Below are 72,089 nucleotides of genomic sequence, written 5' to 3' on the forward strand. Positions count from 1 at the left end.
CTTCGAGGTCCTGCAGTAACTGAGATGCGAGATAATCTGTGCGCGCCGCGCTGTACTTTGGGAATCGCTGTAGGTCCCCATATTTAATAATCTTATGATTGTGGGAAAGTTGCCCTCCGGAATTCTTACCGCAAGGTGCATCAAGAACAGACTCCTCATCGTCACTGAAAGACACTTGTCCCCTTCTTGACGTGCAAAAGCTGTTTCGTGTTTCCTCGCAGCGAACCCTTTGATTAGTTACCGCACGGGACTGAGGAACATCCCTGTTATTAATAGTCTCATATTTACTATCCATGTGACCCCTTCTGCATCCACATGCTGACTTATGAGCAGTGTTGTTATCGAATTGAGGGTTCATTAGCGCAGAATCTTCTGGCTCCTTTGGTTTTTCAATTTGATTTAGTAACTGAAAACATTCGCGGATTCCCCCATCTATTTGTTCAATTTCACTTGCATGTTCCAATAAATGTTTACTCTGACTACTATGGCTTTCTTCCAAGATGGTTACTTTTGTTTAAATTTCTTCATTGGTCTCCCCTTGCTTCGTTAATTCTAATTTTAGTTCCTTCACTGAATTATCAATAACATCAAGTTTCCCATTTACGCCTGGATTATCGTCCTTTCCCGCAATATTCTCATGTATGTCATTTATGTCACTTTCAATCCCTTTGATATTTTCGTTTTCATAGTCAATTTGCTTTTGTAGCCTATTTTCTAATTCCCCAATTTTTTCATTTTGTTGCTTAATTTCTTCACTTTGTTGCTGAATAATTTCCTTAAGTGGGGAGACGGCTGCTTCGATTTGTTCCCTAATAAAAGTAGCAAGTTCGGCGTCCATGGCGCGAGTTCTGGGCATAACTAATAAATCATTAAAAAAATGAGTTTTCCTTAAGAGCAACAGTCGAAAAAAATTCCCTTTTAGTTAAACTTAAAATGTCACCACATCTAGCGAATTATTAATATTTAGAAATTTAGAAATTCCAATTGGGGTTGGGTCACTCCCTATTCTCATTCCTTATTTATCGTCTGTTTTTTCTTCCACATGCTGCGAGGATGACGCGCATGCAACACTCCCGAACAGACGGCAAATTAAGACCTGATCATGGTAATTACAACGGTTCAATTAATTTAGGTCCCTGTTCAAGGGCATGGCCATATACAACAGATTTGGTGGTTTAGTAACGGTCCGTTCCAGGATTCGGCCAGGGAAGCTAGGGGAATTTATGAGCCAAGAGCTCGACCTAACATTACCTGGTCTTGTTTACCCGTTGCATTTACCAATGATCAGATATTAATTTCTACCTCTTGTACATGAGGGAAACAAATATAGATTTTTAACATATTTAATTAATAAAGACATAAACCTAACATACTTACACAAGCAAAAGGATACACTTGTTACACATGATTGGTGCTTATCGCCACACACGACTGTATACTCATAGCACAATACTGTTCCGGGTTCGAACTCTTATGCACACACTCTACCGTGTAAGTTACTGTATTCCAAGTCTCGTCACGCACTTTGGAGGATAATGTTCCTTTTCGAGCCTAGTCGCACACTGTCCTTTCTTCAAAACTATTTCACCGAAACTGTAGCTTTTTGTTGATCACGTGTCCCCCTGGCCCAATGAAATCGTTCGGCGTTGTTTTTACCAAACCGTGAGAACAGCATCTCCTGGTCATTCCCTGGATCCTACAGTTTCTGCCACATGTTACATAAATTAGTTCGACGACGATGGGCAGTGTCCAGTCGAAGGTATACAGGGCTCATTTGTCACTTCTCGCATTCCTTCGTCCTGGTCCCTCCCTGGCTGGGGAGGGAAGAAATGCAGCCCACACAGGAAGAAACATAGTTCCCAACTTTCCGAAGGAAAGTATTCTCAACTTGCAGCAACATAGAATTGCTATAACTGCAAAAGGAGAAGCAATCATGAATAAGCTAACAAGGCTGGCATCGCAGGATTACAACCTAAAACCCGTAATTATGGCAACATACGTCCGAGCTGTCTATGACTATAGTTACCTATGGAGCATCCGCATGGAGAACAGCCTTAGAAAACAAGAAAAATCTACGGACACTCCGATCATCCCAGCGCAGGGTGTTACTAAGAATTACGGGGGCTTTTGGAACCACATCCACCGAGGCTCTCCTAGCCCTGACTGGAACTATGCCCATTGACTGTGAGATTCGTTGGAGAGCGGCGAAATACCACTTTAAAAGAGAAAACGAAGCGGCACTGGTCGACTGCGTGGCGGAATTCTATCCCATACTCCAGGAGATCAAGAACAAAGTTTTGGCGGATTGGCAGAGGGAATGGAACAATTCAACAAATGGTAGGAGACTGTACGACTTCATCCCTAACGTCCTGAGCAACCCTCTTAGAGGAACCAGAATATCCAGAGGATTGGTCCACCTCTTAACAGGTCATGGCCCATACGGTACCTACCTCCACCGCATAGGCAGCAGGGGCACTGAACGATGTGCAGACTGTGGCTGTGACCGAGACTCGCCTGAACACAGAGTTTTTCACTGTCCAGTGGCTGACGAATCGATCAAAAGACTCAGATCTGAACTTCCAACTGCGGACATTAGAACCCTTCTGTGCAAACAACAACTAGAGAAGCTTAATGAGCTCGCTCAATCCATCTCTGATGTGGAGTTAATAAAATACAGAGCTCAACCCCGCAGGCGCCGGTTTCTTCCGGGGGCCCGAAATCCCCCTCCCTCCCTATCCGCGAAGACAAGAGTGCAACCAAAGAGAACCCTGTCTACTCCACGAACTCCGACGCCAGTGGCCCCCAGAGAGGAGCAGGAAGATGAAGAAGAGGAGGCCCCAGAGGGTGTATCTAGACGAAGGTTTTTCATCGTGTCGTCCGGGAGAAGAGAAGAAGCGGAGAGAAGGAGAATTCGACCAGTTCGAATGCAGGGTGAACGCCACAAAGACTACTTGGTCAGAGTGGCACTTGCTAGAAACAATTCCATGTAAGAGTATTGGTCTCAACCCCAAGATCTGATGTAACAACCAAGGCTAATCAACTATGCCAACGCTTCGGGAGTGCCGACAAGACCATAGTCTTCGCAGATCACCGGTACTCCTGTGATCCTCCTGAAGTGATATCGAACCCGTAGGCAGAAATTGCCTTGTTCCTTCCTTCACATGCCTGAAACAAACTTACTACTGTTCATATAATATTATCTCATTTTATTTCATATCCTTATTATATTCCATTGTTTAGTTTTTATTCGTTTTACTTATTTTTGGCTTATATAGATACTGATATTATTTTTTTCTTCCTTTTTTTATATATTTTATATTTCATTTAACTTCATTATATTTCAACATATTAAACAAAAACCAACCTTACACTTTGAACACCAACACACACCACACACTACACATCAATCAAAAGTACCAAACACAAGAACAATCAACATTTGTATATGCAACATAACTGGATAAACCACGCAACCCTAAACTCTAACTATATGATCAATACCTAACAAAAATTTAACAACACAGGCATTACACAATCCCAATCATCATAACAAACTATAAAGATCATCAATAAATAATGAACATGGTGAGGCTAGCCATTTGACGACAGAAACACCTTGCCTTTGGGGTGGAGTTACTACCAAATAGAATAGAGATAAATTAACCAAATGTGCAAACTAAACTCAGCTGCGCGTTGAAGGCTGACCTCATACCACCAGTCAAGTTAAAAATAGAACTGGACCCCAGGTAACTAGACTAATGTAATTCTGGCTGCCAGAATCATCAATACAGACTCTTCATCAACATTCAACACGGTATAACCTGGATGTCTGTGAATACTTGGGCAAATCAATCAAAAAATAATAATTGTAAATGCATCATGCATACCATATATTCCATTTATATTATTCTGTATTTTAAATTTACCAATAAAGATGTAGAACAACGATTAACGGGGGAGCCGTAATTCGAGAAATTGACGTCCCAGTTTATTTACAAAGGCACTGGGACACAGCGTATACCCTCGAATGTATACGGGTGGAGGTTTGGTTATATTCGGTGGTTCCCCCCTTAATGTCCCCCTGGCCCAATGAGATTGTCCGGCGTGGTTTTGAACAAACCGTGGGAACAGCATCTCCTGGCCATTCTCTGGATCCTACAGTTTCTGCCACATGTTACCTAAATTAGTTTGGTGGCGATGGACCGTGACCAGTCGAAGGGATACAGGGCTCATTTGTCACTTCTCGCATTCCTTCGTCCTGGTCCCTCCCTGGCTGGGGAGGGAAGCAACATAGCCCACACAGAAAGAAACCTAGTTCCCAACTTTCCGAAGGAAAGTATTCTCAACTTGGAGCAACATAGAATTGCTATATATTCCCGTTCCCTCGGGGAAAAATTTCTGAACTTGTGAAGAAATTTTTCATCATTTGTCCTTCACTAGTGGAACACCCTGTATATGATGAAATGAAACTGTCTTTCACTCGTGGAACACCCTGTATATAATCACATTAAACTTTGTTCATTCACTTGGTGGACACCCTGTATATATTCCAGCTGGACTTTTGTCCATTAAGTTCTGTAACACCATGACATCATCTTCTTTTTTCATAAGGTTGTGTAAATTTAACTTAATAAGGTTGAAGGGTATACTTGTCTTCTCGGTTAACAAGGATTAATAACTGCCGATGTCTTCGCAAGTCGTTGGGATGGGAAGGAAAGAAGGATGCGTTATTCTCTCTTCTTTCTGTCTGGAATCCCATACGTTCTCGGGTTTGGACCTCGTAAAATTTTGTGTTCTCAGGTGTCTACAGAGGAAACAACTCTTCTGTCACTTTGAGTCTATGGGGAACTTCTGGAAGCTTTTCACAAATCACACCACGGCATGTCGATTAACTGGATGTGTGGGTAAGGGACACGTGATTTCTTCCTCACCATTGATGAGAGTTCATCTCCTTGGCGAAATGTTCAGATTGTCTCCGACGAAATGTTCTATCACCATCACTTCACTTAATGTTTGTTTAGCGTTTAATCACATTGTTATTTAATGTCAATAATTGTCTATCCTAAATGCTCCATCACCATGCATTACGAATATACTCGTTTTCATTTACTTCATTTTTCCAAAAATTGCATTTTACTTCTACCGTTCACACATAGAGAGATAATGCTATTACACGTATCATGATTACACTTAGTAGAGAATTCTCAACTCGAATATATTTATTGAAAGTCAGAAAATGAATAATGTGACCATATCAGTTATATTAATAATATGATAATGGTGAACTCTAATAACACTATATTCAATTTCCTTACTTTATAAATGGGCATTTTGGAACCTGAAAAGTACATGAATAAATGCTGAATAAAAGAAGTTATTATCTGACCATCATGATGATAAATTAGACAGATTTTCATAACCCATTTTTATAATACTTCATAAATGATCAATAAAATATACTAATAAACAAATGAAATTTCAACGTTGACCTAACATCAGTAAATTCTAAGTATAACATATGGGACAATTGAATATTACTAAAATGAAATTAAAACATTCTGAACTCAATTACCTCATGAACATTAGAACACAGGGGTTGATTCTCATACACATACACAGCTTACCTTATTTACTCATCTCATACCCCTATAATTGAAAATAAACAAACTTCTACTTAGGTTTCATTCTTGAGACTACCAGATAACATATTTATTTTGAAAGTGATTGAACATAATAAACAGACAAGAGTTCAAGATGTCACCTACTCCATTTTTCATGAGTTAAAAGTTGACATAATATTCATATTTTCAAAATATAACATCAATAAAATACCCTTTTTTAAAAAAAATAGATTTTTATACGATTCTGCACGAAAACAGGATGAAATACCAAACCATGACAATAATAAATATTTCATGCCCTTCAAAAATATAAGTTTAAAATAGATTGACAGAAGAATAAATACGTCACAATTGCATGACCTCATATTGGCGTATCAACATGTTAATAGTGATTAGTTCATTTTTATTCAGAAAGTTTGAGATCGTCATCTTTATATGTATAGTTTTTCCTTTATAATAAGCAAACAAAATACGTAAAAAGACATGTTTGGTCTTTTCAAATTTACTGTGCCCATTATTAATAATTTTTCTTTCTAATTAAATTTATTTCAGCACATACTTAACCCTTTACCTTCACTGTCATTTCAAAGTTATTAAACTACTACTGAAAAACATAAAAGGTGCTAATTGTAGAATAAGTACATATTACCACATATATAAAATATCTCAGATATCATAATTGTTGCTTGTTATTCGTACTGAAACAATTGTAATCTTTCTCAGGCAATAACCCAAAATCACACCTTAATATAATGTTGTTCACAAGTTTATCAAGAGTACTGGAAAAAGGTATACATAACTTAGAACTAAAACCTCTTTCTACCATCTACTACTTCAAAGAAAATACCTATTTTATTTATAAATTGACACATAACTAAATTTTCATAAATACGAGTACAATAGTAGCATGTTAGAAATATATGTGTACACATCCTTAGAATCCGTACTTCACTAGTTTGCAAATAATAACGTATATGTGCATTTATTAATCAATTAAAGTTACGTAAATCATCTTACGGACTAAATTTCATAACATCCTCACACATATTAAGTGTTATAAATATCAAGTGTAAACATACATCAACTCATTTTCTTATATATAAGAAATGGTACTTTGGAATGAATATAGAAACTAATATGCTAACTTCATTGTCATAAAACTCTATAAAATTCTCTTGATCATTTGATCATTTTCGACCTAAGACTAAATTTATCTTTCTTACTTCACCCTCTCTCTCACCAATTAATAATTAATCACGTGCAGCTCATGCTTTGAGAAACGTGTCAGGAAATGCATGCTCATTTGGCATAATGCAGCATAGACAATGTTAGTTTCAATACAAATGTCTAGCATAATCTTATGATCAATTCCTATAACTACTTATACTTAATAACTTGTAGCAAATGCAATGAATACAATAGACATTTCTATAAAGATATGAACTAATACACAAGCAATAATAATACGCTAAGCAATCCCAATCGATACTTGTTTATAAAGTAATAACTATAGCACTACTGAAATATATTCGTCTAGCTACTACTAACTATTTTTTTTTAGAATAACCCTTGTTATTTATTTTGAAATCAAAATACTAAAATAATATGATTACCTACAAAATTAAATTACCTTCTATCCGACGTCTCCTCGCTCTTTTTTATTGACCGACTTACTAATTTACCTGTTTTCCTATTTTAAAAGTTTATAGAACAAAATAACCTGGTCGCCAGTGAAAAACCTGTTCCTTTAACAAATCCTAGAAAATCAATCTGAATTCCAAACAAAAACAAATGACACTTGTTGCAACACTAAGCATAGTCATCTAAATCAGAAGAAATGTTCTTTCAAAGTTTTAGTTGAAAGCAATTTACATAATTTCCTTAAAGTTAAAACGTCAAATATGAATATCCTTATATTGAAAATTTAAATAATATAATACTTATTATTATACTATGACACTTGGAACAAGAATGCTATCCTTCGAGCCAGATGTTCTTCAAAGAAACTGTGTCACTAGGGTAGACATCCCTTTTTTTCGTCGCTGTGACCTTCGCTCTGGCCACCCCAGCTGACAGACCATTCCTACCCTTCGGGGGGAGGGGTAGTTACGAAACGGGACACTTCTCCTCTTTTGCCTGAAAAGCCATAAACCTGGCCTCCCAGGACCGTCCTATTTCTTTACGCACACAATAATAATAAAAATCACAAAAATAAAAGAAAGTAACTAATTATATGATAACTTCAAACATTTACAAACATTTACTACCGATATAGTACGTACCAACTGCGTTATATATATTTTTAGCAACTAATAATCATTTCCTTTTCCTGTGCTGTGAGTACGAGTGCGTTGTGAGAGAAAGAAAAACATTGACCTGCGATGGATGGTTGCTAAAATACCCTTTCTTCTTCCTCTCCTTTTTCTTACCAATGTATTCAATACCTTTCTTCTTCCAAATCTTTAAATAAATAAACCCTTTGCAAGGCTGACAACTTTATTGGTGGACCCTAGACCTTCTTAATCTAATTTTTAATAGTAAATTTGCAGTCATTGACGCTGCATATAAGTAACTATAAAATACTTCCAACTTTTAATTTTCACTGCCGAGCATACCTCATGCAAAATAAAACAAATTACATTTATCTTATGACATTGTGCACTGTTCAAATTGACTAATAACATAATTTTCCATTTGTGACATTATAATTGAAGCACATTTCAGCATGTAACTTATTCATCCTGAAACAAAAATCGTCGTATATACCCCCTACTCTAGTAAAATATCCCTTCTACTTAGCATCGTTCCTACCAGCGGAACTCGCACACAAAATAAACCCATCGCCTTCCTGGCGGACACAATAATAATAATTCTTCGCTCTCAGGCGGTCACAATAATAATAATTACTCGCACTCTGGCGGTACTAATAAAACCAACTTCATCGCTCATTGGCGGACACCATAAAGTAAAACTCATCGCCTTCCTGGCGGAACCATTTAAAAAAATCATCGCTCTCTGGCGGACGCAAAAAGTAATCGCTCTCTTGGCGAAACTAATAAAATATAATCTCTACGCTCTCTGGCGGACTCAATAAAATAACTTCATCGCTCATTGGCGGACACAATAAAATAACTTCATCGCTCATTGGTGGACTCAATAAAATAACTTCATCGCTCATTGGCGGACACAATAAAATAACTTCATCGCTCATTGGCGTACTCAATAAAATAACTTCATCGCCCACTGGCGGGCACAATAAAATAAACATCTTGCTTCTTAACTATGTCACATCACGTCGTACACTTTAAACTTAAATTTTACTTGAATGTCACAGCATTAAATTTTTCACGTTACTTCAGCTTTCAAAAATGAAAATGTGCACACATTTCTTAACTTTTAACCAAAGTTCACTTATTCATGTACTGAATATTTCCTTTTCACAGCGTTTAATTATCAGGGGAGGGAAGCAACATAGCCCACACAGAAAGAAACCTAGTTCCCAACTTTCCGAAGGAAAGTATTCTCAACTTGGAGCAACATAGAATTGCTATACACTTTGGTCTCTTAATGCTAAGCCTTGTCTCCCAAGAAAAAGCAAACTGTCCTTGCCCCACCCCCTCGCCACTTTTCTCACTCAATCGCCGCTACTGACTTACAATGTATGAGCAATTTATTCTGCGAACACATAGATGTAACACAAATAACGAATAAAATATGATGGCGTTAATAACAAGAATTTGGATACTTGTGTTTCATAAGAAATAATGCACCTTTCTGCCCCCCTTTCCGTTGTTCCTCTGAACTTATGTCAGCTTGAAAATACTTATTTTTTTTATAAAAAGAGCAAAATATTGTTTCATAACGGTGATAAGATCCTCTACATTAAGATTCTAAGTGATAGTTGCCCCCTCGTGCGCAAGCTTGCTTATGATTTTGAAAATCGTGCGTCCATGAAATTGGCCGTCTTCCAAAATGTCCTATGCCGGCTGTCCAAATGTTGTTGACAAGAGCAATAGTGATTCCAGGAATGCCGTTACAGGAGCATATTGCTTCAAATGAGGCACGATCTTTATTTAGTCGGAGCTCGTACTAAGCTATCTTAGGTAAAAGAGGCATAACACCCACCAGTCCACCGGAGAACGTCACTGGTCAAGAAACCGGAAGCGATTGTGAACCCAAGTCTAACGACTTGGACAATAGTCCGCTTCAAAGGAAAGTTCTGCGACCTCCTAACATTTGTAGCCACTTGCGAATATGCAGTATAATACACGCAATGCAAGCCCTGGTTGCAGAATTAAAATATTATTTAATTTATTTAATTTTAATCCTCATTTCGTTTACATTGCAATCGATTTCGCGAAAATATACAACCGTAAACTTGTTCAGCAACCAATCGCTATGCTTTATAACCAACGCACATGAAGCATTAGACACAGCCTTCTATGAACTTCTCGAAAATAGCCGAGTCCAGCCGAAAGTAGACTAAGAGCACAAGACACTATCGTCTGTAAGTGTTAACACGAAAACAAAGATGAATATCTGCAACTGCTTTATTGTAAACATATTATTACAGTAAACCCTCGTTAACGCGAATCACAAGGGACCGAAAAATCGAGAGTTCGTGTTAAAAAAATTCGTGCTAACCGGGGACTCAAATTTTATTGTTGCAATACAGTTCTCTCTACACATTAACCATTTACAATACGTATTATGTATGTCATCATAGGAAACACTACTACATTACTACGGTAATTAACTTTTAAGAAAAGTACTCGCAGATAATTGTTTGGTGAAAAATTCCTGTATATTGCGCTGTTGCAAGCGGGAACACAAATGCCTGGTAACTTCACGGCCAACTGTAAGCATAGCTTAAACTAGCGGTCAATTTGTGACACACACAACTGAAATTGTTGGTTAAATGCATATAAGCTCATTGTTGACGCTATGATCGCGATTGTCGAGCAATTGCACCAAAATTTTAATCTTGATGTTACTCGTACTGGCTATGTTTTAAAGAATAGAAAAACACATTTGAACACATTGTTGATCTGAATCTGTTGGTTACAATACTGTATAAGTTGATTGTTGACAAGATGGTAGAGATTGTTGAGCGATTCCTTACATACCTAGCAGAGGAACGACAAAGGAAAAACTTTGAAATTCATGTTAAATGAGATATAAAGACGCAACGACTAAAAAAAACAGTTCGTAATTCGTTAACCGATAACACTTTCTATAAGATATAATACACTTCTGCCGGGACCAACACTTTGTTCATGTTAACCGAGTGTTCGTCTTAAGCGAGTTTGTGTTAACGAGGGTTTACTATATTGAAATAAATTATTATAACCGGTCTATATTCCACGTAGATAAACTTTAGAGCAATTATTTTAAGTTACACGATTTGTAAAACCTTTTAATAATATCAACGTTAGGGTTTAAAACAAAGATTACGACCACGGCACCGGGGAGCGTTGGAATTGGTAGAACAGCTGGTTGTTGTCATGTTCACCAATTTCAAATAACAACGTCAGTGTGGGCAACTACAAAATTATTAATGAAGGTATGGATGCTTCCTTGGTGCTCTCAATGTGCTTAATAAACATCAGAGATTCCTGTGCACGGAGATATTGAACTAAGGACCACTTACACCACAGTTAAGATCCCAGTTCCAATACTACTAAGTCGTACCGTACCATGTAAAAACACCGACCCTAGTCCGCAATAACCTTTCGTTTCATTCCAAAAGCAAAGGTCATGTCCATTCATTTGAAACGAATTGGATTTTTGCAAAAGAGCAAATGGGAGAGAAGGGGAGGATATTCTGAGCGAGGGATGCAGTGGCAGGGCAGGGGGTTAGGAATTGCCATTCCAGACATGAAAAAAAAAAGGGGGGAGTTTTGAAACAAGCCGTAACAATCTTATTACAGGAAGCTGTATGCGATCTGCGTATAATTCAATAAAGCTGGCAGACGCGTTTCCATAATTGACCGCGATTAGAACGACCTGACAAACTGAATCTCACCCCCCCTCCCCCAAAAAAGGGAAAAAATGATCGATTACGGCGCCACTTTTGCCGGAGTTTACCGCAATTCTAAATTCATGTTTTGTGCCAATTGCTTATTTCATTAAGCGTCCATGCGTGCAACGGATGGTTTCGAAAATAGCTTTCCGCTCTCCAGATTTCGTTTTAAAAAACAAAAACAAAAATATAAATCTGTCCACGTCACATTATCCTCCCACACCCCTTCCTCGTCACACACACGCAAACATCTAGGCACGAAGTCTATCACAAAAGCTATCCACGCCCATAACTATTCCTGTGTATCTAATTATCGTCACAAAGTCTGTGCAAACATACACTAAATTGCTTGATGGCGGTTGGAAATAATTTGAACATGGACAAAAGAAGATTGAAATATCGATCGCGTTATTATCATCATCATCATCTAGGATTTGTTTTCAGTCCACTTTTGTTCACAGATAGGCTAATCGGGACTGGACCCACTAAGTGCCTGTGCACCGGGTATGGAACCCAGGGCAGTTTGATTACAAGGCGTCGACGTTACCACTACGCTATCGGTGAGATCCTGTCATCATCATCTCCTCTAGTAATCCTTTTATGTAAGGATATATATAGATATAAGGAGGAGTATTAAAAAATGAAAACAATTATGCGTATTGGAAAAGGAACTGATTGTTGCCAGCCAAATCTCAATTTCTAATCAGGCTATAGTTTGTTCTTTCGGGGTAGGGGGTGGGGGTTGACTTTCTTGACCTGAAGAAGCTTTAAGGTACAATATGTGCAACAAGTAGTTATCTTTAATTTTGACATTTTCAGAAACTTCTCTTTTTTCCCAATTTACCTTCATTTCCCCGCATCGAGGGAAATTTTCCTTCGAGTGGCAACATTGTCGGAACGGAGAGAGTGAGCGAGGCAGCAGGCTTCGTCGGTCGCGTTCGTCCTGTGCAAAACCTCTCTACATTTGATTCCTGAACACCAGTGCGGTGTGTGGTATTGTAATCGTGGGAAAGAAACAGGATGGGGTTCCGTGAAAGGGACGCCTTCCCCCGCAGTATTTTTTACCTCTCAACGTAAGCGGCTCCACAACTATTCTGCTGCTTGCTGGCCTTGAGCTGCGGCGTTCAGGCGGGAAGTTCACACCGGATGGAGGGCTTGCGTCCGAAAGTACAGTCATGGACACTTCTGGGTTGTAACAAACCAAATATAAGTAAATGAGCTTTTTACAACTCAGAAGTGGCCGTGACTGTACAAGCAAGATACTGAAGCCTGCAATAGAGTAATGTTAGCGCACTGAATCAGTGGTTATTCGAAGATCAGTCGTAGATCAAAACCAACAAAAGACAATTCACTTGCAAACGATATAAGAGGTGTGATTTCAAAACAGATTATTTCTCTCTTCTTAATTCTTTGATGGAGTCGCGGTGGTCTAGTCGTCTGACTGCGAGGCGGGAGACCCGGGTTCGATTCCCAGAGTGTGTGATCTAAGGTCAGAATATTTCCGGCCTCGCCCCCGCATAAAGCGACTCTGGGACTCACTCAGCCTCAATGGATACCCGGGGTCAAACCCTAGGGAGTGAAGGCGGCCGGAGCGTGGAGCTGATCACATCACCTCCAAAATGGTCGAGATTGAAGAATATGTGGGGCCCTAAGCCCGCCTCCCCGTATATATGCCTCATGGCTTGTTGCAAAGTTCATGGGGAACTTCACCTTTACCATAATTCTAAAACATCTTTCAGGTGGGTTTCATGTGACGTCAGGATGCGCACAGCCGCCATGTTCGCGGCCAATTTTATTTGTCGCTTACAAGGAAATATCCACCACGTAGTGTTTGTAGCATCTGCACCAACTGCACGTTTGTGTTAAATTAGGAACGTGTGCGTTAGTATCTCCCGCTTAATTTAAATTAAAAAGAGAGGTACAATTTATTAAACAAGATGATATAACGGTCAAATATTGAGTGACAAGTAATTAATCTAATTGCCCGTTAGTAGGAATTAATTGCAATTGGTATTATTAATATCCGTCGCGAATACAGGTGTATAGCGAACTGTCTTAGCCAGCACTAGCTTGCTCAACCACCGTTTTTCGCCCGAATTCGGATTTACATGCATTCTTATGGGAATAACAAGAAAAATGCAACTTCTAAACCAATGGATCGAATTGGATGAGATTTCAACCAGCGGAAGAACACATCATCAAAGTACTGATTCCAAGATTTGAGCCTAATCAGAACAGAAATACGGGAGTTATGAATTATTAAAGATTCATCGTTGAATTGAAAGGGAGATGCTACCCTACTGAGTTGCCCTTGCTTTCCGTGACTGAATACAATAGAGGAAGATTTAACCTAATCTCTGCGCGAGGGGCTGATACCAGAGGTTAAGGACCGGAGTGAGCATTGACCAGGATAGGAGGACAACGGTCAAAGCACCAGAAACAATAAACAAGCACCTGATCATAGAGGGTACAGCGTCACTACGTTCAAATCTGGAATAAAAGGGATGATTTGGAATAGCGAGACACAGTTTTGCACAGTTTTGCCTACAATCGCCACCGGAGTGTGAGCTACGCGCGACCGAGCTGCAAGTTGCAAGCAGACTCGAGGTCTGGATTTGTTTTTCCTCGAGTGACTGTTTCAGAGCCATGGAGTAGAGCAGAATAGAACCAGGGGGTCCTCCTCCCCCTCGCCGTCAACGCATCCGTGCACATACGTGTGGTTATGTGAGAATAACGCCAGACACGTCCACCCGTGTCAATCGTCCGAAACAACGTCCTAAGTAGTAAAAGTTAATAACATTTGATATCCATGTGAAACCGCGAATGGCTCATCGCGTATGTTCGTCTCATCGCCCAAGTCGCGTATCTGTACTTACGAGTGACCGCGAAGAACTGACCTATTATTGCGCAAGTTGTCGTATGGAGTCGACAGTGTGCGTGTACCGTCCTGGACGTCCCTGCGAAGTGAACGAGTGAAGCCAGGATCCGATGAGACCAGATGGAGCTGCCGACTGATCCACTTTCGCCAACCAGGATAACCGCGAGGTGCAACAATGGAGCGTGGAGGCCTTCCAGAACTGTAGGACCACTTTCACCCAACCCAGGTCAGAGGGAATGCAGCGAAGGTAAGATCCAACCATGTGCGTGTGTGAGAAAGATGACGCCTATCTACCGCGAATCTGCGTGAATCAAATCATTGCATAACTTAAATCAGTGCTATGGCATCCCTAGACATCTGTTTTCCGGCGGAGTAATCAAATGTTAAAGATGAGAGTTTATGTTAACAGCAAACAATAGTTCATTGAATATATTTATACCTTCAGAAAAGATAGAAGGGGTTCGCACAAGGAACAATTATTCACTTTATACTTAAAATCCTAAACGATAAATTGTAATAGGCAATGTAGCCAAGACATAGCAAGAGTATGGTCAAAGTAGTAAATAATCTAACCTTTGTATTTGTCATATTGTCGCAATATGCCATAGAATGAGAGAATGAATGTGAGATCGAGTGAAAGAGGGCAAGATGTAATGTGTATTTATCTGTGCTTTAATATATGTGTATATTCAGAAACACCGTAGTATTATGTAACGTCATTTCAGGTATTTAAAATCAAATCCTCCTAGGTTTATTCTCGGTAACTCCGACTGTTAGGCACTTATCCTGACCGTATTATAATTCATGTGATGTTTAATTCGCCCAGCAGGTGAGGCGAAAGATTCTTCGTTGTTGCGTTGCTAAGCTCAGTTCAGTTGAGTTAATTGAGTTAATTAGTTATTTATTAAATTAGCAGCCCGTAACAATGAATCATATTAAATTACCAAACTTATAATTAGAAACAACCTCACGAAAATTCCCACCTATTTATGCTTACCAGAACGGGCCTCAATCATGGCTACTCGAAGCCACAATGCAACAGTAACGGTTTTGTAACGGCTGACTGTCAAAAGTAACGGTTTTGTAACGGCTGACTGCCAAAAGTAACGGTTTTGTAACGGCTGACTGTCAAAAGTAAGGGTTTTGTAACGGCTGACTGCCAAAAGTAAGGGTTTTGTAACGCTGACTGTCAAAAGTAACGGTTTTGTAACAGCTGACTGGCAAAAGTAACGGTTTTGTAACGGTTTCCTGCCAAAAGTAACGGTTTTGTAACGGCTGACTGTCAAAAGTAACGGTATTGTAACGGCTGACTGTCAAAAGTAACGGTTTTGTAACGGTTGACTGCAAAAAGTAACGGTTTTGTAACGGTGAAAAACGCCTTTATTTCAGCTACGTTCTGACAATTTTCCTTCAAACTTTGTCTCTCTATGTATTAAACGCAGTAAGTATTTATGTGTTGTAATTAAATTGTAAGTAAAAATCGAAATTTATTTTTAATATTTAAAGACCCCCAAGGTTATTTTTATAGGAGAACAGATGCTTTTGAGTTTGACGAAGTTAAATGCTGGAGGTGAGCACTGGCGTACGCAGAGGGGAGCTGATGGGGCTGCTTCAGCCCCATCCTGAAATTTTGAGAAAATCAAAAGTTTCAAATGAATGTAGTAAGGAACTCTGGGAGAAATACAAAGTAGCAAATGCAAACCCACTTTACAATCCATTTCTTTGCTTTGAATAACTTTTAAAACGAAGGTTTAAAATGCTAATTACAAACTATTTTACTGCTTCCGCTTCCACCCTAGTGGGTGACCCTAAAGGCATTTTGGGAGTGGATTTCACTACGCTATATTCGCAATTTAATGGCAAGTGGTACAGATTTGCATTGAAAATTTGTTAATATTTCGTGACTTGTCGAAGAGATTTCGCAGAACTTCAGCCCCAAAACCCTCCCTCCATACGCCCCTGATATTTATTACAGTGTTTTATAGTTAAAGTAGTCTACGACAGTATCAGAGCAATAAGGTATCTTTATTTAGTCCTTAAATCGTAGCAAAAACGAAGTCAAAAAGAAAAACAAAATCTTCCAGCATATTTTATTGAGCGGGCGAAGCGCTCAGCGCATCCGTACAATGACGTCAGCATGTAATAACGCTTTTGTTGGCGAGCTGGAACGGGAGTAGTGCCATCTGTTGCCTGTCGCGAGAAACACTTTAGCTGGAAAGCCATTTGCAATTCCCTTTTTACTGGCTATTTTCTTTAACGTTGCTGCCCTGCGCTTTTCATAATGCGAATCCTTTTGAGGCCCCGAATCGCATCTGGGGTTCCGAAGCTTTGCACCAGGAAGCATGGATGCTCTCAGCTTTCCCAGAAAAGGGGGAGGGGAAGAATTTGTAACAAACAGAATCGGGTATAATGCGGTAATTATCTTGATAGTACAATTGGGCAGGAATTTTGATTCATTCCCGCTACTGAAGTGACGTCACTGAGGTATGGGAGAATGGGGTGCATTAGATATCGCATATGCAAGCGGTGCATCACAAATGTGACTACCCCCGTTAAAATATATATTCGCATTGCCATAAAGACACTATATAGTAAGCAGGGGCGTATCCAGAAATAAAATTGGGGAGATCTAGCAGGTATATTTGATTTGTACTACCAATCATCCAAACATAAAAAAACTGAGCGTTTTTTTTTTTTTTTTTTTGAGCCGGATATTTTGGTGCCTTTCTCTCTATATCCTTTCACCTCTTACCTCTGTCATTCACTTTCACTTTTCAGTGACTATAAATACTGAATGTTACTTACTTCCTCATCACTTCAAAAATGTGTTCTGTAGTGAATAGTTCTCATGGTGCAAAGAAACTAATCCATGATGGATTTGCGTATTGAAAAGAAAAAGGCCAGAAATGATAAAGTGTGCTGGCTGTGCTCTCTGAAAAAGCATGGCAAGGCCCATGTCCACGCTGTGAACGGTGAAATTGTGAAATTTGTAAATGAACACATACACACACATGCACCAGATGTTTGTGGACCAAACGCCGGATTACTATACACTGAAATGAAGACCAGTGCCAGGGAAACTCAAGAAAGCAGTCAACAACTTTTGGGGAGATTTTTGGTGTCTGCTGAACCTGAAGTGGGATCTCATCTGCCGCTTGACACGATGAAAAGAACACTACGCAGGATGTAGCAGCAGTCTATTACGGCGCGTCCACTGCCTACCAGCCTTTCTGAATTGGAATTCTCCGTCGGACTTTGGAATCACTACGGAGCTGTCCTAAATGAAGATGGAAAAACAAACAATGCTGTGCAGGGCTGGCATCGAGGATTCCAGTCGCATGTTTCCGCCGAAAATCCCACGATTTGGCGCTTGCTGGAAGTCCTGCGTCGAGAAGTAGTTCTGAACGAAACTCGCTATGGAATCAGTGAAAACGCCGAGCATATGATAGGACAGACATCGTTCGCTACCTACGAGGTGTTGCTCGTAACGTTTCCATGTAAAATTGCTTGCATGAAGGGACACAATAAAGAGAGGTCAATTCAAAAGAACATAATTTTCTTTCTGTGCATAAAGTTATATTGTTGCACCAATATGTCCTAGACCCATTTCTTTTCTTTATTTAAAAAATACTACATGTAGAAAATTCCATTTTATTTGAGGATAACAACAGAGGGGCAAAAAGTAACAAATGATCCGTTCCATATACAACAATAACACCTCTAGATTGTGTTCTGAAATGTTTTACGTTTTCTTATCAAGTTTCACAGAAGGAGAACAATTTTGCTTGGTTTCTGAGCCACAATATCAGAACCTCGTCTGGAGAAATGCGTATCATTGGCCCCGTCTAGTTCGCTGCACTTTTTGGCACCAGGTGTAGTGCAGGTGTATCCCGGTGTTAGGCTGGTGCAAGGATATGACGTTCGACCAACTACACGAATAGCTGTGTTCAAGTTCAGAATACCTGTTTACTGCTTTGAACGTTCATTTGATTCGTTAGCATCCACCACCTGGTCATACACCACACCGCTCCAGAACGTAGCGCAAACGGTGCAGACACCAAATCAACCAAGTAGGCGAATCGGTGTTGCACCATGTAACCAACTAGACGCACGAGTGCAGAGAGAGTGAAAAAGTACAGCGAGCTAGACAGGGGCCATTGAAAACAGTCATACGGAAATATTAGTCTCTAGTGTATACTATCATGAGGATGGTTATCTCGAATTGTTTGTTGTTTTATTAATCGCAGTTTCAGAATCGAATGCCTGTTGACACTTGTTAGAAGTTGGCTGAACTTTTCTTCTGAATTCTAGAAGAAATATATATTTGTTTTCTCTTCGGAAGGTCCGGATCACCTGGACACTCTGATACACCCTTCATTTCAGACATCGCTTCCAGAACCATCCACCCAATAGCATTACAGTTAACTCTGTAATCAGCACAATACATTTATTTTCGACAAAAGTCTGTATTAATTCCCTTTAAAATACATGTAATTCATGGAGCACTTTATTTCTGGAAAAACCTGCTGTAAGTAAAACTTAATACGTCTTACCTGAAAAGAATAAATTGTTTGAAGTTGGATAAAGTTGTCGATAACCAAAAATGAGGACATGCTCCAAATGAAAAGGCAACAGACATCCCTTCTATCTTGTTTCATGCGTTCGGTGGCTGCGTTGTCCTGAACTGGGATCACAGGCTACAAAATAAGCAAAAACTTCCATCCGAGAAGAAAAAGAAGACGACGAGGAAACAAAAGACGGATCGAAAAGTTTTCTGGCTCTTCGTTTCTTGCGGGGAGAGATACTGTGTCGCCATTTTAACGTTAGCGTACTCTCCTGACATTCATTTTCGTCTCTTCTCCTCTTCTTTTTTGTCCTTTCTTTTCCTCCTGACGCGTAAGAAATGAAAAGCACAAGACGCTATCTAGATGGCGCGAGAGTCGTCGAGAGAATGGAATATAGGGAGGAAAGGGAGGGGGAAAGAAAAGGTTCTCCCGTTTGCAAATTAATTTATAGCGACTTCGTGAGAAAGATTGTGTCGTTGCAACCCAACGTAGGTCTTGCTTTATGACATAATAAAGTGATATGAATGTTGGCACTATGTTGGGCGCTGGAGAAATTAGGGACCGTGCTCCTTCATGCTACTAGGCGCGTGACAATCCGAAATCCAGAGGAATGAAGGGGAAATTCGGAGTTGGGAGGTGGTAAGAAGAAAAAAAAGGAGTTGAATTCTGACCTCTACAAAACGATTCATCAACTTGTCTTCTGCCACCTTTCTTCCTCCCTGTTATCTCACGTGAAAAGAAAGGTACTTCGCGGAGCTTGCATTGTTGCCAACCCCAATTATAACTTACTAGAGTTTCTCTACTGCACACTTTCGCGATTTCGGCTACCTGGGATGTCATCTGGTGAGAGTTTTTGGAAGTGAGGATACGTAAACATGTACTTACCTTACCAACTGGCTCAACAGCTCTGGGTAAGCTTTGGCCTCCTGTACTATCAGCCTCCAAGCATCTCGGTCGAATATCTACTCCCTCCATCCATGGACACCCATTCTTTGTAGCTTGTACGACACTATCCTGCCATCTTAGTTCAGGTCTACCTCTTCTTCTTGTGGAATACATTCTCTCATACATGATTCTTCGCGGCATTCTATTCTTATGCATACGTTCTATGTGACTCATCCAACTAATTTCCTGGCTTTAATAAATCTTACTATATCATTTTGGTTTAAGATGGAATTTATCTCTTCATTGTTTCGACTTCTCCAAAAATCTCCATCCTTGATTGGTCCATATATTTTTCTGATTCTTCTTCTTTCTGTTTTCCTTAATTGTTGTTCATCTTCTAAACTCATTGTCCATACCTCAGCACTGTAAGTTATTACCGGTCTTATAAGTGTTTTGTAAATCAATAGTTTGGTATATCTGCTAATTAACTTGCTTTTTAGTAATTGTATATTGGCATAATATGCTTTGTTCCCTGCGTTTATTCTTTCTCTAAATGTATCATGCATATTATTTTGGTCATTTATCCTCATTCCAAGATATTTGAAGTTTGTTACTGCTTCGAATTTCTTGTCATCTATTGTAAATTGGTGGTAACGTTTTTTACCTTGTTTTGGTGTCAGTAGTATGAATTTGGTTTTGTTCATGTTTGTCTGTAACCCAATTTTATTTGCTTCTTCTAATATTCTGTATGCTCGCTTTAATTCTTCTTCTGTTCTGGATATTATAACTACGCCGTCGGCATATGCGTTAATTTGGCTAAGTTTCGTAAATAGTGTTCCTTTTTTGTCTATTTTGCTTATTATTCCATGTAGTGCTATGTTAAATAAGCATGTAGATAGTCCATCTCCTTGTTTTACTCCTGTGTTATATTCTGTTAGTTCACCCATATCGCTCCATATTTTGGCCTTGAATTATGTGCGTTGCAGTGTAATGTTTCTTAATCTAATCAATTTCTTCGGTATTTGTAATTCTGTCAAAGTATGCATTAATTTATGCCTTTTAATATTATCAAAAGCACTACGAAAGTCTATGAATAACATGTAGAGATTTGTATTATGTTCATAATGTTTTCCCATTATTTGTCTTATTGTAATAATTGATCTATGGTGCTTCTTCCTTGTCTGAAGCCTATGTAAACATGTAACAAGGGCTTATTTCTAGATAAGCTTAAAACCTACTACAAGGCGTTCATGAAATATATTCTCACTCACATCTTGAGGGGTTGTTACGAGTATCGACACCCACACAAGGTTGCCAGATTTTCCATTTATTTAATATTACATTTTGATTTGTGTTATTTTAGGGTAGCTTTTCTGTCACTTTTGGCTTATCGCGACGAGGAGGATGAGTGATGAAATTGATGAAGAAATGCACACGAAGAACATCCATACTCAGGCTAGGATTCGAACACGGAAACCCTCTCGTCCTGGAGGTAGGCCAGAATTTCCAATTGTTACGGGCTGCTAATTTAATAACTAACTAATTAACTAAATTAACTCAACTGAGCTTAGCAACGCAACAACGAAGAATCGCTCGCCTCACCTGCTGGGCGAATTAAACATTACATGAATTATAATACGGTCAGGATAAGTGCCTAACAGTCGGAGTTACCGAGAATAAACCTAGGAGGATATGATTTTAAATACCTGAAATGACGTTACATAATACTACGGTGTTTCTGAATATACACATATATTAAAGCACAGATAAATAGACATTACATCTTGCCCTCTTTCACTCGATCTCACATTCATTCTCTCATTCTATGGCATATTGCGACAATATGACAAATACAAAGGTTAGATTATTTACTACTTTGACCATACTCTTGCTTCACGCCCCTGACCGCCTTTACCCCCCAGGGTTTCCCCCAGAAATTGTATCATCTGCAAATATGCTGTATAAAATACAAACTGTCGGAGTGAGGTGAGTGTACAGTCACGAACACTTCTGGGTTGTATTTATTCCATTAACGCTAAACGAAATCGTTACAAGCCAGAACTGTCCGTGACTGTACAAGTGCCTCAAAGAATACAAACAACTCAAGGAAAAACAAGGGTGTCCATTCGATAGTCATGTAAAAACGCACGAAATTTCATCTTTTCCAAATGATTGAATTAGGTTACTGTACGTCACATATCTCCCACATTTGGCAAATTGCGAAGGTGAGGATGAGTGACGACGTGGTGGAATTGGCGAAAGGACGCTCAAAGAATGCCCATGCCGGGATTCGAACTCTTGCGTCGCAACGGGCTGTGCTAACCACTCCGCTGCGGAGATCGGATCATCTTTTCTGGTTTCAAATGCAAACCAGTCAGGCGAGGGCTGTAAAATCATTACTTCCAAGTGCGAATCTGTGATGGCAGAGCTGTAAACCCAAACCAGGCAGTTCTTTCAAATCGAAGTCTATTATTAGAGAGGCGGCAGTGTTGACCTTAGGGGAAAAAATCAAGCTGCAGAGAGGTGTGGACATTTAGGGGGGGTGTTTACCCAGAGGGGTGGTGACAGGGCTGACTGCTGTATGGTTTTATACATCGTCAGTCCAGTATTCATCGCCACTTAACGGAGAAGGTCAAGTTGAAGTCCTGATTGGAACGCCACTTCAAAGGAAGTTCCGAAAGACTAGTTTCCCTCTGACAACAATGTGTCACGTCCACGTGCAGCCCAGTGTATCGTCTCCTGAAACCTTTCCCACCAATAGCGTCCGTTTATGGAACTGACAGTACTTATCAAGTCCACGTGGAGTAATGAGATGTTGCCAATTCTGTATCTTTAGAGATTTTGTAAGGTGAGGTTGAGGTTACATTTGCTAGTTGTGTTATTCTATTTTTTTATATTTGTACATATGTAAATGTACAAATACACACACACTCACACACACACAGATATATATATATTGTACATATATACAGGGTGTCTCATAAGTAATAGCGCAAACTGACACAAGTGAAAGTACACGATAATAGAAGCAAAAAAGTCTCAGTAAACATGGGTCTGCAAACGAGGCGTTTTCGAGATAATCGCGAAAATGTGTGATTACAAGTCGCCACTGACTTAATTGTTTGTAAACGTCGTCCTAGTTGGTAAAATGCTAATAATGTGTGCGAATGTTTTGCATCCAGATGCAAGGACGACACTTAGAACACCTCCTTTAACAGATACGAGTGTACAGTAATTGTAACGTAGAACATACGTACTAGTAAAGTAGTGCTGTATTCCTTGTTAAAGTAAGTAGAATGTTCAATAAAGGCAATGACATCTCCTTATTTTTCATACTGTATTATTGGTATTTTACCAACTAGAACGACGTTTACAAACACTGAAGTCAGTGACAGCTTGTACCAACACATTCGCACACATTATTAAAATTTTACCAACTAGGACGAGGTTTACAAACAATTAAGTCAGTGGCGGCTTGTAATCACACATTCGCGATTATCTCGAAAACGGCTCGTTTGCAGGCCCATGTTTACTGAGACTTTTTTGCTTCTATCATCGTGTACTTTCAACTGTGTCAGTTTGCGCTATTACTTATGAGACACCCTGTATATGTATATTTTATATTCGTGGAGACATTGGGAGTGTAACGTTGTCGCAGTTCACGTTGGATGTAAAGGTAAAGGTGACAACAACTCTTCTCAGATTGATTGATCTGGTGTTTCTAAGTCTACTTTATGAACAGAAAGACTAATCGAGACTGGACCTACAGTTTAAAGTACGAACCCGGGACCCCTTGATTACAAGGCGATGACGCAACCATTGCGCTATCGGGGATGCCATAGCGCTTCTGAGAAAAACAGCTGCTGGCTCGAAACCAGATACGCGTCCGTCGGCTTCCTCTCGAGATATGTCGAACTGGCATTCGAATCAGGACTTGAACTATAAGAAAATCGTTGCAAAAATAACCAAAACTAAAAGGAACAAGTTATTACGTCACTAGATAAGTCGATTCAACAAAACTTTGGACGGTTGATCGTGCTGCTAATGTCAAAAAATCTCGGAGTCTTTAACGTTTCAAAAGGGTTTCTTTCCCATTTCAGTGGTCAATTATCCTGCGCATAAAGGAACGTATCTACGTTATGACACCGAAAACCTTCCATTAGCACAAGAGCAGCTCAGACCGGCATTATCACCTCTGCAAACATGCTTTTTTCCTTCCTAACCTCGCGAGCATAAAAGTGTAATTTGCGTCGAGGTGTGATGCAACGGGAAATTGCGTTCTGTCAAGTTTTTGCCTCGTCTTCTTTCAATGTCGTAATCGCCAGCGTTTATTAGACGAAAAACGAGCGTCTTATTCGAAACCTGGCAACATTTCTATGTGGTTTATGGAAGCCAAATGCCCCAACGAATATTGTACAAACAGTCCAAGAGGGAAAAGACCCATTCAATAGTCAAGCAAAAACACGCGATATTTCGTCTTTTCTGTTGCGGACACTAATGGTGCGTCAGCTTCTGATAAGTCTTTCTAGCTGCGAATGGCAATACAATGTGCAAATAAGCAATATAACAAAATTAATTTGTATTTTAATCACTTTCAGCACTCTTTGTCTTGCTTGAGATTTCAGTGGCAAGGTAATGAATATGCAAATTTTGCGTAAATAACAAAAAAATTGCATTACTGTCCAACTTATTTGTCGGCATTGTATCTCATAATACGTATAGACCATGTAGAATATGCACACAACATGGCGGCAAACTTAACAACAAACGTTGTAGAAATGAAATAGAATTATGCTGGGTTTCAATTGTTGAAGAAGTGTAACAAGTTCCATTCACACGTCTTTATAATTACAAACAAGTATATACTAAGTGTCAAACAGAATGTATGAAACATTAATGATTCAAGATTAATTGAACAATGTACAGCTCACCGCTTACGAGAAGATCCCCAAACGAGGGGGACGGGGAGCGGGTGAGAAAGAAAGGGCCGGTCCATTTGCAGATTTTAGGGGTAGCAGAAAGCCTTCCGCTGCAGCTTTCCGAAGAGCGTGAGAGTTGATTTGCGTCAATCACGAAGACCACGTGTCCGCAGCAACAGTTTGCTGCTTTTCTTTCAGTGGCCAGAATACTTTTGTATTGCTTATCCTGTGCATTATTTAGACTGTATTTCAAAGAATTTTAAAAGAATATACGGCAACGATTTTAGGGTTACCAGATGACAAACTTTAAAAAAGAAGGCATTTTTAGATTGCAAAATGTTGTTAACTTTAGACGAAGACACACGTTTTGTGCTTACTGGTGTTTTGGTGGGCTAATAGATCATACACTCCTGTAAAATAACTTTACACCTTTTCCGTATAACTAATAATAGGCCTCATTGTAGGCAAACATTTGAATATTCTAATATTTATTCACTATGCTCCTAATATTATACGGTTGTGAAGCTTGGTCTCTTACTTTAAAAGAATAACATAAATTGACATTCTGCCTCGGAGTTTTTTCTTCCAGGCCTAAAGTCAGGAAACCGTTTTTGTAAGTCGTCACTAAAAAAAAAAAAAACATTTGCATTTTGGCATGGTTCAGATCGCTGATCGACAGAACTTCACTTCTCCACTACCATTTAACAACTAAGAGTACGGCAGTTAAAAAATACTGTTTATTTCTGAATTCTGTCATGAAACTCAAATCAAAGTAAGCCGCGGCGAATTGCATATTCTTACCTATTGTCAAAAACTTGATGCTCACCAAGAGCCGCGGTAAATGCACAAGTGCTTTCAAATCGAAACCTCACGCGGCGCGGCGGTGACAACAGAAGAAACGCAAAGGTCGAACAATTTTTCTTTGTTGCAAGAAAAGTTTATTTTCTTTGTTGCAAGAAAAGTTTATTTTCTTTGCGCTTGCAACTGAGAGTGTTGTATTTCTTTACTTTGAAATTGAAAACTGAAACAATATTAACAATTATTTACAAATAACATTTTGTTACTAATCTTGAAGTTAAGCAGTTCTCTACACCCCAAAAAACAGGATATTTCCAAATTTTCCCCAAAACCCGCCCGGAGCATTTTTAGTATCCGAAAAACAGGATTTGTCCGGGTAAAAGAGAACTTCTGGTAACCCTAAACGACTTGCGTCGGTGCACCGGTTACAGCGAGCCCACATGTTTTTTTCACTCAGGGTGCACACCCCTAACCCTAATAGTGGAGTCGCCTGCCGTTACGTCACTTCACTTCCCTCAGGGATCTTCTCCTGAGCGGTCAGCTTTACTACATTTTACTTTTTTTTTCAACAGCCGATTCTTCGAAGAAAATGATAGCATTTTTTGTTGTAAATAGGATTGTTTTCATAAAGATGTGAACCAGCAGGATTTTTATTATGTAAAGTGACAAATATTTAAAAAAAATACATTCCTATGAGATCTCCACCAATGTTATGTTTTGCAGGGCTCTCCAAGCTCGAGGCCACTGTTCTGTGATATTTTATGTGGTGATAACTTTATTGTTTTGTTGTATTTATTGTGTAACATGGCCTTGGGTCGTTGATAAGATTATTGGGGTGTTTGGGTGTAAGGCTTTCTAGCATTTAGCAGACTAGCGAGGCTCTGCCGTCTAGACTTACAGCCAGTATAATCCTCTGTGAGACCCGTGTTGTGTCGTCCATACATGTTACACCATTCGTCCGTAGCAAATGTGACAGAAAAGCCTATAAAACCTATTAAAATTGTAGAAATATGTACGTACCAATTTTCCTTTCACCAGTCTACTTTTCCATGCATTGTGAATCGACTTGATCCTTTTGAATTTTTCGGCTCTAATCTTTTCTTCTTCCCCTTTTAACGATAATGCTATCACACACAAGTCAGCATTGTTAAATTGAGAAACATTTTATCCCATTGGATGCACAAGCAGAAACAGCATTTGACTCAGCAAGACCTGCAAGCAGACTGCAGACTTAATTATAACACCATTAAGCCTTGTTTCCATGATATGAAAAACTAAATATGCAAACCAAGGCAGTAATTTATTTTATTGAAAACATAAATTAAACGTAACGTTTCAACCTTCTAGCAAGGTCTTCTTCAGACTCTGCACCAAGTACAAATGTAACAAGATACAAAAAAAGGGCATTATATATACACAAACATTGTATATAAATGTTTGTGTATATATAATGCCCTGTTTTTGCATCTTGTTACATTTGTATGAAGAAGACCTTGCTAGAAGGTTGAAACGTTACGTTTAGTTTATGTTTTTAATAAAATAAATTACTGCCTTGGTATGCATAATTAGTATTTTTGCAGACTTAAACCACTTCGTTGCAGTGTTGCCAGTCTTTCGACGAGAAAAGAATTTTAAATACTTTTAATAATTGATTGATTGATTTAGTTTATTTTACTTCGCGTTTTGTGCCTCTTGGCTAATTTTCGAAGATGGGGATGAATGATGAAATTGATGAATAGACATTCACAAACAACCAAGCCCAAGCGGGATTCGAACCAGGGACCCTTGGCGTTCGCAGCGCGATGTGCTAACCACTCGGGCACAAGGTCCGACAAATACCTCAACATTTCGCAAGTAGGCTGGATATAAAATATGCTATTAAGGAGCTCGTGAATGTTATTCAAATACTGGCATTAATAATATTAATAATAAAAAGACTAACAGATTATTACTAGATTATTAATGTTAGTGGAGTCATTTTCAGTTTGTACTCGCAGTACAATTTAGTAGCATTTAGAATAATTGTCGGTGTAAACCGTATCTTTCCTTTGAATATTCATCTCCATTAACAAGCCCAAATATTTTTTCCATAATTTTCCTCGGTTACTCAAGTACATTCCTGCGATGTTACCTTTACAAATGGCCACGGACTCATTCTTCCAGATCCTTGTCTTTTCCCTCACTCTTACGTCTGTCTCTACATTGTTAATCAGACAACATAAAATAGTGACGTTAATTAAAATAAACAGCCAACGAGGTAGAAGATAATGGTGAGTGGATGAGTCATGGGTCCAGTGTCCGTGTGTCCTTGTCAGTTCACACCTCTGTTCTGTGAAATACAAGAAACAGGGGAATTCTACACAGACTACATTCTCTTACAGTTTCTGTGCAATGAATTATGAAACTTAACACTGTTGCTTACACATAACTACCCTTAAAATACTTTCTCAAGATTTGTAGCTATAGGCTAAGTGAACAATTTTTTGTCACGGGTGGGACAGAAGAAACACTGCCTCTTCACAAAGAAATTTATTTCAGTTTCTGTAAGGAGGTAATTAACTTTTCAATATTCTAGTAGAGTTTCCTAGGAAATATAACACTTAAAGGAGAACTTAATTGCTTTCTGGTGTCATGGGTGGGGCACAATAGAAAACAAGAGTAAATCGAAAAGTTAAAATAAAAGAACAATATGTAAAATTCCTTCTACCTTAAGTATGTATAATACTTGGATTTTTATGCAAATGACAAGATTAGATTATTCACTCACAACTTAGGATGAAATTACAGCATTACATTTAATTTTGAAAACTGATATTCGGGAGCACTTCGACATGGAATGTCCCAAAAGGAATTGTTTAAACCGTAGTAACTGCAACTCAGTTCATTTTTGGAAACAAAATAACTGTAACTCACTTTTTAAAAGTAACATTGGAAACACTAACACTAATGTATGTATGTTATACATACCCTTTGATCGATTAAGTAATATCTAACAGATCAATATAAAGCCAAAAAATATAGTCCTGCAACACTTAGAGTAAAACGACATGTAAAAGAAAAGCAACTGCGGACTGTAACTGTCATTTGTCTCAGAGTTGAGGTTTTCCCATCAAATTAAGACGCAGTCGTTAAAAGGAACTCGCCATTGCAAATGCACGGCATGAAAACCCCACTCGCCTTATGGAACCTAATTAATTAACACGCTTAATTAAATCTTGCCTCGTCCCTTTGCCTCTTCCGCTGGTATTGACTCTAGGTGGCTAACTTCACGCGGCGCTTGTCAATACCAATCTGCAGGCTCCGTGGTTGGAGAGAAGAGCATACAGAAGGGAAATACACGACACGTGGAAAGTGCCCAAGACGTAGGAATGTGTGTACTTGACTGTGCTATATTTAGAACTAGTACATCCAGGGGACGATTTGTCACTAGGCTATCCTAGGGGCAGCACGTCCAGAGGGGTCGCACAAAAATGAGACGCTAAAGGGGCAGAAGTCACGAAGACAATCGGGCTCCAAGAAATGTTAAGGGATTTACACTTGATTGTTTTAAACTAGATTGTTTTTAAATATTTGTTTTAAGTCCACTTTATGAACAGAAAGGCTAATAGGTACTGGACCTACAGTTTAAAGGGGAATCCGAACCACTATCGATTCCGGGACCCTTCCTCCCTCCTTCCATGACGTCCCTCACTAATCGCAACAACTTCAAAGACAAACAAACTAAAAACTCTATTGCTAAATGAACAATATCTGTGTTCCAGCACTCACGAATAATAGCTATCATTTTGAACCAACTTCCCAAAAACAAGTATTTTCATTTTCATTTTGCTTCTTTACTTCCCCCCTTAAATGTTGCCAACGCTTGACGATATTTTGTCCTTTCTCATGTATTAAGAACATTTATATGTTTTTATATAATATTAATTTGTATTTAACTATATCACACCAAGCACAATTGTGTCAATTAATTTGTGTATCCTTTGTGTATTTGTTTCCAATCTTTTTCCTTTTTCTAATGTGTAGATGAATCTTTGTTCTCAATTTTGTATTTGTTCTTTTTGTGTTTTATGTTTCTTTCTTTTTTTGCTTGTTTGTTATTTGTACAAACATTTAGTATGTAGAATGTATTTAGTATGTATGTATATGTATTATATATCCATTGGGATTAGGTGGTAGAACAGCCGCAGGCTGAACCTCGCCCTTTAATATAGGAAAATTGAAATTACAAGGCAACGACGATACCACTGCGCCATCGGGGAGGCCCTACACTTGACTGAAGCAGCGTATGAAGTGAATTTGGCTGGTGACTATTTAAAACATACTCGTGAAATACACTTAACAGTTCTTTTCCCAAATCTTGACGAAATTGTATCGCAAGTAATGCTCTAACCCAGGGGATCCCAAACTTTTTCGTTTCACGGCTCCCTTAGTGTTCAAGATTTTCCCGCTGGGCCCAAGTCAGAATGTGGGCCTATCTAACACTTGCAGTTAGTGTGGTTAGGTTGCTAGCCTTAAGTTAACAAACATAAACATATATTTCAAATTCAGAAACATTTTATGTGTAAAAAGAAATAAGCACATATTTGGATTGATGCGATGGTCCGATTGTGCAGAGTAGCAAGTAGGGGTCATTTCAGTGACAATATTGAAACATTTCGCAGCGCCCCTATAAGTCAGCCACAGCGCACACTTTGGGAACCACTGCTTAGTCATTCAATGAGTTTTGATCTTGAAACACGTCACGAGAACACCAAATCTAACTTTCAGACTAAATAAGTCACGATATCCATCCCAGAAACTGAGTTATCAATACCAAAAGCAATTTAAATGAGTATCAAAATTGGGAACAAGGTAGAATTCCTGTAATGAATAAATCGTAAAATCTTCTGACGTTGTGATTACGTAATAATTGATCACGTATACTGTGGATGCGTCAGAGAAATTAGCTGGAATATTTTCTAGAGAGGAAAATCACATTTAATCTACCGTAAATATAGGCCTAAAGGAGCATTAATTTATCTAATTATTGTTGTTGGCTTTGGGGCAGGACTGATCGGCTAGGGGTGGCATAAGCCTCCCTGCTCCCCATCTGATGCCGTGTATCTCTTTGCAGCAGAGCGGTACATAATTTCCACAACCATTGTCTGTACGCGTGCTGCACAGTGGTACACACACCTCATTTCGTTACTCCTGCTTACTGCATAGTGCAAATCGTGCACCACTTGCGAAAAAAACACGAAAAAAATCACCTGCTATAGGAAATACTAATATTCAAATTTTAACATCATTTATTAGAATCTACGAGGTCACAGAAACTCAAAAACAACATTTTTGGTGTAGCTCAAATGCAGTACCTTGTCTTGAAACATAATTTTTAAACACATAAACATCATATCGTCGCACCAATGCCCACCACGAATGTGTTAAATCTTGCTTTTGACATAAAAACATTTTCATAAAGTTCCTGGGGTAGAACCAGCTTTTATATTTGGATAAATGTTGTCACCGGTAAAATATTTAGGTCTACTATTTTACGGCTATTTATTAGGTCATATAAGTGAGCATAGGAATCTATTAACAAAAAGTAGCCAGAAACTACAGTCGGTGAAATAGTCAACATTTTCACATTCGTGGTTTTACAATTGGTGCAACGATATTTCTCTATATCAAGCGCAAACCAGATTTTTTCTGGCCAGTAGGAAATAGCTGCTTTGTCATTAATTGTGCTGGGAGTGTCCCAATACTCTGATTTTGTCGGATTTTGAAGTGTTATTTAGCAATAATACTCAAGGTGCGAACCGTTTATAAAACATGTGAAGCAATTGGGCCAAGATGCGAGTCCAAACGGAAGTAAGACAAACAGAAAAGCATCAGCAGTCATGAATTGAGACAGCAGCGTCATCTTTTGCCGTAATTTTAATCTTTATCTTAAATCCTTGCGCTAGGCAGGATACGAGGGAGGGAGGATGGGGGGCCGAGGGCGTGGTTGGAGCTGTGCTAGGTGACTGATTGAACCCGAGGCCTGAACGCATTGAATTACACGGTTCTCTGGCATTGTGATCAGTTCTCGGGGTTCCAGGATGAGACCTTTCGGAATCTCTTTGGAGATGAGAAAAATGAACGGTGCTAAAGCTGCATAATTCCTCGTTTTTTCTCCAGCTTCTCTCCCTCTGAAGAAATATTGCTGTATTTCCTCATTGGCATTGACGTGTTGGGCAGACAATCCTTGGGAAATCAGTGTGGCCTCTAAAAATCAGCGTTTACGGCACCTAGTCTAATTAGAACTAATTAGTGACGTAATTTTATGCACAGTGACGTATTTCCAATGTCACCAGCCCGCAAATTCAACTACCGCAGTGAAGTCAACTGTTCATAATCTTCAAGTCGCGGTTACTGTATATGGAGGCCCCGGCAAGAGCATCTTAAGCCCCCACCTCTCAATATATAATTTCAGTTACAAGTCAAGTTATACGCCGACCTGTGGCAGAGTTGTTGGCACAGCGCGCTACGACGGCAAGGATCTCGGGAGCCTCCCCGATGGCAAGGTGGTAATGTCGCCTTGTCGGATTCGATACTCAGTAGACGCACATAAGAGGTTCGGATCCCGATTAGCTTTACTGTGCATAAAATGGACTTTAAACAACTCAACTCAATGCCAAGGGTCTCCCGACCTGGGAATGGCTTTCTTTGTGAGTGTCCCTTCATAAATTTCATCATATCATCAATCACCCTCCCCGTCGCGATTAGCCAAAAGTAGCGGAAAAGCGACGCCAAATAACAAGAATAAAAATCGTCGCTTTTCTAGCAATACATTGATCGCGGAAATGAGGTTGAACAGATTAAATGAATGATGGAACAAACACAATGGTGTTGAACAATTTGTTCTTTTCAAGGTTCTAATCTGTTTAGGCTCACGTCGTTCAGTTGTTCGTTTATCCAGCAAGTAGGAGACTTCCCCTTCGAGAGCAAGATGAGAACGAGAGAGTTGTGAAGAAATTGAGACGAGATCGAATCAGAAGTGTTCAAATCGAGTCGAGAACGAATCAGGAGCGTACAAATCGAGACGAGATCGAATCAGGAGTGTTCAAATCGAGACTAGAACGAATCAGAAGTGTTCAAATCGAGACGAGATCGAATCAGGAGTGTTCAAATCGAGACGCGAACGAATGAGGAGTGTACAAATCGAGGCGAGATCGAATCAGGAGTGTATAAATCGAGACGCAAGCGAATCAGGAGTGTACAGATCGAGGCGAGATCGAATCAGGAGTGTACAAATCGAGACGCGAACGAATCAGGAGTGTACAAATCGAGACGAGGTCGAATCAGGAGTGTACAAATCGAGACGAGATCGAATCAGGAGTGTTCAAATCGAGACGCGAACGAATGAGGAGTGTACAAATCGAGACGAGAACGAATCAGGAGTGTTCAAATCGAGACGCGAACGAATGAGGAGTGTACAAATCGAGACGAGAATGAATCGTAAGTGTATAAATCAAGACGATAACGAATCAGAAGTGAGACGAGAACTAAATCATGATCAGAAGTAAACCGGGACGAGAATGAGACAGGCATTTACAACTCGAGAGCGAGACAGTGTTAAATCTCATCATGTCTCGATACCCACCCCCTCTTCCCCTAGTCCACGTTAGGACTAACATATTCCACCCTCAGCGCCCCTACTGTGAGGCGATTGCCTTCCATATACCCATGCCATAAACACTGTGCTTGTCTAGAGTCCCGTAACGCGGCAACCAACATATGGTGTTGGGGTGCGAACTCATAACCGAGCACATGCAAGTCGCAGGTGCCCCAACATCCCGAAATTCAATTTCCTCCTTTGCAGAGAACGGAATCACGTGACGTGAATTTAATGAAGGGGAGCACGAAACAACAAGCGTTTAAATATTGAAACAACGTTGAGACCGATTTTTCTAAGGCTTCGGTCAGATGAAGACTGAAAGAATTGGTAATGTGTTACTCTTATACGGTGATATGAACTTTACATAGTATATAACAGAAAAAAAAATATCTTTCTCAACCATATTTCGCGCATTAAGATCTCATTTCGAAGCTACGAGCCCTCAAAAACGGTATTTTCTATAATAGAAGTATGCAGTCATACTGTACGAAATCACGGTTGCCACTGACATATTTTTTTCTGTCGGAAGATGATATTTCTAATGACGTATTGTGTGACTATTCAAGCCAATGTAATGCGAAGATTTTTAGATAAAAATTAATGCAAGAGCATAAATAGAAGTGTAGCATAATGCATGGATCGTGATGCATACCCAACGACTTCACCATGCTAGTCTCCCTGCTGTCATGATGTATTATGATATCCGATAAAAAAATAAAATATAGTGGCAAAAGATAGGGGTTTGATACCATCGGCGAAAGTATAATTATTTCAAATACAAAGTAAATAAGTACTTGCCATTTTGTAAAAAAACTTTTTTCTCTAAACCTATCCATGGCCGTTCTAATGCTGTATTCTCAAAGAACCATGTTACCTGGAAATACATAATATTGTTAAGTAATTCTTGATACTACTCTTCATACATAATGCCGTTCCACAATGGACGACCCTGTGTTGCCGACGATTGAAATGATCGTTCGAAAACACAACAGAATACTTACCAAAGTTTTCGTTTATGTGTCAAAGGCCACTTTGTGCTTAGATACGCTAATCGGGGCTGAAGGCCAGAGCTTGAAGTGGAAAGTGGGGGAAGATTGGTCGAGCTTTGGTCTAGCTGGGGGATAACATCCCCCGTTTCCGCCTTCACTTCGAGCACTGGGCTGAACTTTTAGTTTAAATCTGAATCTGAATCGTTGTAGACTATGCCTTCACAGAGGATCAATCCTGGGACAGGGGTTGGAATTGTACGTACATGTAGGCAGTACATAGATGCTTTTTAGGGGTGGCATACACAGTGTGATATTTCGTATTTTTCTAACTTCTCACTCTCAAAAATGGCATACTTCTTTGCTGCTTTTATTTGAAAATGTTGATTTTTCAAAATTTCGGAGAGGGCTGTAGCCCCAACAGCCCCTCCTATCCGTACACCAGTTGGTATCTGGGGTATAAGCTGTGACTTTCGCAGAGAGGGTTCCCAAAAGACAACCTCACTTCCACCCTCCCTGATGGCGCACTGGTAGCGTCGTCGCACAAGTGGTTCGGATCCCACTTTAAACTGTAGGTCCAGCCCCGATTAGCCTTACTGTGCATAAAGTGGACTTAAAATACCAAATCAACCAATCCTGGGGCAGATTGATTAATACACCATCGTATCGAGGATGTCCCATGAAACGGTACTTTTTTATTTGTCAATCTAATTGAAATATTTGTTGCAAATGTGATTTCCCTGACAAGAGGATGGACCTTAGTTGACAGAAAGTGTTTGGCCTAGTGGCGGAAGGAATCCCCCCCTTACCACTCTTCCCACGCCACGCGCCTTTTCATTGATTCCGACCAGCAACATCTAAAATGAACTTTCTGGCAACAGATGGAACTAATTTCAACGAGATATCTGCTTTTTATAAATACATAAAAAAAAAAACACTCGCGTGCATTTTGATTGGTAGCCATTCGGCGTGGGAGACTGAAATCAGAACAATGAAATTGGAATGGTGCAATCACGGACATGACATACTTGGCACAGCACTGACATCTGTTTGTTCGATCCGGAAGCTTTCGCTCTCCAAAGGGGAAGGATCATGAATATTCAAACACGCAGAGTGTTTCGGCCTGTTATCCTTATACCTCGCTGTTCCTACGAGCAGGATGACGTTTGTTATAAGGATTACCCAGTCGCTACAAAAACAGGCTTAGTATGAAGAAACAAAGTGCAAAAAAGGCGGGAAAACTGTTCGGTAAGAAACATCACCCTTTCGCAAGAACCGATGGGAGAGTAAAAAGAATAACGACTTAATCTGAGAAATAACTGAGAAAATATAAACTTCCTCTCTTCTTTTGTCTCGTCTTATTCAAATTCTAAGAATAATTAATTATGAAACAGAACGCTGGCGGGAAATTCTGAGCCGCAATGCCAGCCTCTGGAGGAAAGCGATATTGGTTCCGAAAAACGCCAGAAGGTGTCTCTTCATAAACTTGCCGTACTTAAACATCTGCTGCCAGCGTAAGCTAAGCAATATTTCCCTCTTTTTATTTTGTTTGTTTTTTACACAAGAGGAAGAATGAACGTTCCTTTACAGAATTCTCTCGTACCTTGGCCAATGACATTCTCCATAATGTTCGAACATGGAAGGGGGTTTTGGATTGATATATGATTTTTGTAAATCAAATTTTGTTCCTACTTTCGTTGATGCATATGAGGAAACCTCTAACAGAAACCAATATCGATGTCAAAGGGGGAAAAATACTTTTCTTTAATGTTCTAGCAGGGTTTTAATATAAAACGTAAACACAGTTTAAAATACATGCATTTGTTTAAATGTCAAAACAACAGGGTGGCTACTCTAGTACCACGATTAAATTCAAGTATAATTCCCGGTTTTCAAGGCGAACGTTCGAAAAATTTGATACGCACCCACTTATTGTATCATTTTAAGTGTTTGATATGTTTAATATGTTAATTGTCTATCATGACATAATTTGTTTTGTTCAATTGGGTAGTCTGTTATGGTTATGGACTAACCTTAAAACATTTGATTGTGGGTTGTGAAGTAAGATATAGTATTATGAATGTTGCTGGATAATGGAAGTGATTTTGGAAATGTGAATGTGTTAATTTGTGTAGTGAAGAAGTATTATGATCTTAATACAATTTTGCTTGTAATAAGAAGTTTAATTGTGAGTGCAAATGTTATATATTAACATTAACTGACATCTTAAATATATTTTTGGTGTGCGAGAGTTGGCAAGGTTTACGTTAACATATCCTTATCTGATTTCCCACTACCTGAGGGCTTCAAAGTAGGCTGATAAGTCTCATGATCGCCGTGGAGGAATAAACGTAAGTTGATCCTTTGAGAATATTCCGGGGAACGTAACAAATTCAAGGGTAAAAGCAGATGTTTTCTCTATTTCAACCTCACCACCCCAAGGCTAGACACACAAATATATTAACAATGTAAAGGGTCTGTGCGATTCCAACGTATCTAAAAATTCAAATTCATATAAATCAGACGGTATAAGTATTTAAAACATTTAATTTCAGGTTTATATTTGCAATTTTGCATACTCAGACTCGAAATACATCTACAAACACAAGTCACAAATGTTACACGATATACTAATTTATGAAAATTAATTGTATAAGATTTTCAAACTCAAGTTTACCTAATCAACTTCAAGATATCTTATGTTGCAATAATCTTCCGTCTGTCAGATAGATTGCACTAACAAAGTAAACAGATTGAGAGAAATCTGTTTCATGTTCCACGTAGATTTCTTTTACTTCCTCGATAAAACTAACATCTAAACTGTGAAAAACATGCCTCAGGGCATTATTAAGCGTGCATAAATTCAATGGGATTTGAATTAATAAAAGTTGAAATTTTTCCCATCTACGCAGAATTCACGCATAATTCCCGGAGCCAATAAAACACGCATAATTCCCGGAATTTCCGGTGAGTATCCATCCTGGAAAATGTATCTTTATATAGACTGGTTGTTGCTAATAGACATCTTAATCATGAAATGAAGAAGAATGTTCGTTTTATAATATGATACTGAATTTGCAAAAAAAAAAAAAATCATTGGAAATATTTGTAACTACAAAACAAAGTGTCGAACAATTAGACATTTATAAAAATCATTTTTTTCTATTTTTTCCTTTGAAGATGTACAGTCACGGACACTTCTGGATTGCAACAATTCCATTGAAAGTAAATGGGATCATTACAACCCAGAAGTGTCCGTGACTGTACACTTGTTATTTCTACCTATTAGCATTTAGTAGTGGTATGCAATTTGTCGATACTGATACCGGGTATTATGCCTAACTGATACAAAAAGCAAACATTTCATGAAAAACATGGATGTATTGTGTGACTTAACATTTATTTATTTGTTCTTGCTTTTAAAAAAAAAACACATTTTGACTTTCATTAATTAAAAGCAGACTACATTAATTAACCTTTATAACTATTCATCACAATAATAATAAATTAATATATTTATTTTAGTGATGAGCACGATTTGACAATGAGGTATCACTATGTCAAAATTGGTCACGCAAAATTACAAAATTGAATACATAATTATAAAAGAATACAGTGGATCCTACAATCTTATACATCATAAATTCACATTGTAGGTTTCCACAAGTTCAGCTACACATCCTCTGGCCTTATTTAGACATGTCAGAATTGAGATATTCCTCTCGGAATATCTTGGAATTTTATCGTCGACCCCTTCACAAAATGCCGTATCTAAAAAAAGGGGAATTTGAGATATTTCACCTAGTTATAGTGTATGGTGGTCCCCACAATCTGGCAAATCGACGTTCCTGAACTATTATCTGTTTTCGAGATATTCAGTTCTTTAGGATTTGTCAAAGTATCGTGTCTCAACATTTAGCGAGAAAGTTATTGTCACAAACTGTCGTATCTTGAGTTACGTCTCTTTGTGACGAAAATTTTCCAGCACAAACTGAGATACGCCTGCCTGGTCCCTTGTTTGTAAATACCATTTTTCTCAAGGGAAGTTAGTATGTTTGACATTAACCGAATTGTTGGACATAGTGTTGCAAGTAAAACGTTATAACTTTGTCGGAAACCGAAAAAGAAACGCCAAAGGGCTTTACAGCCATTCACAATGGTACTTAGGTACATTGCTTTCAGTCTATTTACGACACATATTTATATACTTGCTTAGCTCTGTTAATTTGTTACCAGAAAAAGAAGCAAGATGGATATTTGAACTTTGAGGCAAGACGTTACGTGTCAAGAATGTTGTGTCCACTAAACTCTTGATTTTTTGTAGTGAAAATACGTTACTTTAAAACAAGATTATCAAGTTCAAATGATTGAAAGCCAGAACAAAAGTAGTATACAGGAATCGTGATTATTGCTATTGATAGGAAACAATGGAAAATTCCTCATCTTGCATTGACGTTCCTTGGATATTTTCGACCTAAATTCACATGGCGATTTCTGTTGTGCTTATGATACTAACAATCCTACTTACATGCAGGTGTCATGTGAGGTTCTTCATGTAAGAAGAAAGTCTTTAGTGCGTGTTCCAAGTGTATGTATTTAGTGTGCTGGGATCATTTCAAAACAATATAAGGTGCAAAAATAATCTAAACCAATTACGATCTTTAAGAATACAACCACTCTCTTTGGGGATCAGCCAACGAATCCTGAATATATTTAAGTTAAGAGTCAGAACAAGATTGGTCTGCAAAATTAACAAATATAAAGAAGTTGATAGACTAAGAAGTCAAGGTTGGAATCTTAGAACGAAGAAGTTTGTTCCTCAGCACCGTCTGAGATAACGATATAATGAACTTGAGTGTAAAAAATTGGAAAAATGTCGACTAAGATCTGGTGAAGAAGAGCAAATATTTTATATTATGAAAACTCTGATCTTAAGTTCAAAAGAGAATTTATTGCTAGGTTTGTTTCTGTTCAAGACACAAAATTGAACACAATCAACGAAGTGGCTCGTTGTTAGAAAACCATCAATATATTCTCCCTTTCTCTACTAATGAAAAACTGGTAGTATGGAATACTACTTTCCGAAATACTTTCAAAATATCAGGAAGAGTTGTTAGAACTAGACTTTAAAAAATGAAGGAATCCAGCGTTTTGGAAATACCTAGAGAAGAGAGCTTTCAAAACAGAGAATAGATATCAAAGAATGACTATTGTTTATTTAAAGAGATTTCTACGAGTGGAATCTCATTATGGCAGTAGTCCAGTCTTCGAATAACATTGAAATCCAGATTCAAGTGTGATTAAAATGTGTGACAGTTACCTCCAAAAGACCCCCAAGTCACAAGGCACAAATTTCACAACACGATTGTTGTTTTTAAGTTCACTTTGTGCAAAGAGAGTCTAATCGGGACTGGACCTACAGTTTGAAGTGGGATACGAATCACTGTGCAATATTCCTTCACCGGTGTAGTTTCACAAAACACTACAAATTATTTAACAGTGTTAATTTGACTTTAAATCGCCCAAAAAATTACTGTGCACTCTCTGCCGAACCTTTAATGATTGAAAATTTAAAACTAAATCTGACCTATATGGAAAATTGACAGATCGCCAGCATGCAATTGATGAAAGAGGATATGAGATTTATTTCCTTGTCAAGTACCAATGTGAGATGCATTGAATTTGATTTACAACATGTTATTTATACGTGTCCAAATGCCAGGAAACTGCACTATGTTAGAAATGACGATTTGCTAACTACAGTTTCACGGTATGTAAGTACTAGAAGCTATAATTGCTGCTAATGGTATGAAGATATCATCACCTCGTCAAAGTTTGGTAGAAATGCCTATGAATAAATCACTGTGTTTCGCTGCCATTATGATCTACATTTCCACTTTCTCACCTAAATCAGATAAGAGAATAGAAATTAATGTGTTGAAGCACAGTTCACAGTTCTATTCTTATAGCTGAATTCTTTGTTTTAATCGAAAAATTACAATCATTTTCTACAAGTATTTTGTAACAATTTTTTTCATATATTTTCATGGAAAAGCAAGGAATAATAAAGTGATAAACTACCACAATGATACAGCATTACAATAATAGTAGCAACAAGTCAATACGCTAAAACATAATGCAAGAAGTTGCACAATCAAGTAATGACGCACCTTGAAAAAGGTGTAGTATCTCAATCATTCGGACATACCACACTCGTCACAAATGGGCGTATCTTGTTTATGAACCTTTTTATACCACTAGATATAACATAATTCTTGAGAATATTGCTTGAAAAGAAACTTTAATTTTCAGTAAACATGGATCCAAAATATTAGTAGGGGAGATGCGGGTAACGGCGGTCACCTAAGGGAAACCTTTTATTACATCCAAGAAAAGCCACTAAATGTCCGCACAAAAATCGCACCCCATACTGCATTCTTTGTACTACGAAACTACCTAGTCAAATTCATCGAATTCTTTCTTACTTTTTTATCAAAAATAAAAATCTTAACCAACTGCTTTGAACGCAATTCCCAACACATGCAGGTAATAACGGTCACTAGGTTCCTGGTATATACAGTCAGAAAACATTTTGTTTTTCAAGTTTCAAAACATGTATTTCAATTTTACTCATTACAATTATGATCTATATAAGAAATTACTTGAATTTATAAATATAAAAATAATAAAAACTTCGTCTGTAATCAAAACTGACAGGCAACAATTAAAATTACGTCTTCTAAAGAAAAATTTAATGTTTTTTCGGAAGTTTTCAAATAATATAAAATAGGTTTTGAAAAAAAATAAGTAAAAATTAACCTACATAGAAGAGACAGAAATAAAAATAAGTTTACTGACAACATTTAATGACACTTTTTCATACAAGAATCACACACAAAATCTGCAGGATCTTCATAGCCACAACACTTTGAATGAGCCCATATGCCACACCACCTGCACCGATACCACATTTCATTATTCCTTCCGAAATCTTCACAATAGAAACACTTCACATGCTCACCATCTGAACCGTCGGCAGGCAAATCATCATCGATGTAGTCATGACAAAGTGCTGCTACTCCCAGATCTTCATCCGACAATGACACAAGTGATTCTTCATGAATTTTCTGGCTACGTTTTGTTACACAGAGTTTTACATGATTCCTAAATATTTGGTCAAACCAGCTTAGAAACAGTAGACACTAGCCTGCAGCCATCGTACCAAATATTACACTTTCTGGTTGTTGCAGGGAATTACGGTCACATGCAGGGAATGCCGATCAGTGTGACTGGGATTCCCTGCACTGGCGCCATTACAAAACAAAAATCGAGGTCATGACAACTATTAATATTTTCTCAAACTAATACCTCCACATCATAGAGCACTTAGTAGGTATTGACACCTAAAATAATTAGAACAAAGTCATAATAATAAGGTATACTTACTGTTGTCAATTTGATGTTCAAAGCTTACAAGAAAAACAATCGAAAACGAAAATCCCCTCTAACTGCGTCGAGCATTCGCATACAACAAAACCAATGGCGAGGGTGTTTCTCCAATCCCTTGAGCAGATGGCAGCACTAATTGGGAGTCTCCACTGTCCTTTCCCGCTGAGAAAACAGGGTGACTGCGATTCCCAACTGACCGTGATTACCTGCCTTTCCCCTATTATTTCTGTAGTAATATTTTTAAAATGTGTGAAAACCTTTAAATCGCTCTCCAGAAAAATTGCCAAAATTGGGACACGACACTTTGTGATGTGGTCGACGTTATAAGATATATTATTCAAAAAGTATTCAGGATCTATTTGGAAAGTTAAAATCTTCTGTACAAAATTGATCCTTTTAAATTTATCTTATTTTTTCTAAGGTAGACATATTCATGTGTGTTACCTATTCAGAATAATGTTGTTCATATCTTTCTAATCTTTGTGCATAATAACCGGATAACATTTTTTGAACTGATTCAACTTTTTGAAAGTCATTCATGCATTCACGGCTGTCAGTAGATAAAAAATGTGCATCCCACTGCAACTCTGATTTCTTGACCAAACGACTACAAAAAGTTGAAAAACTCACTTTCTCTCCCCGTTCCGCGCCTCATTTATTGCGCTGACGATGTTTCACGGGCGCAAAAAGGCAGTGATGAGTGAAAGATGAGCTCTCATCCTCTCATCCTTCTCATCCCTCTCATTCTCCTCTTATTCTCTCATCTTCCTCTCATCCTCCTCTCATCCTCTCATCTTTCTCTCATTCTCTCATTTTCTTATTCTCTTATTTTCTTATTTTTTGAAAGATGAGTGCACCTTATCGTAATTTTCCAAGTCTGGGACCAAATGTTTATATATCGTGACCTTCGTAAACCTCTCCTCTCATCTTCTCATCTTCTCATTCTCTTATTTTCTTATTTTTTGAAGAATGAGTGCATCTTATCGTAATTGTCCAAGTCCGGGACCAAATGTTTATATATCGTAACCTTCGTAAACCTTTCTTCTCATCCTCTCATTCTCTTATTTTTTTATTTTTTTATTTTCTTATTCTCTCATTCTCTTATTCTCTCATTCTCTCATTCTCTTATTTTCTCATTCTCTCATTCTCTCTACCTTTAGAATATTGTCGTCAACATTAGAAATGAAGTTGGAGTGCTGGAATCAACGGGGCCAAATGTTTATATATCGTGACCTTCGTAAACTTCTCTCTCGGGGAGGGAACGATGTACCACACACACACACACACACGCGCGTATGTATTGTGACGCAAACAAACAAACAAAATAATAATTGTTGTTTTTTAGGAGACCTGGCCCCTATAACTTCGCCAGGGTGCGTGGTGGCGGCGAAATCATCACGAGTTTAGATTTGTACTGCGAATGTTGTCAAAAATTTAATCAATATTGTTTATTCTCGATGCTAGAATCTTACATAAATTATTCTCTAAAAACGAAAATCGATAATCCTATGCCAAGCCCCCAAGGCATTCAGGCAATTTCTAATGTTCGCGTGGATAGCGACGCTCGGTAGAATTTTTCCTGTCCCTGTGGAGAAATTGTGTTTCGTCGCTCAATGTAACATTTTCATCACGGACCAAACTATCCACAGCAACCCCTCCCCGAACCCATTCACCTTGCATCCTCTTCCGCCCGAAGAGATTCTATTTTTTTCAGCTTTCCCACGGTCCTGAATAAAAAACCCATCACATCCCCGATAACAATAGAATCAGAAGCGGATGCGGCGGAAGCAAACACAGCAGCATCTTCCGCTTTTTGAGTTTTGTGCTGGGGATCGTCCGTTTCACACACCACACCCTGACGGGGCGTGGAATAGAGGCCGAGGGGAAATGATCGACAATACATGCATGGGTGGAACTGTCAACGTCCCGTTTATTGTTATTTGTCCCCCACAGGATATTGTACGTATCACAAAAGTTTTTTTGTTGAAAAAAATATAGCATGAATGAATGAATCAGTCAACAAGGGTTTTATTTGCTTATTGTGTTTTCACCAAAGAGAGTCGCGTGGAGTAGGAAGGAGAGAAGGAGAAAAAAGGAGAGAAGTTCCTATATAACGTACTAGTTTCTTCTTTTGTACATTATTATCATAGTGAACGTCAATCGTGGCAGTTCAGTATTTTTTAATTTGTTTATCTGGCAGTATACATATATATCATCGTGGAAGTTTTAGTGAGCTACAAGTTTTATTTTGAAGTCTCTCTATCTCTCTTGAAAGGTGAACGTCAATCGTGGCAGTTCAGTATTCTTAATTGTTTGTCTGGCAGTATATATATATCATCGTGGAAGTTTTAGTGAGCTACAAGTTTTTATTTTGAAGTTTCTCTCTATCTCTCTTGAAAGGTAAGTTTTTTATTTTTTCATGATATATTAATATTTTTTGTTTTACGTCTGACACACACATATTCAGAGGAGTCGACACACACTTACATGTCGTATATTTTTAACCTCCTACAACAGTGCACACACACATACATACATACATACTGTTCGCGTCTAATATATATATGTGGAAGGAAAAAATGTCTAGCATTTTTTCATTTTTTTTCCTTCTGTTTCAGTGCGCTTTCCACTACCACCACCACAACCCCCCCAAAAAAATTTCTCTGTATATATATATAAATAACAGAGAGAAAAAATGGAACCGCAACCAGGTCCCTCCGGTTTTTGCGGGAAAGTGGCATGTCGCAACTGTGGAAAGTTGATTTCGAAACCTAATATTGCTAGGCATTTGAAAAAATGTCGTCTACCGGAACATGATGACGCCCCCCCGGCAAAGAAATCTCGCATTGATGCGCATGAGGAGGGTGCTTTGAATAAAAGTGCACGCATCATAACGTATAAATCTGGAAGCGATGAAAAATGTGACTCGAGCATCTTCCTCAACAATGTGAAATCTCAGGTAGTTGATAAATTACGTAATTGCCTCCTCAATGTTGCAATTAAAATTCATCTCGTCTTGACTCTGCTGTATGAGAAAGTTGTCTCGTCCGAGTCAAGCACTTTTAGCTTTTACGTAGGGTGTGAAAGCTTACACAATGACAATAACGAGGATCTTGACGAGATAGTGACACGGCTATTTGATCACCTGACACAAAAACAAGAAGAGTTTGAAGGTAGAGGAAGTGGATGGAGTCTTTGCGGTCGCAGCCACATGTTAGAACTTAGAGTCTGCAATTTCAAACCATTACGCAGCGCTCAAAAAAAACAAAAAACAAAAAAAAAGCAAAATGCAGTGTTGAACATACAAAGTAATGATCAGAAGAGTTTCCTATGGTCTGTCATCGCCGCATTACACCCAGCTAATAATGTTAACCCCGAACGTCTGTCCAATTACAGAGGATATGAGGGGAGATACGAGAATATGATGAGAGGAATTTCCTATCCTGTGCCCCTGAATAAGATCAATCAAATTTTAAAAAACTATAGAGAGGAAAAAGGAGAAGATATCGATATTTCTGTTTTTGGGGTTGACGATTCCGGCAATATTCGTGTGTTAAGACCTGCGAGAAGGCAGAATAATGTAATTCGACTCTTGCTTGTAGATGGCCGTTACAGTTTGATACGGAATTTCTCAGGATTAGTAGGAAGACAGATCAGCAAGAATCACGATAAGATCGAAATTTGTGATCGGTGTTTGAGAATTTTTCGCGGGGGTAAGAAGATGAGAGAACAGCACAAGTGTTTTGGCTCTGTGAATGCAGAACCCGAAGATGTCATGCCGGAACCCGGAACCAAGATGAAATTTCAGAAACACCAGGCTCTTCTCCACCATCCCGTCGTCCTTTATGCCGACTTTGAAAGCTTCCAAGTTCCCATGACGTCTTGCGACCCTGATCCCTCTACCTCAAGCACGATCCAAATTTTTCACCACGAGCCTTGCAGTTTCTCCATCTACGGAGAAAAATTAAATGATGTCATCTTGTATTGCGGACCCGATGCGGCAAAACATTTTGTTACGAAGATAGCGGAATGCGCGAGAGAACTTGCACCCAGCCTGAAAGGCTCTTACGTTTCTCCACCTGCTCTCACGACGGAACAACAACGGAGACATGACGCGGCGACAAGATGCGAGGAGTGTAACCAGGCTTTCACCCCCGAAAATTACAAGGTCGTCCACCAGAATGGATTATTTCTGAGCACCATCTGTAATTCGTGCAATCTTAAAATTAAGGAGTCGCATTTCGTTGCCGTGTTTCTGCACTACACGGAGAAGTACGACACGCATCTCTTCGTCAAAGAGCTCTACAACATAACTTCTCGAATCAGCATCATTCCGAGAACGAGTGAGAAGTATATTGCGGTAAGAATTTGGATCCCTCTCCAAGAAGGAGGAAGTGTGGAAGTGCGAATCCTGGACTCTTACAATTCCCTGTCCTCCAGCCTCGCAAGCCTTGCATCTCAACTTGGCGACGAAGATCTTGTGGCCACCAAGCAAATGTGTTTTTCGGGGAGAGATGAGAATTTGAATCTGTTGCGTCGCAAGGGCGTCTACCCCTACGAGTACGTCAACGATTTCGAGAAATTTGACGGGACGGAACTTCCACCCCGGGAGGTATTTTATTCTCATCTCACGGAGGACGTCTGTTCCGAAGAGGACTACGAACACGCTCGTAGTGTGTGGACGGCATTCAATTGCCAAACTTTTCGCGATTATCACGATCTTTATCTAAAATTGGACGTGACACTTCTGATGGACATTTTCGAATCGTTTCGTAAGAGATGCATCGCGATATACAAGTTGGATCCTGCGTATTTCTTCACCACGCCGGGATTGACTTGGGAATCGATGATGAAATACACCAACGTGGAACTGGGCCTCATCGCAGAGAAGGAACAGTATGCTTTCATGGAGAGTGCGATACGCGGTGGCATCGTCCAATGTCCCCGACGCCATGCTCAGGCAAACAATCCTCATACGCCTGGTTACGATGCATCGAAGCCCAACACCTACATCGTCTACTGGGATGTCAACAACCTGTACGGCCACTCCATGTCCCAGTGTCTTCCCATCAGCGACTACGCGTGGATGACCGAAGAGGAACTCTCCTGCGAAGATTTTCTCAACTGGAGCGAAGATAATGAATGGGGCTGTTTCTTGGAAGTGGATCTCGATTATCCCGAAACGCTTCACGAGAAACATCACGGATTGGCCCTAGCCCCCACCAAAAAGAAGCCACCTGGAGGATCATCGGAGCCAAAACTCATACTAAGCATGGAGAACAAGCGGAATTACGTTCTGCACTACCGACTCCTCCAATTTTACATAAGTCACGGCTTGCAGTTGAAGAAAGTTCATAGAGGATTGAAGTTCCGACAGAGCAGGTGGCTGGAACCCTACATAACCGAGAACACGCGCCGCAGAGCGCAATCGACATCGCCTGCAGACAAGGATCTGTACAAACTGTTCAATAACGCCATCTACGGCAAGACGATGGAGAACGTGCGTAATTACATCGATGCAATGTTGGTCACGGACGAAAAGAAATTTGAAAAGATCGTCGCGTCCCCCTACTTCAAAAACTTCACCAATTTCGACGAGAATCTAGTATTCGTCGAGAGGAACAAGAAGCAAGTGATGCTCAACAAGCCGATTGCCATAGGTGCCACCGTTCTTGAACTATCAAAATTGCACATGTACCAATCGTACTACGATCAGTTTCAACCCTTTTATGGAGATAACATCCAAATATGTTACATTGACACGGATAGCTTCATTTTTCTAATCCAAACACCAAGCCTCGAACATGATCTGACTAAGATGAAGCATCTGTTTGATTTTAGCAACTTACCATCAGGCCATCACTTGCATTCGGCAGAAAACAAAATGACGATTGGAAAATACAAAGATGAAGTTGGCGGGAAGTACATCAGCGAATTTGCGGGGCTTCGTGCCAAAATGTACTGTGTAAAGATTGCAGAAGAAAAAGAGATCAAGAAAGCGAAGGGTGTGGGAAAAATAAGTACCAGCAAATTTAGCATGCAAGACTACAAGGAATGCCTTTTTCATAGTAAAAGGCAACTCAGCGCCGATCATCGCATTACAAGTAAATTGCATGATTTGTACACGACGCGCGTAACCAAAGTAGCATTGGATGCAACAGACAACAAGTTACGTGTTCTCGATTGTAAAATCCACACGAGAGAGTGGGGCCACTACAATAAAAGCGATAAATGTGACGTGTGTTAACTGTAACCCCCATAGCCATGAAGTTTGCTGTGTTTTTTGCTATTCTTCAAAAAAACAGACGGAGGAAAAGAGGGGCCCTCGGGCGATGAAAAGTTGCAAGCTGTTATTATGTTATTATGTTGTTAAGCCCCGCTCCAAACCGAGGCTCATTAAATTCAACTCTTATTTTTCATCGCCCGAGGGCTCCTCTTTTCCTCCGTCTGTTTTGAAGAATGGCAAAGGCACAACGTGTTAAATAACTAACAAGGACAATGAATCTCTTTGGTTTCCGCAAACAAAACAACATGGACACTGTATCACCAAATTCCAATAACCTCTTACCTTCCGTGTTATCTAAACTCAATGGTCTACTAATTGTACATCTTAATAGTATATGGACAAAAATAAATGACGATGTGGGCAAGATGTTTTATGTTTTTAATAACAATTTACATTTCTATGAAATTCCGATCGATGGGAAACTTCAAATCACCGTGAATCCGGAGAACACAGGCGAAATCAAAATTTCTACCGGCAAAAACATTTTTCGAATGAAGCACGACAAGGTACTTTCTAACATGTCGTACGATGTGTCTGCAGGAGATTATCTTTACGTGGAACTCCTAGGAGATTACGACAAACTCGTTCCTCTCTTCGTAGAATTACGAATCGTCTATTCTATTATAAATAACCATTAACCAAAAATGCCTAACGACATTTTCGGCAACACCAAGCGTGTAGACCATGCAGAAGAGATTCTCATGCTGGACGTTCGAGTTAAGAAGTTGAGGAGCGATTTGATCGCTTTGCAGGAGACCTTAAACAAAAGTTTAGAGTCTGAGATCGCTACGCTCCAAACGCAATGTCTCGATCCCATTCTGAAAATCGATTCCGAACTGAAAACACTGATAAAAAATTATGTCGACGTACCTTCTTACGACAACATTCAAAATATACAGTTGAGCATGGATTCGCTTCAAAATGATTTGGCCAAATTACAGCAATTTCAATCGAAAAATGAAGATTTGGAAAAATTGAAACTCGAAATCGAAGAGCGAACTTCCGCAATAGAAAAGAATTTCTCTGAACTTCAAACCGTCGTGAATGATATTGATGTAGAACGCTTGCAGGTTGTTGTTTCTAAATTACAAGAAGAATTCACCGGCACGTTGGAAGAAATCAAATCCAAGTTGCAGACTTTGGAAGATACAATGACGAACCTACCATCGTCGGACGAACTGCAGGTCATCGGTAAAAGCGTCGCGAACATAAAAATTCAACTGGAGGCTTATCAAGATTTCGAACACATTCAAACCACCATCGCTACGCTTCAGGCGTCTCTGGAGTTGATCAACGAAGAAATTAAAAATATTCACGCTGAAGCAAGTGTGTTGACGAGTATTCAGGACACGTTAAGCACGGTTCAGCAGAAGATCCAATATTTGGAAAACTTGAACGTCGAATCCAATCTTACTCATTTTCATCACGTACTGGACAACATACAGGGTGACTTGGAATCGTTACGAACGAGCGTGCCTTCGAGCGAAGATTTGGAAAAATTGAAAACGGCGGTGACGGCACTATCAGATTCGAGTGACATCAAAAGTTCGTTGAGCGATCTCGAGAGTAGGGTGGCCAATCTCCCCACCTCCAAAGAATTACACGCTTTGAAAAGGAACATATCACGTATGCTGAAACGATTGGAAACGGAAACGGCGAACGTGGAACAGATTCGAGACGAACTTGCTTCGCTGGTGTCGACGCTGCCCACTTCGCAGAGCGTCGCCGACCTTCACACGCAGTTTACAGAGATGCGAATCATCGTGAACGATCTTACCGAGAAGAGCTCGAAATTGAATCAAATCGAGAACCTTCAGAACATTGTGGTCAACATCAGAGATCAAGTTGGAGTGCTGGAATCAACGCAGGAATCGACGCTGGCCTCTTTCGGTGCCAAGTTGCAAGAACTCAACGAAAGCTACAAGCAGTTGAACGTGGAAGTAAAAATCAAACCCTCATTTTCTACCGTAACGGATACCATAGTCGAGCATTTGGTGCCCGTACAAAACACACTGGGTCAGCTTCACAGCAACCTCGTTAGCATCGATACTAAATTCGCTAAACTCCATTCTCTGCAAGCCATCGAAATTAACAGCGTACCCAATCAACAGAGAATCTCCACGTTCGTCGAAGGTAACAAACTGTACATGCTGCATCCTTATCATCCGTACTACAAGTTTCTCCTCGATGGCACGATTCAGGTAAACGAATTTTCGTACTGGTCTCACGGCAGAAAAGCTAGTGTTCCCACCATGACTTTGATATCGAATCGTGGTGTCCAGAAAGCAGGAAACATTCCTCTGGCGCGTTGGAACGAAACGCGCAACATATATGAAATACAGGAAGACGAAGACCTTACCGTTTTCGACGTGAGTGCCGGCGATAAGCTGATCGTTCAAAACACGAGCGAGGTGCCACCCTCTTTGAATCCCATCACGCTGGTGCTTCTCTTCAAACGTAATCTCTAAAAAGAATGTCAAGGCAAGCCATCGTCCAAGAATTGCATAAACCTGCACGCCGCAACTACAAACGTTTGGCTGTGGTAACCAAGGGAATCGACGACCTCTGGGAAAGCGACCTCGTCGAAATGAGTAGCGGCAAGTTAAAAAACCTACATAAATTGAACAAGGGCAACAAGTACCTCCTCACCGTCATAGACACATTTTCGAAATTCGCATGGGCTCTACCTTTGAAGGCGAAAACGGGAACGTGTGTCACGGAAGCATTCAAGACAATTTTTCGCGAAAGCGTCGGCAGACGACCTCGGTTTCTGCACACGGACAAAGGGAAGGAATTTTACAATGCCGTATTCCAAATGTTTATTCGGAAACACAACGTTCAACATTACTCGACCTTCAGTGACGTCAAGGCCAGCATCGTGGAAAGATTCAATCGCACTCTGAAATCGCGCATGTGGTCACGCTTCACGCTTCAGGGAAGCTACAAGTGGGTCACCATTCTTCCGGAACTTGTTAACAACTATAATCACACACGGCACGGAACGATAGGCATGAAGCCAGCTGACGTTACCAAGTCTGACGAGCAACGTTTAATTTCTAGCGTTTACTGTCCAAAGTACACGCCCACGACAAAAAAAGCTAAATACAAAATTGGAGAACAGGTGAGGGTCAGTAAATTGAAGCGAACGTTCGACAGGGGTTTCACACGAAACTGGAGCACTGAACTTTTTACCGTGGTTCGAGTTCTACCCGGGAACCGTCACACGTATATAATAAAAGACAGTGGCGGTGAAATTTTATTGGGGCGCTTCTACGAGGAGGAACTCTCTAAAACTAAATACCCCGACACGTACCTTATCGAAAAAGTTTTGCGCAAGAGAGGCAACAAACTTTTGGTGAAATGGCTGGGACTTCCGGAAACAAGTTGGATCGATTCAAACGAAGTGATTCTATGAGTACGTGGAATGTTATGAAACGTTTACCTAATTCGGAAAGTGGAAGGAAGAAAAAAACGGTGAATTGCTCCCCGACAGCATCCGCTGTCTGATCGTAGGACCTTCGGGGTGTGGAAAAACGACACTGCTCGTGGACAATTTTCTCCTCGCACCGAATTGGTTAGATTGGAAGAATAGGCACCTGTACGTGTTCTCGAAAAGTTTAGAGCAATCCAAATACCAGCAACTGATGAAACTGTACGATGGTCTGGACATTGCAACGTTCGCCTCGGAAATAAAACCACTCGACGATTGTCGTGAAAATTCAGTCGTTGTGTTCGACGACGCCATCCTGGAAAATCAAAATGAAATTCGCAACTTTTTCACGCAAGGTCGTCACAAAGAAATGGATTGCTTTTACCTAGCTCAAACGTTTTCCAAAATTCCAAAACAGTTACTACGCGACAACGCTAATTTCATATGTTTGTTTCGTCAAGATCACACCAACCTCAAGCACGCGTACGATGACTACGTAGGCGGAGACATGAACTACAATCAATTTTCGGAACGCTGCTCTTCTTGCTGGAACGGTGACGATTTCGGATTCGCTACGATCGACATGACGAGGAAACCCAACGACGGAAAATACAGAAACAAAATCAACAACTTTCTAAACGTTGCAACGTTGTGAGAAACAACGTGTATAAATAACGTCATGACGAAACGAAAAATCGAAGACGAAAATCTCAAGCTTCGCGATTACCTCGCGAAACGCTTCAAAGGTTGGAAATCCGAGAATCGTGGATTCTACGAAGAGAAAAAACGTCAGGATCAACCTGTGATCGATGCCATCAGTGGTCTAGGTAAAGAAATTAAAAGTGTCACGGAACAAAATAAAAATTTGATCAACGAACTAGTGCCGCTCGCAGCTAAAAGTTACGCCGTACCCACGCCTATTTCGAGCATTCCTTCGACACCGTTCGAACTGAAGGATGCACCGGCACGACGTCGAGCCATAGGCAGCACGTCTTCGGATAAAATCGAGTTGGGACCTTTGGCACGAGACTACCTGAGTACGGGGAAATTCGACAAGGATGAAGTGTTCGGATTGTATCCCAGCATGGAAACCAGCGAAGGCGGCGGTGTGGTGTGGAAGATTGGGAAATCGAAGGTGACCTTCGAAGGCAACGACATTAAAGTCAATTTAGGCGACAAGGATAGTTGGAACAGGTATCCGGGTACGGTGGGACTGTGGGAACTCGTCGCCAAAAAGCAGCCGAAAGATTACACCGACGAAGATTACCAAAGTTACAAGGAAATTCTGATCATGACGGATGCCTTGTACCAGAACAACGACGCCTCGCAGAATAGGGTGAAATCGAGCAGCGGCGAGAAGTACAAGAATCTCATCAAACCGATTTGGAACCAGGTCAAAACAGGCAGCGGCGTCAAACGCTAGAACACGTTACCCAAAGAATTCGTTTGGGTGGACGACGTGAGGAAGCTCGTGGACCGATTGTTGGTGATAGCCGGCGAAGAGAATGCAGGCAACCGTAATTTCTACAACGAGAAGGTTGGCATCGTGGACATGATCAGCACGAAACTTTCCAACTTCATCGTGAACAACGACAAGGGCATAGGTTACCTCATCAAAATCATCAACACGCTGCCTCCTAAATTTTGGAACGTGGCCGAAGGAAAGGGCCTTGTGAACGACATCATCAACAAGTTACCTTTCAAGATGCATCTACCTGGCTACCAGTACTGCGGACCGGGTACCAAACTCGAGAAAAGATTGGAGAGAGGAGACAAGGGTGTGAATCTGTTGGACGCGGCATGCAAAGATCACGACATTGCTTACAACACCACGCAGACGGATCTGGATGCACGTCACGAAGCAGACAGAAAGTTAGAGCACGCAGCTTTCGAAAGATTCGTGAGCAGAGACGCATCGTTGGGTGAACGGGTCGCCGCACTGGGTACCACCATTGCCATGAACACAAAACAAAAATTGGGGTGGGGTATATAAATAACATCCAGTAAAAAAAACAACATGGCTTGCATAACTGATTTGCCGCACGAACTACTATCTAAAATATTCAAAAAGGTAGTTAACGGAGATGTTAATAAACTTGTGATCGTAGCTAAAACGACGCCGGCATTTCACATGGGATGCGAAATAGTTCTCAAGGACCGTCTTCGGGAGATCAGTGGAATGAGGTGCGGTGATCTCGACACTCTTCTGTCGGCCGCGGGGGAGAAATTGAACGAAAGGTTGGACGAACTGCACGAGGCGAGGCAGGGAAGAAGACGGTATACTGATGATTGGCGTAAGTCCAAACAGGAAACTGAAGAAATCATCACGCAAATCATCGCGTTCTCCGAAGCACGAACTTTCTTCCTCTGTTAAAAAAATCTTCGATACAAATCATGAAAAAAAATATATAAATAACACACATCGTGAAAAAAAATAATCTTCGGTATATATAAGTAACACACATCGTGAAAAAAAAATTAAATTTCTCTAACACACACACTGAAAATTTCTCTTCTTCGATATGACAACCAAAAAAATGAGTGAGCTCCAAGCATTAAAACAAATGCTAAATTTGTCAGTCGAGTATGTAAAAATTCGGGAATTGGAAGTCGACAAATCTTACACGATAACTTCCGGTTCAATCGTTTCTACCCAGTATGGTCCCAAGGTACGCCTGTTGCTCAACGCACAATACAGTCTATTTTTACCAGATCGATACGCTAACATGTTATCGGACGAGAAGCTATCTATTTTAATCGAGAACAAAACTCGAATCGTGTACAAGGGGACAAAGGAACTTTTTGGCAAGAAAACAAAGCACGTAATAGAATTTGTGTAGCGACTGCGGGGCCGTGAAAAAAAAAATCTCAGAATATTTATATATAAATAACATACCGTAAAAAAACTACACAAGAAAAAATATCAAAATATATATAAATAACATACCGCAAAAATAACCCATAGAGCATCAACATGAAGCTCAAGGGTGTCGTGTACCAGATACCATACTCCAATCTGAAAAATCTAGGTGCCCTTGATGGGTTACTCACCAAGAAACAACGCGAGAAGAAACGTTCTTGCTTGTCGAAAGGACATGGAATGAAATTGCTGCTCAGCACACCTCAATTGAGACGGTTGCAGCGTTCGCGGAAACAGCAAAAGATCGGAGGTTTCATATTCAGCATCCCGGCCATCCTAGCAGCATTGGGGGCCGTTGGAAGTTTGGCTGGCGGAAGTGCCGCCATCGCGAAAACCGTCATCGACTCGAAGAAGAACAAAGCGGAATTGGAAGAACAGAAACGTCACAACCTGGCCATGGAGAAGAAAGGAGGAAAAGGCGTAATGAGAAAGTTTAAAAAAAAGAAACAGAAGCACTCACCAACCGAGACATTGAATCTCTGATCGAACCGTTACGAATCAAATACTTCAGAGGAGTTTTTATGTCCGACTCGTTACCTTCAAGCGTTAAAAGAAGAGAATGTGGAGTAGTTAACTTGGACAATCAAAAAAATCCAGGCACGCATTGGATATGTTACCACAAAAACGATGACAATAACAAAGCATTTGTTTTCGATTCTTTCGGAGGTGTTCCACCTACAAATTTAATTTATTATCTGAAAACAAACAAAACCTCTATATACTACAACGACGAACGCATTCAAGATTTCGGAGACGTGAACTGCGGTCATCTCTGCCTCTCTGTGCTTGTCTTTCTCTCTAAAATAAATAACCCTACGATCGAGGATTTCCAGAAAGCATTGTGGAACCTCAAACAGCATCACTAGGATGGGCGTGTTCCATCTCACGAGCGAATCTTCAATCTTGAAACTCACGCTGCACGACGACATCGTCTATCCTAAATCCGTGGCTCTGCGTGCATTCTACAGCATGTACCTCATACCTAACGTCACGCAGCACAACAACAAAATTAGCGTCGGAAGCGAACACATCGTCGTCACGCCAGGCCAATACAATCTTTCCACTTTGCAAGCTCAGTTACCCAAAGGCACATACCTTTCTCAAAATTCGGTCACGCACAGAGTGGAAATCCTATCCGCGACGGAGACCGTGGACCTGGGCACCATGGGAGAACTTTTAGGTTTCGAGAATGACACAAAACTCGAAGCTGGCATCAAGCACACAGCAACCAACATTCCTAAATTCTTGGCCATAGAGACTCTGAACGTACACTGTAACGTGGCCGAAGGAATGATCATGAAATCTTCGGACGGATTATTAGGAAGTCACAAGCAGACGGGAATCATAGCCACTTTCAAACCAAGTTCCGAGTTCATGGAACCGATCATCTACACGCCCTCTTCGCCGATCTATTTTCCAGTATGTCGCAACCGCATAGACGACATAGAGTTGGTGGTGACGAACGAGAAAGGAGACGTGGTGGATTTCGCAGGTGCCACTACGACGGCCATCGTGGAGATCAACGTATAATAAATAACCATACATGTAAAATGGAGCAAATCGAAAGTTACGAATTGCAATCTTTCCCTCCCAACCGTCGCACGTTCGCCAATCTGAACGAAGCAAACAGGGAGATCGAATACGACGTGGACGTAGGCGACGGGTTCATTCATCCTCACAGAGCGGACCTCTACCTTCAATTCGACGTGGTGAAGAAAGAAAGCGAAGACGCGTTTCCTGCAGCAGCAAACTTGATACTCGTGGACAACTTCGTGCCTCACCTGTTCTCGCAGGTGGAGGTGAGGAAACACAACACCGTCATCGACAGAATAGATTATCCAGGCATCACGTCGACGGCAGTGGGAACTTTGAAATTATCCAAAACGGACGCAGCGTACTACCAGGTGGGGGAATCGAAGCCGGGACCAAAATATCGACGAGAAGTCACACGGTGCTCTTTCCCATGCGTCTGTTGCCTGGTTTCTTCTCGGACTACAAGGAGATCATGTGGAAGGGAGGACTGAGGATCACGTTTCGAAGAGCGGCCAACGACAACGACGCACTCATGCGATACGCTACTTTGGGTCCGGACGGCACCACGCCGATAGCCAACACTTTACCCGAAGCAGCCAAGTGCGTCATCCGGAGCATGGAATTGAGAATGCCGGTGGTGGAATACGAAACAAATTACGCCCTCAAGTACAAAGCGGAGATCTTGAAAAGTCCACAGGTACCGATTCACTTTCACGGTTACCAGTGCGTGCAGAAGATGGCGTCGGGAAGTCACATGGAATTCGACGTGACGACACAGTTCAACAACATACAGTTCGACATGCCAGATTTCGTCGTAGTGCTTTTTCAGACCGGGAGGGACAAGAATCAGGAAAAAGATTCCAGCAAGTTCGACGACTGCAAGATCAAGAACGTTTATCTGAAGAACGGTAGGAACGAAGTGTTCCCGCGCGAGAATTACAACCTCGACGTGACCAAAAACGATTACCTCAAACTTTACGAAGCGTTCTCGGCTTACAAACGTGTGACCGAGGGAAGCGTGGACATGTACTACACGCCCAGCGAGTTCAAAGCACGGAGACCCATGACCGTCATCAACACATCAAAGAGAAAGAAGGTTGTGGTCAACGATCGAACCAACATCAAGGTCGTCTGCGAGTTCCACGATGCCTTGCCCGAGGATACCCTATGCAGTGTCATCCTGATTGCAGAGAAGTCCTTCGCCTACGACGTGAAGAACGAGAGGGTCACAGAGCAGTTTTAACAAGTTTTTTAACATCTTTTCTTGCACAATAAGAAATTTTCTGCACTAGCACAATCAGTTACAATAGCACAATACGAATTTCACTAGTTCAGATCAGTTACAAATGTCAATTTCATTAGTTATCAGTTACAATATCTTTTTTGCACTATAGCACGAGACAATCAGAAAATTTGCACAAAAAATTTGTTGTTGTTTTTACACGTGAAAATTAACAATAAAATTTCTTTTTTATCGTTTCAGATGCTGTCGAAACATTAAAAACACATACACACACTAGAAAAAAAAAGCATGCAACTTTATTTGTAACACACACATATTCTCCACCTTCATCAAGAAAATATTATAATAAACATAATTATTTTTATCTATATCTCACAATAAAACTCTATATCCAAAATATCACAACATCAAATAACACTAGAGTCGTTAGTACACGTTGCATGCATTACGGAGGTCCTGTGTAGGGTTTCATGGAAGTTTGGGGGAAAAAAAAAAACACGTGAAACCCTACAGAGGTGCGGTAATCTATAACCGCAGCCATTAGAAAACCTTTACTTTTTTGGCTGGGCACCACGCACCCTGGCGAGGTTATAGGGGCCAGGTATCCTAAAAAACAACAATTATTATTTTGTTTGTTTGTTTGCGTCACAATACATACGCGCGTGTGTGTGTGTGTGGTACATCGTTCCCTCCCCGAGAGAGAGGTTTACGAAGATCACGATATATATATAAACATTTGGTCCCGGACTTGGAAAATTACAATAAAGTGCACTCATCCTTCAAAAGATAAGAAAATGAGAGGAGAGGTTTACGTAGGTCACGATATATAAACATTTGGTCCCGGACTTGGAAAATTACAATAAGATGCACTCATCTTTCAAAAGATGAGAGGATAAGAGAATAAGAGAATAAGAAGATGAGAAAATAAGAGAAGAGGTTTACGAAGATCACGATATATAAACATTTGGTCCCGGACTTGGAAAATTACAATAAGATGCACTCATCCTTCAAAAATAAGAGAATAAGAGAATGAGAGAATAAGAGGAGAGGTTTACGAAGATCACAATATATAAACATTTGGCCCCAGACTTGGAAAATTACGATAAGGTACACTCATCTTTCAAAAATAAGAGGATGAGAAAATAAAAAAATAAGAGAATGAGAGGAAGATGAGAGAATAAGAGAAGAATAAAAAAAAGATGAGAGGAGAATAAGAAGATGAGAGAAGAATAAAAAAAATAAGAGGGATGAGAAGGATGAGAGGATGAGAGCTCATCTTTCACTCATCACTGCCTTTTTGCGCCCGTGAAATATCGTCAGCGCAATAAATGAGGCGCGGAACGGGGAGAGAAAGTGAGTTTTTCAACTTTTTGTAGTCGTTTGGTCAAGAAATCAGAGTTGCAGTGGGATGCACATTTTTTATCTACTGCTGTCAGAAACCATAATTCATTAGCATATTCACGTATTGGACTAACTATCGTTTTATACAGGTATATTAACGTACCTTATTTTTGAAAAGCTTTCCATGAGAAAAATATATGCAGAACCAAGCATAATAATAATAATAGAATGTTAGCATTGTGCACTTAATTATGACTGTTTATGGAAATATCGGACCGGTACGGCAATTTAGGTGTTGAAATGAGAAAAACTGAACATGTCACCCGGTACTGGTATATGAAACTTTTGACATTATAAATACTGATCATTATATTTATGAAAATGCTCAGAAGGAAGTGTGTTATCTTCCACTATAATCCTGGATAAGTTGCATAGGCAGTACATAGGCAAAGGAAATGACTGACATGTCTTATTGTTGGTGACCAGTCCCAATTTTGAATTATTTTGTTTCGTTGTGTAATAAATGTAATGTTGTGGCAAACATGAGAATTTTGATTGTGAAATTGTTAAAAGCCTGACGTGATGGGAAATGGAAATTATGAAGGGAACTCGTAACCAGGGCGAGACTGAAACTTGGAACTGTAAGTGCCGAGATCGTGATGAATAGGGGATAAAAATAGGACAATCGACGCCATTACTAGAAGGGCATTGAAAACACAGAGAAAAGCAGTCTACCAGTAGCCTAACACGTAAATGCCATTCCTCCATTCCCTTCATTGAGCATCGTATCACTGTTTACAATCCCAAACTCTTCATCTTCGGCAAAGCCAGAAATAATACTCTCCCGAAGAGCCATAAGCAATTTTTCTTTTCCACCAGAATAGCGGGAGTCAGTCAATTGTCAGCCAAATCCAGGTTCCATATATCAATGTCTGCTCGGGAGGAGATGAAAATTAAAAAAAGAAGAAGACGAAAAAAGGGGCAACGCAGATTCAACAATAGTTGAGAGACAGAGGAAGGGAGATAATCTCGAACCCAGCAGATTTTCACACGGTGCCAGTTTGCTGAAGGAAGATCCAAACTCTGAATCCAGAATGGGCTCCAGAGTAAAGGAGATAATTTAGCGGAAAAGAAGCAAGTGTTGCCAACTACATGAGTTAGTGATTGAGTATGGGACAGAGTTGTATTCACGGCACCAGATGAACGATTGAAACAATGGGGGGTGTTTCTCATGGAATGGAATAGAAATCTAAATGCGGAAGGGTACAAAGACATTTTGACAAGTTTCGTAATGTCTACGATAGAAGAACAATTCGGTGATAACGATTTCCTGTATCAGCATGACAACGTTTCCTGTCATAAAGTAGGGCCTGTAAGGGAATGGTTTGGCCCGCCCAGAGACCTGACTTGAATCCCACTGAATACATTTGGAATGAACTACAACGCGGCCTTTCTTGCAGCCCCCACATCACGACCTGCTCTGGCTAAAGCTCTTCAGGAAGAACGGGCTGCCATTTCTCCGCAGACGTTTCGGAACCTGAATGAAAGTCTCCCCCGCAGAATTAGGGCTGTCATAGCAGCAACTCCGTATTGATGTTAATTACTGGAACTTAAGGAACGTCTGATGACAGTTTCAAGAGGTGTCTCGATACTTTTGATCACATAGTGTATGAGGTCTCATAACTATAGCAGCCACTTTGAGTGAAATGGCTTTATCACATGCACAATATTCCCTACACTATCTTCATTGACCTCAAGGCTTTCAGATCTTGCACCTTGCGTTTCATGTTAGCGTCATCTGACATCTTCTTCTTCCCCTTTAACTAGTCTTTCCAATGCATCTTTTATCAGGCACTTTCTTCTTACCCACTATTCCAGCCATTTCTCTTTCTTCTCTTGATCTCTTCCAACATTACTATTCTTTCGTCAACTCTTCCCGACAGCTTTCTATTTTGTCTGTCCATTTCACATGCTCCATACTTCCCAATAGCCACACTTCTAAAGCTTCTAGTCTCCTAATTTCTTCATAGCGTCCAGGTTTCTACGCCATATAACGCTACACTTCACACCAAACATTTCATTAGGTTCTTCTTCAGATCTGTGATCAAGGGTCCACGAAACACTTCTTCTATTAAAGATTTCTTGTGCTATTGCCAGCTCACGTCACCGCTTCTGATACATCCCAGTTATCTGAAGAAGGAGATGAATTTTATGAGAGACGAACACAATGGAATACACATGTCAAGGCAGGAAATCGATTCCAGAAGACTGTGAGACAAACACTCAACACGCTCGGCCGATAAGTCGTCAGGCTAATTCCTTGCTGAAAGCACTTTCCTGTTTCAAGACTGGTGTGCCTGTCCACATGCCAAAATATCTCAAGGATACGGACAGGGACATTACAAGTGTTTTTTTTTTCCGTTAGCGAAAAACTGAGGAAAGATAAGAAAACCCCTCCTCCTCCGTGTCCCTATAATACCCCCCTTAGGGTTATTTGCACTAGTAAAGCATGTAATTGTCTAATTTCTCTCCCTGTACCATACGATTTACAGATAAAGCAGTTCTAGACCTTTCTGGAACTGATTCAAACATTGCATTTGGATTGCTATATTATTCTAACAATTCCATTACAACAACCCCACCTTGTATCAACATTCTGAACCCTCCGCAGTGCAGCGTTAACGTTTAATAAATTTCTCAATGCTATCAATAACTGATCAAAAACACTAAGGATACGAGCCCTTATCGGGAATGTGTAAAAGTTGCTTACTAAATAGTAAATTGAATTCTATATTTGCATTTTATTTCACACTTTCCGTTTGCCTATTTTTTTCTAGATTCCACTACTTCCTTCATATGACTTAGAATATATATTTCTTCTTCCTTTCTTTCTACTAATTCCACTAATATTTGTTTTCGTTTTCTGTTTCTTCTTCATTCTCTTCAACTCTCTCCAGCTTCTTTTATTTCTGTCATTATTTCTCTTCTCAATCTTTTCTTCCAGGATTCATTTCCTTTCCTCCTTTCTTCTTCATATTTACACTCTCTCATTTCTGTTCATTTTCTTCTTTCTCTCTCTCTTTATGCTCTTCTTTCTTCACCATTATTCTATTATATCTCGTTCTTTGTTCACCGTTCTCTCTCTCTCCCATTCCCATATTTCTCCCTCCATCATTCTCTTATTTCTCTCTTCATAATTATCTTGTTTCACTCTCTCTCCATCACTCGCTTGTCTCTTGATTACTCCCTTGCTTCTCTCTCCACAATTATGTAATTTCTTTCCTTCCAAATCATTCTATTTTATTATTTCTTCCTAGATCATTCTCTTATTTCTTTCTTTCTCCATCATTCTCATATTTATGCTCTCTTTCTCTCCCCATAATCCCCTTATTTCTTTCTCCACACCCTTGTCTATTTCTATTTTTTCATCATTCTCGCATTTCTCATTTTCTCTATCCATCACTCTCTTGTATATCTCTCCAACAGTCTCATATATATCTCTCCATGACTAAAATATGTCTTTCTTCACAATTAACTAATTTCTCTCTCTGCATCATTCTATTTCTTCTCTCGTCATCATTTTCATCTTTCTCTCTACCTATCTCTCAACATCATTCTATTTCCCCGTCATTCTCTTATTTCTCTCTCTGCGTCATTCTCTCATTTCTCTCTTACATCATTCTCGTATTTCTCGCTCCGTTCCCACCAATCCCTTATTTCTCTCTGGCCTGGCCGCAGTGGCTCAGTCGGTAACGCGTCTGACTACCATGCTAAAGGTCCCGGGTTCGATCCCGGCCGGTTCAAATCCGGGAACTTCTCTAACGATGGAGGCGGCCCCGGCGCCCACCCAGCGTCGAATAACATGGGTACCTGGGGGAAACCCTGGGGGGTAAAGGCGGTCAGGGGCGTGATGCTGATCACATCACCCCCACTCACGACCGGATCAAGAAAGTGTGGGGCGTTACCCCCACACCCCCTATACGCCTTCATGGCGTGGTGCTATGCACAGGGGAACACTATACTTTTTTTTTTAACTTTTACTTCCCCTTCTGATTCTCTTTAAACCTTCCTATTTTAAGATGACGCTTAGAATTACGTCACACGATTTTTTAACAAAAGTAAGTCTCATTTCAGTACAAAACGTTTTGACAGAGAATTTACAGTGCGTCCATTTCGACCTTCAGCCGAGAGATCGGGAGAAGCGTGGCGGGCGGCGCTGGCGGAGATGCCCACATTTGCGGCCTGTAATGCCCACTTATTTTTATGGACATATGCAGACATTTATATAAATATTGCAAAACGAGCACTAACCTGTGTTATAATTTATCATCTGTAATTCATCCAAGTTCTGCCCTTATATACACAAAAAAATACGCTTTAGAAACGATGTTAAGAGCCACAGATAATAAAACATTTTAATCATAGTTTTGACCAGTAACGTCCTGCTTAAGTTTATATCCTTGAAAGAGTTTTGTGCCGATGGGGATCGTTTGGAGGTTTCGAATGTGCAACACTGTATCAAGATTACGCTGTAGACGAAACCGTTAAAAGTCAATGGTGTTCGTGAGCTTCCTTGCATTCCGAAATCTCCGAGCTCGAGTTTTTTGTTCCTTCGCGACAGAGCTGTGAATATAGTGGCGAGCAGATGTAAACCAAGAGCGTGTTAATTTCGTACTGTGCGCAAGAGTGTTATTATTGGTTACTTTCCGTTACTTGTTTGTGTTATTGCAGTGTGTATGTGTGTTGTGTCAGTGAGAGGATTGGAATGCCAGCCGCAAGGTTCACGTTACGAGGGGGGCTGATAAGTTCTCGGCCCGACCCAGAAGTGCTACAGGCACGAAAGTTTCAGGCTATTCAACCTATTCTCCCCGAAAGTCTACATACTTGGCACTTGGTGGATATCAGTTTGAACAACTCTTATAACACAGGTTAGTGCTCGTTTTACAATATTTATATAAATGTCTGCATATGTCCATAAAAATAAGCGGACATTACAGGCCGCAAATGTCGGCATCTCCGTCAGCACCGCCCGCCACGCTTCTCCCGATCTCTCGGCTGAAGATCGAAATGGACGCACGGTATTGTTTTGCGTGAAAGAAGGTGTTCCTTTTAGTTTTCTAGCTGCTGAAGACGAATCTGAACTTGGTTTTTGTCCTGCACCCTTAGATTTAGAAATAATGCCAGTCATAGTATCAACCTTTAGACGCCGGTCAAAATTTGAAAGAAATCGCAGAGCTTCCTGTTGGAGGCCTTTGTGCCCCTTTACTAATTATCCCAGAACCACAAATGATACCTCGTTGGAAAGCTTATGGAACACAGATTCCAACGAGGTACATTTGGGACCCATCACGCCCAAATGGTAGAAGAAGAAGAAGAAGATAAGAACATTGGGGAAAAAGTTTATTCTTGGAGAACTTGAGGTAAGTTTGCAACACTTACAGTTGAGCTACGCAAACATAAACTCAGTAACACACACCCTATACATTAAGTTGGCTAACTGAAGTTGTCCTGCAGGACGAATTTCAATGAAGAAACATATGGAAAGTATACATATTGCAATATACAGGGTGAGTCAAAAGTCCCTGACCACCCCTTATAAAATGAAAGGGAGTGTAGGTTGCAGCAATTGATCATGCTAGTAATTTGTTAGGCCTAGGGGGAAACGTTGTGGTGCATGTCATGACAACGTCCCCTTGGTGACCAACATCTTGGATCCAACTTCATTTCTTTAGATTAGACGGGGGCATGTGGGGTATGGTTTTGGGCTAGAATTTCACCAGGAATTCAGTGGTGAAGTCAGATTTATGAAAACTTTAATGATAAGGAAGTTATAATCGCAATCATCTTTATTTATAATGATAAAATGAATTTGTCAATGGCCGGTAAAACATCTAACTTAATGCGAAAAAAAATATGGTAGTAATACAATTAACATTAATCATATCACACAGTTCAACCACTAATGCAGTATTATATACGTTGATGGGGTCAGAATCTGGGTTGTTATTATAGAAAGGGTTTGCATCCTTGAAGACTTCCTTTTTTTCTCTCTCGAGACACTTCCTTCTTGCAAGCTCATCTTTGGTTTCCATGCCGACAATAAGAGACGCGATAGCGAACTAATGGCTTGGAAAGTTCGTTGAAAAGTCTCGGGAAGTAATTAAAAATCTCAAGTGTGTGGGGTGAGAAGAGATCTAAATTAATAACAGGGGGCGGGACTTCTGCGTTCCATAACTAACAGCAAGGTGTCCGCATCGTAGAAGCTGCATCCATCCGCGTAAACGATGTCCCTGCAGCAAAGAACGTAGGATTAGCAAGACACCTCGAATGAATTTTAAAAAGGTTTTCACGCTGTAGTTTAGCTCAGGGTTAACAGATGGCACTGGCGTTTAGGATATTAATGCTCAAATCTGACATGAAGCCAACCATTCCTGATGTACAGTTACCGGAAATAAAATTGGGATATCTAGATCCTGGAATACTCTCTTGCCTGCATGGCGTTATGAGTGTTGCCAACCTCTGCGACAACTTCTACCACATATAAGTTAGGCAAGAAGAATCTTTGGGATGCACGTTGCAGTCACTTACGAGCCACTGAGAAGGTATTTCCACCCATCTGAGGCCACTGTCGAACTTCTTCCTTCTTAAACTTCCTGGTATTGTAAACATGTGTGGGGACATTGACTGTTCTTAATACACACTTATATATGTTGAAGAAAGGTTAACATTAACAAGATGCAAGTAACCTTCCACCCCCAAATATGAAGTATCATTTAATAATTTTAATTTGAATAACTAGAGATAATTCAACATTTTTTTAAATGTAGATATGTCTAGAAGATAACCACAGTAAGGTTAAATTACCAGAAATATTGAAGTTAAATGAATAATTTATATCAAAATTCCCTTATAAACGAATATAACTGATTTTGGGTTACTTTTTCTAAATTCAAAATCTGTGTGTAGTAATACTAAAATATTGTTTTTAATGTTGTTATTTAAAGTGATGTGTTTTCATTACATAACAACCTTACGTGATGAAATACGGTAATTTGTGTTGGTTTTCTCAGAGGGAGATAGCGGGCATCTGAAATGAACGATTCAATTAAAGAATAATATAACAGGAAGAGGACGATTTTATCTTAAGAAATCAGTAAACAAAGCGGGTATAATAATACCTTACTTTAAAAACAGCACACACACCAGCTCCGTACGCAAGGGAGTGGCCACAGGAGCCATGCCCTTCACCCCCCCCCCTCCTCGAACTATGAAATATTTTTATATGAACCCTATAAAACCTACGAAATTAGCACTGGCGATGTTTCATGATTCCGATTCTGTCCTTGCTTAAATAAATAAATTGTTTGTGGAGAGAGGCAGGCTCCAGTCTGCAATATTTGATAATTTTAGTTTTATTCTCAGTCTCTGGAAGGGGCAAGGCCGCCCATAGCGGAAGAGAAAGGAGAAAGCGAGTTGGCGGAGCAAAGCAGTGCCGCTGCTGGTAGCTGCACTCACTTCCCCTCCCACAAGTTCATTGGTCGAGCCCTCAGAGCCAAACTTGTTTTCGTTCGCTCTACAGCGCCTTGAATAACGTAGTGTGGAAAATGGCACAGTTCTGCGCGCTCTGACTGGTTCCACTCGAAAATGATCCGCTAGAGGCGCTGGTGTTGAACCCGGTGCTTGGTATTCGTCTGCTTATAATGGAAGTAAATGGAGTTTTCGCTGCAACGTCTGATTATTTTACATGAAGCATTTCTATGAATGTGATAATTCCTATGATATTTGGTACAGTGGTCGCGAAGATATTAACGAACATTCTAGACAGTCGACCACGTCCTGTTATCGTCATACTTTCGTTAATAATACGGGAGTAAAAATACGCGTGGAATGCTCTTGGCAACTAAATTTTTGTGTATGAATTAGGTTCATTATTATTATCATCATCATCATTTCTTTTAAAGATATACACACTGAAGCATTTGTATTTTTGATATGTACTGTCTCTTTTCTTCCGCTTTAAACTAATCGCGGCGATGATGATAGTGATGATTCCATGAAACGACAATAGAACCCCACAAAACTTTCTTAGTGCCATCGACATGAGTGTAATGAAACTTTCAAACCAATGGGACAAGCGACACGGGATGTTCACACTGTCACACTAGTGACACACACTTCCAGACTGTAAAATAGCATTCATTTCACATGAGGGTCCAAACAGCAAACGACACGTTCATATGGCGTATTCGCGTGCTACTTGTTACTTCGGTCGGAAAGCTCCTTAAAGGAAGGGTGCTCAGACCGAAGCGACGCGTTACAAGGGGAGTTCCCAACTAAGTAACAAGCGACATGGTGCCTCCAGTCTATTGGCAAGCGTTCGATGCTAATTGTGCGAACAACAGATAGGCGACACGAAAAACCGCACATTACAACAACAGATCTAGGCGACACGATAAGTCACACTTGTCGCTTGTGCGTCGCTCAAACTGGGCCATTTCCTCAAATCACTCCACAAATATAACTGTTTCCATCAATTCACGTACCGCCTTTCAAGACAAACAAATCTACACAATATATTCCAAAAACTAACAAAGCCGCATTACTTTCATAAGAAAATTAGCACCGACATTGATCGCACTGCCATCTATGTTTCTCATCCGTCTGGGGAACCAGTTTCTTGGGTCGTTTTCCACACTGCGTTATTTAAGGCGCTGTAGTTCGCTCACTCCAGAGATTTCCGGTAGAGAGTGTATATCCATTAACGCTAGACTACCACACGTCCCGATTTAGCCGGGAGAGTAAATTCATTTTAATACCTGTCCCGACTTGTTCCAAACTCCAGTCGGGATGCCAAAATGTCCTTTTTTTTTGTTAACTCACATTCAGACATGTTGCTCATTACAAGAATCACTGCTAATACGTACCATTTAATTTAAAAGTTTATTATGTTCTAAACATAGAATTACGATGGATGTTCAATTGTGCCCGTGTAAGAAAGTTAAAAGGAAATTTGAAAACATTGTTAAGATACGCAATAAAGTATTAAACGAACACTTCTGAGAATTGAATACAAATAATAGGCGCCAAGCTGTACGCCGCGTGTCAGCCTTTGACTGTAAGCGACTGTGTGGCTGATTGTGGAAAATGGGCCGGCACGTTGTCATGTTGCAGCACTACGCCCGCAAGTCTACGTTGACTGTGCACAAATTGTCCGTTAAAATCGCGTGCGAGCGATCCGTAAGGCCAGCACCAATCGCTGGCTGGCATTACCGACGACACGGTCTGTCGTAATCAATTTGCACACTTTATCAATGACATCTCGATCTGGGCTTGTTGACGATTCGTCGGAACGTACGTCACTGTCAACATGTTAAACCGATTTTAATCTTGTGTATCGCTCATAGTATCGTTGCTGAAAGACTACGACTGCTGAATCTTACCTCAATTATTTCGGCTAGTGTATTTCTAACCTATCAACGCATTCTTTCATCGCGAGAATGTGAAAATACAACACCACACAGTGACATCAAGTAAGTTACTGATTGACTCTGTAAGTCCGCTACTTTACTGTGTTAAGTCTCATCGTTCGGCTCCAGCTGGCTCCCGAGAAAAGAAAAAAAACAGGCCAGATACTTTTTGAACGGACCTCTAGTAACTCATGTAAATCTTGTTCTCTTGTTTGACGCCTGCTCCACTACGATTGGCCCGAAGAGAAGTTGCTTCAAAATAGATAGAATTCCAACAGTAACCCCTACCCCACTAGGAAAGTGAGCTTTCTCCATGCTGTTGACGGTTGCTGTTTTTAAACCCAGATGTCCTTGCCGCAGATAAGGACTAAATCTTACTCAATGAAACAACTTGAACTTAATTAACTAATAAAATAACCAAGAATATGTTTAGATATTATAAAAATATCTCCTTATACAGGATAAAAATGTTGTGTAAATTATTTTCAATATATTTACAAAAACGATGTCTCCCTTTCCCTTAACTTACCCATTCTGAACAAACTGACTAGAAATTATGGTTTTATATAGTTTTATCATATTGCAACAGTCATATTTGTCTAAAAAGCTTAGATAATTTATTTTTGAAGTTTCCATAAATCGGTTCACAATGCTCTTTCCATATCTTCACTTGCATTTTTGTTACTCTCATCAGTTAAAAGATGAACTTCTTCCAATTTGCCATTTATTTCTGCTGAAAATGGTAACAAGCTAACGATGTAAATTTACATTTTCCTTCCTTGCCGCCCAATTGTCGCGATGGTGGCGCCACCCTTACGAAACTAAAAGCTGAAAAGCCATTTTCGAAATCAACGAAGAGTGAAAAATCTAGCTGTTAAATCTTAAAACTCTATCCACTAGCTTTTCTTGAAAACACAAGAGCAACAATTTGATTAGTTTTGCAGGAGTGATGAGTTATACCTGTCTTGAGAAAGGTAATTCGATTTTCTTAGTACCGAGAATTGCCAGAGGCGTCGCTTCATGTTTCCTGCTACGTCTGAAAGCTTTAGAAATGGCTGCTGTGGACATTCTACAATAAATCAGGGGTTTCATTATGATTTAGATTCTTAGTTCTGAAGAAGATTCCAAAATCTTATCCTTGACAGGAGAAAAATTTTCAAAGTTACTGTTTAGAAAGAGTGAAAAATAAGTGAGCAAGGGCAGTGTACTGTTAGTAGTTACCGTAAATTTTACAATATTGTACCCTCAAAATTTAGCAGTGTCTGTTAATATAAAAACATGGGACGAACCATCTTGCTTACCTGAGCCATGTTGCCATATCTCTGTGTTGTGGTTAGAATGAGACAGTCAAAATTGTGTTGGTAATCGCTTGTAATTTTAAGCACACTCATACATCTTGTGTTTCAAATTTAAGTTCCAACATTTTATCGAGCATGAATATATACAGGGTGTCCAAAAAGTCACGCAACCGAGACTTTGAACGTACATAACTTCTGTACAAAAAGCTATACAGACATGAATTTCACACTTGGTATTAACTTTGTGGATATTTTTGAAACATTAAACAAGAAACTCATGCTCTACATGAACGTTCAGGAAAAAAATTACTAAGGTGTAAAAACGTTTTGTACGAAGTAAAAAGGAAACAAGAATAAAAGACAGAGGTGGAGTGACTTTCAATAATTTTCGATTTGTATCGATGGTCTTCGTGGGTATTTATCGAATTGAAAAAAGAACGATATATTTTTACGCATTTTATGCATCGCAGACGATTTATTGTAATTATTGTTGAAAAAAGTTGGTGGTTTTGTAAATCAAATCATTAATTATATTTGTTGTAAGTATTATTGCTCTTATTTATGTTATTTTTAAAATTAGGAGGTGTACTGGCAACATTATGTCAGAGGGTACTACCAGGTGTGCCAGACATCTGGTTGTTATTCTATCAATACCCAGATGAAAGAAAAGATTTGAAATATATCGTCCAAAAAGATAAGTAGCTTAGGTAGGTTAGTTTTTTGTACGACAAATTTCAAATCTCTTCTTTGTGTAATGGTTATAAATTAGTTGCGTGGACCATGAACCCAGATTTTAAAATGAAATCATTAACAATACATTAATTAGCTAAGCTATATAAATGGCTGAAATTGGATGGTAGCGGAAATTGACGTAATTTCAGTTAACGTCTTCGGCTATGCTCACTGTGCCTATGGGTGCACACATTAGGAGTGGAAAATTTGCCATATCGTAGTGCTTTTTATTTTGTTCTGTATTCCCTTTTCTTGCGTGTAACTGTGATTTGTACTTCCTTGCATAATTTTTAACTTTGTAAACTTTTAATTCATTTATTCAAATTGTATTCAGGCCGGGCTTATTTTTTCAAACATAATCCTTTAAAATGGTAAATGTTTTACGAAACCTTGCACCAAATGGCAATAGTTTGTTCCAATGAAATCGTACTTGTCTATTCATCGAGGCAAGAGTAACAAGCAGTTTCCTTGGCAGACCGTGCTTTTATACAGGACCTTTCTTGCCGAACAACGGAGAGTACTTCATTATCCGTGCATGCTGAAGATGGCAGCACGTACCGTCTCTTCAACGTTCTGTTCCATTGTCTATAGATTCCCCGTCACACTTTTGCTTCGAGTGGGTGAACGAAAAAGGAGGCTTAACAGGACACAATACAATGAGGGAAGAAGGCGAAACACTAGCTGAAACGATAGGATACTTCAAACGCTAGCTTCAATCTACGGTCTCGGTTAATAGGATTTTGTTCGTCTTTTGTTTCGTAGTAAAAGCGCCATCGTGCGCCGTTCGCTGGAACCACGGCCTTGCTGACTCAACAGCTGTTGCACGTATTGGCCTCGGTCGCTTCTGCACCCAGTTGAGTTGGCAGTTTATTTATTAGCTCCGTGTCCATAGGGAAAAAAATCACATAAAATAGAGAATATTTTTGTAGTTATTCTTCGTACGGTCTGTTCCCCATTGTAATGTCCTGCAATTGTGGAATATTTAGTGCCTTTAGGAAGTGAATAGGCATCTACGTCTCACAGATCTTTTTGGAATCATTCGATGTCCGACGGGGCCCATTCCTACTTTCATGGACTGTCGAAACATGTTTGGGAAATTAAATTTGATGTGTCGTTTGAGAACGTAGAGCGCTTTTTAATGTCATCTGATGTTCACGATTTCTTCTTTTATGATCGGCTGTGTAGAAGTAGTTCAAAGACCATACGTTGAAGCTTAGTTTCAGATGTGTGCTATATGGTTTTTCGAACGAGTTGTACTGCTGGAACAAAATAATGATATAATGCCCCATGCTATGTGCTCGACTCATCCTAAGTTATGACGTCAGCTGCAGATGCCGTGGCTTTCGGTCTCTAACATTGCGTACCACTTTATTTATTTAAGTACATTTCCAGTACAGTAGGAGCCAGTTTAAACCGGAAAGAAACAATACTAAGTCGGCAGAATAAATAGTGTCAAACGAAACGAAACAAAATAGTGCCAAGGTTAAGCAGAACTCAGTTTCACAATAGCATTAGTTATGCACAATATTTTGTAAGTTGGTGATACAAAATGCTAACGATATCAGTTTGCTTTGAGATGTTTAACTGATTCAGTAGCTTATTCCAATCGGTATAGTAACATATTAGGCTGCACTTTTCTACATAACTGCTTACATATTTATTATTGTTATAAAATGTAATAGCCAAAAGTAACAACTATCATTTAGACACTGGGTTATTTCACGAGCATTGTCTGTTTCCTTCTGCTGTCATTACTACCGTACTATTGTTCCGTAAGAAGATATTCCTTATTTATGTTAAACTGCTATTTTTTTTTTTTAATGGACCAGTTTACTTGCTTTGACTGTACATATACGTTCACAAATATATGTGTCCTTCTTCAATCAAAATAAAATAATAATTGGAAGGTATTAAATTATGAGATTGACAAAAGAAGTTGGTCTTGCAAAGCAAATTTTCACGTCATTAGTATTGATTTACTTTCTCCTCACAGCTATTTTTAAACAGTGTATTAGGATTTAAGTTTAATATTTACTAAAATAATTTTGTGCTTATTTTATGATCAATTTGTCTCATT

The sequence above is a fragment of the Lepisma saccharinum genome, chromosome 9 (assembly GCF_977018435.1).
Source record: "Lepisma saccharinum chromosome 9, izLepSacc3.1, whole genome shotgun sequence".
NCBI classification, from domain to species: domain Eukaryota; kingdom Metazoa; phylum Arthropoda; class Insecta; order Zygentoma; family Lepismatidae; genus Lepisma; species Lepisma saccharinum.